The 59,452-nt window shown below is 39.4% G+C and overlaps 4 protein-coding genes across 4 annotated transcripts; 3 read left to right on the top strand and 1 right to left on the bottom strand.

Annotated features, from left to right (window-relative positions):
• Positions 1-3,713: 3,713 nt before the first annotated feature.
• On the bottom strand, positions 3,714-5,147 carry LOC112040676 (uncharacterized). Its single transcript, XM_024073571.1, has one exon. The coding sequence runs from the start codon at positions 5,145-5,147 to the stop codon at positions 3,714-3,716; it is 1,434 nt and encodes a 477-aa protein (XP_023929339.1).
• A 17,796-nt stretch (positions 5,148-22,943) lies between these two features.
• LOC136066877 (uncharacterized) lies at positions 22,944-26,280 on the top strand. The gene is made up of 6 exons (XM_065771875.1): positions 22,944-23,181; positions 23,675-23,903; positions 24,003-24,157; positions 24,239-24,384; positions 25,475-25,537; positions 25,628-26,280. Exons 1-6 carry the CDS (start codon positions 23,094-23,096, stop codon positions 25,757-25,759), a joined length of 813 nt encoding a protein of 270 aa, XP_065627947.1. The 5' UTR covers positions 22,944-23,093; the 3' UTR covers positions 25,760-26,280.
• A 204-nt stretch (positions 26,281-26,484) lies between these two features.
• On the top strand, positions 26,485-37,984 carry LOC112040910 (uncharacterized). Its single transcript, XM_024073849.2, has 10 exons — positions 26,485-26,712; positions 27,206-27,434; positions 27,534-27,688; positions 27,770-27,915; positions 29,006-29,068; positions 29,159-29,251; positions 34,464-34,625; positions 35,773-35,864; positions 36,790-36,950; positions 37,230-37,984. Exons 1-10 carry the CDS (start codon positions 26,628-26,630, stop codon positions 37,529-37,531), a joined length of 1,488 nt encoding a protein of 495 aa, XP_023929617.2. The 5' UTR covers positions 26,485-26,627; the 3' UTR covers positions 37,532-37,984.
• An 8,610-nt stretch (positions 37,985-46,594) lies between these two features.
• On the top strand, positions 46,595-47,212 carry LOC112040687 (uncharacterized). Its single transcript, XM_024073580.1, has one exon. It carries the CDS (start codon positions 46,595-46,597, stop codon positions 47,210-47,212), a length of 618 nt encoding a protein of 205 aa, XP_023929348.1.
• The last annotated feature ends 12,240 nt before the right edge of the window (positions 47,213-59,452 follow it).

Consider the following 59,452-nt stretch of genomic DNA (forward strand, 5'->3'; position numbering starts at 1 on the left):
TTCTATTCTTCTTGCCGCTTAGGCCTAGCAGTCTTATTCTATGCCTGCCACTCTTATTGCTTGCTTTGCTGGGTTGGGCTGGCTTTACAAAAATGACCCTCAACATTTAGCCCTCTGAACATATGGAGCGTTCTTGCGGTTCATATGTGAATGAAGGACTTTTTTGTCTTTTTTCACTTTTTCTTTTCCTTCGCGGGCTTTTTGAAACCACGAACTCCTTCCTGCATATATATATATATATATATTTTTTTTTTTTTCTTGCCGTGAACAGTGACAACTCTTCGAATTTCCCAAAATGGTAGTTGCTTTAAAACGTAACTGCTGCCTCATTAATTTCATTCTTTTCTCAATGGCTGACCCGTCACCTCCCTTCGCACCGGCCTTAATAACTCAGGTATTTAAGAGAAGAATCCCTTCCCAACGCAGACACAAACTCCTTTTATTTCAAAACATTTTCCTTTCCTCATCATCATCTTCTTCTCGAACACCCATCCCTCTCTTGCTCCGTTCAAATCCTCACGCCATGGCACCGGTGAAAACTCCAGCTTCTTCCCGCCGTAAAGGGAAAAGCGTCGCCGTGGATCCTCGGTGGAACAANGCTTAAATCTGTCAGCAAGTCCAAGTCTGCCATTCCTCAGCCTCCTGCAAGTGCTACTCCTGCCAGTAGAACACGAGGCAGTAAAAGGAAGACAACTCTCCATCCTGTATCTGCTACTCAACGACGAGTAAGTTTCTAAAAACTTTTTCTTGCTTTGTCTTCCAAGTACACATATAGATATATACTTCTTCCTTTTTCTGACCTATTCTGAATCCTGGCTGACTTTTTCCTTTACTCATTTTCTTATCCCTTTTGCTTTTGCAGTCTAAGCAGAAGGAGGATACGTCAGCCGCCTGTCCTCTTATGCTTGAGGAACCCAAATCAGAGGTACATTTCTTCTTGCTCCTGCATGTGTCTAGTCTGCTACATTTTTTTGTTTTTGGTTACTTCATTCGCCCAAAAAATTAATTCGGTCTTTACACCCTTTCTTTGTTTTGTCCTTTAGGATGAGCCTAAGCCTCTTTCCGTATATCGCCTTACGGTCGAGGAACTTTCTGCCCCTATGGGCATTCCTACGGAGGGCACTTTTGGTGAGGTCGAATTTGCAGCACCTGCTCCTTCTGTAGCCACTACCTTTCCTACTGGACCGGTACCCATGGATGAGGGTACTCATATTAGGGAGGTTAGTGAGGCCACCCCCACTCTGCCATGACATCTTCTGTTCAAAGGGGAACCACCCTTCCTGCTGTTGCTGAGGTCGAGTTTACTCCTGCTATACCTCTCATCATTTCTACTGGTGACCTCTTTGCTGCTCTCTCTCAGGCAGTGCAGGGCGTTTCTTCCTTGGCAGTTACTTCCTCTTCTATTCCCGTTTCCGCCACACGTGGGTCTCGTGCTGAATTGTCCTCCGAGGGGTCTGAGGAGATCTTTGAGGATCCTGAGGATGAGCCTGGCCTGGGAAGGAGGATTTTTGAATCTAAGGAAGAGGATAGTGTTCCACCCGAGGCAATGGGTATGTGCTTTCTTCCCTAACCTTTTTCTTCTTTCTTCGTTAAGTTTTATTCTTTTTCCTTTTTATTTGCCTGTCTATTTCTCTGTTTGCAGAGACTTTTGGGGAGTTAGGCCTTTCAGCAGACGTGGGGGTGTCTGAGGCAGCTTCTCCTGCCATGCCCACAACACCTATCCCTGCCACATCTCCCATACCAGTTTTCGCCATATTTACAGTGTCCATTTCTGCAGTTCCTTCTATTCCTACCTCTGCTTTCCCCACAGCCCCTATTACTGCTGGCTCTGGTAAGTTTTATCTCATTTCTTTTACTTCTTCTCCGCAGGCTTCTCTTCCTTTTATTCTCACCAAGGTTCCTCATTTCAACCTTTGCGTTCTTTGACAGGTCCACCTCCTAAAGTGCTTTCTCACTTTGAGGTAGGCAGTAGCTCTGCCACCCTTCCAGATCTTGCGAGCGAGGCTGTGGCCTTCTTTGTGCGTTTTGACCAGCCTGAAGTCAATGACCTTGATCCTGCAGCTTTCTGGGGCTCCGGGCCTCCTTACATGGACTTTCATGGCTTTAGAGTCCTTGAGGACTGTGTTGCTCATTTGGGGATGATGTATGACAACCATGGTGACTTCATGCAGGGCTTTCGACTTGGCCGATCTGTTAGAGAGCATTTTCTAAAGATGTTGGGGAGTGTGTTGAATGACATAGAGCATAGCTTTGTTAACACTGTCTCTACCGAGAGGATCCTGCAGTGGAGGGCCGCGGTGCAAGAGCTTATCAGCATAGGCTTTGCTGTGGAGTTTATTCTGGATTACCTCCGAGAGATTGCCCGTGTTGTTTTCATGAGGAGAGTCCGACCCACTGTTGATGCTATTGACTCGCGTCTTGAGATCTTGAGAAAGGAGGTGGTAGACTTGGAGGGCCATCACGAGCGTCTTCTTTCCAGTATTGGTGGGTCCGATCGTTTTGGAGACCAGTCTCTTATTTTTGGTCTCCGTTGATGCAGTTTCTTCCTTGTTTTGTCGTTCCCTTTTCCTTATGACTCTATTTAGTATGTTATGTGTTCTTGTAGTACCTATTTGGCTAGTTTGCCATGACTTGGGTTTGTGATGCTACACTTTATGTTTTGCTATGACATATGATGATAATACTTGGTGCTTTTCATTACATCTTGCGTAAAGCAAGTTACAATTTCATGTTGTGACACAGTCACTTGGAAAATGGTAAGGAAAAAGAAACATAAAGGTTTGCCTTTCTTTTAAACAAAACAAAGGAAGGAAAAGAGACAATCATATAAGTTTTCTCCTCAAGCATGATATTGCTTCAACCATTTCCCGTTGATGGGATCCATTAAGTCTTTGCCATCCATCTGAGTTAAACGGTAGTACCCGCTTGGGTGTGCTTCCCTTATCACAAGGGGTCCTTCCCACTTTGGTGCAAATTTGGATGGTCCTGCCAGGCCTCTTTTAATAGTCTGCCACTTTTAGAACAAGCTGTCCTTCCGCAAACTCTCTTTCTCTAGTCATCCTGCCGTAAGCTATAGTCATCTTTTGCCTGTATCTACGGCTGCGTTCCTGGGCCTGTTCTCTTTTTTCGTCAAGTCCCTCTAGGTCTTCACACCTTTCTGCCGCAAAGACTTCTTTTTCTCTTCCTTTCTCTTGCATCTTCATGACCTTTAGGGATGGGGTCATTATCTCCGTTGGGCTTACCACTTCGGTCCCATAAACCAAGGAAAAATGTGAAAAACCTGTGGCTGACTTAGGCGAATTTCTGTAAGCCCAAAGGGCGTCTGGCAGGTGCATCGCCCATCCTCCCGTATACTCCTGACTCGTTTTACTTATAATTTTTATAAGTGTTTTGTTCGTTGCCTCCGCTTACCCATTCCCTTGAGGGTAGTAAGGTGATGACCAGTGATGCTTAACTTGGTAGAATTCTAACATCTTCCTTACTTCATTGTTGACAAAAGGTGTGCCATTATCACTGATGATTCTGTGGGGTACCCCGAACCTCACGTTTATGTTTTCTTTAATAAAGTTTGCCACCGCTCCTTCGGTGGCTTTACGAAGCGGTACTGCCTCTGCCCATTTAGTAAAATATTTTGTAGCCACCAATATCCATATATATCCTCGTGACAGTGGGTTAACCGGTCCTACCAAATCAAGCCCCCAAGCGTGGAAGGGTCATGGGGTTACCATGCTGTGCAAATTCTGCGGATGGGTGTGAATTAAGTTGGCTTGCACTTGGCAACTGTGGCACTTCTTTACAAATTCTGCCGTAGCCTTCTTCATGGCAGGCCAGTAGTAGCCCATTTGCAGCAGGCACCTGTAAAGTCTTTTCTTTCCCTGGTGTTTTCCGCATTCTCCTGAGTGCACTTCTTTCACCATATTTTCTGCTTCTTCAGGACCTAGGCACCTTAAGGGGTCCCCATCATACCCTTTTTTAAAGAGGACCATATTGTGCATGAAGTAGCGTGTTGCCAACCTCTTGAGTTTATATTTCTCACTGTGCTTCTGTGGCAGGAGACCTTCTATCAGGTACTGGATAAATGGGCTTCTCCAGTCTCCGCAGGTGGACATAACATAACTTTCTTCTCTGTCTGCCGCAAGTTGGCAAGCCCCACACTGAGTTTGGGCTTGATCTGTATCTTTGCCCATGTTTGGCCAATAAAAGCTTGCCTTTTGGAGTCTGCGGTAAAGGCTGACCTCTCTGCAGGATCCGCAAGTCTTGTCGTGTACTTCTTTCAACTTTCTCTGGGCCTCCTCTGGTTTCACACATCTGGCCAAGACCCCACCCGGCATCCTGCGGTACAATTCCCCATTCACTAGTGCGTAGTCTTTTAGCACCTTCAGTCCTGTGGCATCATCCTCATTCATCAAGGCTTTCTTTATGGGAATCCGCCAGTCTTTGTCGCACCGTTCCTCTTGGAATTTCTCCCTCAATGTATCAATTATCGATTCTCTCCTTTTGCTGACCTTTACCCTGGTACCATCTCCTTCGAACATTATCTGAGAGCCTAGCGCAGTTAACGCGTCCGCAAATCGATTTTCATTCCTGGGAGCATGCTCTATTTCAAAAGTTGAGAATTTTTCCTCCATTTTCTGGGCCATTGCTCTGTACGGGGCTAGGCTAGGCTCTTTCAAGGAGAAGCTCCTGTTGGCCTGGCAGATCACCAAATTCGAATCGCCTAATACCCTCAAGTGTTTGACTCCCATTTCGAGAGCCGTGGCCAGCCCGGTTAGATAGGCCTCATATTCTGTTGTGTTGTTTGAACAGAGGAATTCTAGTTTGAACGTTAGTGCCACTGCTTTTTCTTCTTCATGGTATAAAACTACCCCCACCCCTCTAGATTGGGCGGTAGAAGACCCATTGAATTTTATTACCCATTGCTCTCCGACTTCCTCTGCTATGGCTACCTCCCCCGGAACCTCATCATCCAGTGGGAAGTCTTCCTCGCCTGAAAATTGTGCCAATAAGTCCGCTAAGGCCTGGCTTTTTACTGCCCTGGGTGTCCCCATTCTTAAATCATATTGCGACAATTGTAGCAACCATTGGAATATCCTGCCAGAGAGGATTGGTTGCTGCAGCAAAGCTTTGATGGCATGGGATTTGGTCATTAGCTATACTTCGTAGACTAAGAAATAATGGCGCAACCTCTGTGAAGCATATACAATGGCTAAGCATGCCCCCTCTGCCTTTAGGTAACGAGTTTCTGCATCTTTCAAGGCGCGGCTGATATAGTATACTGGCTGCTCAGTGCCATCTCCGTCCTCTTGGGCGATCAACGCACCAATGGCATACGAATTGTTAGCCAAGTAAAGCAACAGTGGCTTCTTGTGAATTGGGGCCTGCACCGTGGGGAGGTTCATCATGATCTGCTGTAGCCTTTTGAAGGCTGCCTGCTGCAATTCCCCCCACTCAAAATCCTGCCATTTTCTGAACAGCTTGGTGAAAGCAGAGGTGATTGATGCCAACCCCCGGATAAATCTTCGGATGTACAAGACTTTCCCCAAGAAGCTCTTTAACTCCTTTACCGTACTCGGAGGTTTCATGGTCGCAATGGCCGTAGCTTTGGCTGGGTCCACATCTATTCCCCTACTATGAACTAAGAAGCTTAGGAACTTCCCAGAGGACACTCTGAATGCGCATTTGAGAGGGTTCATTCTCAGTTTGAAGGCTCTGCACCTCTCGAATACTCTCTTTGACACTTGGAAGTGTTCTTCTCTTTTCCTTGATTTTACTACTATGTCGTCTACGTAATCCTCCAGCTCACGATGCATCATGTCATGAAATATGGCCGTCATTGCTCTCTGATAAGTGGCACCCGCATTTTTCCCATTACAGTGTAATAAAAGTTGCCCATGGGTGTTCTGAAAGCGGTTTTCTCTGCATCTTTTGGCGCCATCCTAATTTGGTTATACCCGCTGAAACCATCCATAAATGAAAACATGGCACTGCCTGCTGCAGAATCTATCAGTAAGTCCATGTTTGGCAAAGGAAACTCATCCTTTAGACAGGCCTTGTTGAGATTTCTGAAATCTACACAACACCTTATCTGGCCGTTCTTCTTCTTCACGGGCATGATATTGGACAGCCATCAGGGGTGTTGGATAGGTTTGATGAATCCTGCGGCAAGCAATTTCTGCACTTCTTTGATTATTTGCCCTTCTATTTCCATGTGGAATGTCCTGGCAGGTTGGGCTATTGGCCTGGCCTCTGGGTCTACATTTAATGTGTGTGCAACTAGCCCAGGGTCTAACCCTGGCATTTCATTGTATTCCCATGCGAAGACGTCCTTGAATTCTTTCAAGAGCAACATCAGCTCTGTTTTTTCCTTCTCTGTCAGGCTTGCACTAATTAAGATAGGTCTTGGTCCCTGTGAAATAGATCCCAAGTCAACTTCTTCCATTTCTTCTTCTGCTGCAACCTATGCTTCTTTTTCTGTCGCAACTTTCTCATTCTCTTTTTCACTACTTTCTTCTTCTGACTTTTCTTGAACCATGCAACACCCCAAGTCCTCGTGCTGCCGTTCATGGGTGGGGCCCTTTTGTATTTCACTCGTGGGCCCCGCACCCCTTCATAACTTATACACAATCCTGCCGTCAGGACCTTGGATCCTGACGCAGTGAGGTGTATCTTCTGAGTCTGCGGTTGGCACTTCCTTCCTCTTCCTTTTTCTGGCCAGTAACTCCCTTAGGTCAGGCTCGGGATCATCCTGAATGTCTCTCCATTTAGGCACAAAGGTATCTTGTGGCCTTGACACTGAATTTTCCCCAGATGGCGCCCATTGATCGTAGAACATGGTTTCTACTAAGTGAGCTTCTGCCTGCTCAAATGGTGAGTGATTCGTTGCTATGCGTACCATCCTGCCGTTTATCCGTCCTTTCACACATTGGTGGTAGGTGGATGGAACTAATCTGTGTTTATGTAACCATGGTCGTCCCAAGAGCACGTGGTATGATACTTCCGTTTTTACCACGTGGAACCAAGCTAGAGAAGCTATGGGTCCCACTTTTAACCACAACTGGATATGGCCTGCTGTGTACTCTCCTCTTCCACCGAATCCTGTCACTTTCATTGGACACCCTTGGATCTTTCTATCTGAAATCCCCGCAGCTTGCAGAGTGCTCAACGGGATGAGGTTTACAGAAACGCCCGTGTCTATTAAGGCTCTCTTTATGGGGATTTGATTTATGGATGCCGCAAGATAGAGAGGTCTCCTATGGTCTGGATACCCTACTTCCATATCTTCACCACTGAAGGTGATTTCGGTTGACTCCTGCAAGAGAGCCCTGTTATCTTGGACTTCTGTTGATAAACACTCCACCCCTGCCCCAGAGGCAATGCTTACTAGAGCCTCGGTAGCTACTTTTCTTTCTTTTGTTGTAAGGCCTAGCTGATCAAATAAGTTTTTGAATTTGGAGCTCTGCTGTAAAGTAGTAATCGCTGCGGCAGGCAGGGCCGGATTCTCTCCTTCGCCATCCCCTGGATCTGCATAGATCACTACTGTTGCTACACCCTTCCCTTTGTGATTTGGGAGTGGGTTTCTCTGGACCTCCTGCTGGGATAGTTCTAAAGTTCCTTCCTTTATCCTGCGGTGCACTAGTCTGCGGAGTGCCCAACATTCTGCGGTGGCATGTTGGACATAGTTGTGTAAACGACAAAAACACGGGTCCCTCATTTCTTCCTGGGTGGGTTCCCTAGCAACCTGGTTAGGTTTGAAAACGCCATCCGCTATCCATTTGTCTAGCAGTACGTCTAGCTCCTTCGCGGTGCATGGTATTGGCGGGGGAGTATCATATTCTTTCCCGTCGGTCTTCCTCCTCCGCTTATTGGTGGATACCACCATGGCTTGCGGGGCACTTCTTTTGTCCGTGCTTGGCTTTACGAACTGGGCAGTTTTTCTTGCCTTTTGTAACAGCTGCGCAAACTGGGAGATTTCAAGGTTTTCTAGGACTGCCCTGTATTCCCTGATCATATTCATCATGCACATCTCCACCAGCGTCCTTTCCTCACAATGGTCATAGCAGTCGAGTGCTATGTCCCTAAACCTCTTGATGTACTCCATCAAGTCTTCACCATTCCTTTGTTTAGTTGCTTGCAATGTTGCAAGTGTCACCATTTCTTCTTTGTGAAAGTACTTGGTACAAAATACATCCACCATATCATCCCATGTTGGGATCGATCCTGGCTTTAAGCCAATGTACCAGGTATAAGCTTGGTCACACGATGACTTAGAAAATTCTCGAAGACACAAGTCCTCGTCTGCGGCATAAGGGCCAAGCGTATCAATGAACTTGCTTACGAGCTCAACAACACTTCCCTTCCTGCCGTCATATTGTGTGAATACTCGCGGTTCATACCTCTCGGGGTATGGTTTACTGAGCACCCTTAGCGGGTATAGGGGTCTACGTGCGTAAAATCTCTCCTTTGGCCCTCTGGCTTTCTCTTGCTCCAGGAGAGTTGCTACTTCTGCTATAGTAATAAAACGTTGATCCGGATTCTGTGGGACACCACCTACTAGTGTCTCTTCTGCCCCATGTTCTGGATCATGCTGGCTTCCTTTTACTTTTGTTCTATCCATCTTTAGTTGACAAATTTCTTCCATCATTTGCTGTTGTGAGTGCTGTAAGGCCTGCAATACTTCAATGAAGGTATTGGCATTGTCTGTGAGGATCCTCGGAGGAGGTTGGGGTCCAGCCTCCATCTCGTTAGCACCTTTTGCCTGATTAGGCTATGGTTGGTGGGGCGTTGTAGGCCTGGACTTTGCTTGTGAGGGTATAACACTCATGTTGCGCGTAGTTCTGGACTTTGGAGGCATTTGTTTGCGAGGGCTCTTATCCATGAACTATTTCTCAACTCCTCAGCGGAGTCGCCAATTTAATGTGGGGGCCTTTTTTGCTATGTTGGGCCGGGCTGCCCCTTTGTGAATGTAGGCCCAAGTGTTCTGGGTTGCAGGAGCCGAGACCGGGCCAACTGGAACTCAACTTGGCCGGTTTGTGTGCGAACTATGCCTTGTCTGCAAGGAGAGTGCTTACCGTAGACTGAGCTGTTCCAGAGAAAAGCTTATGACAGGCAGAGCTGTTTCAAAAAAAAAAAAGCTTGCGGCAGGCAGATACAATTGATAAAACAAAATCATGTATTCTAGAATGACCAGATAGATCTTTTAATAAGAAATGACCGAACTACAATAACATTAACAATCTTTGACAAATAAATAGTAAGGGCAAATGGTAATAAAGATTTAATTGACAGCTTATGTAAATAAATTCAATTCGGTCCGTAAGAGTAAGGCCAAAGAGGAAGAACGCCTCTTCTCAACGCAATTAACCTCTGAGGAAAGAAAACGGGATTCCTGCTGCGGAAGTTAATGGGTTTGAGAGAGGCGGACCTGAATGGACACTTCCCAAAATAATTATAGAAGAGAACAGGGATTCGAGAGGGAGAGAAGGGAAGGGGCCTATCGGTGCATGCCACTATCACTTGCTCCTTTTTTCTCTCTTTCTTTCTTTCTTTCTTTTCTAGTCTTTTCTTAGTAATTTCCACAATGGTCGTTTTTTAGTGTTATGCTCCTCTGTTCTTTTAAGTAAGTTACAGAGTATTTTCTTTAAGTTGTGTTGTATTGCCCTTGTGCCTGTCGTCCCTTTTGCACATGGCAGAGGCGTCCTTTTATAGTGCCTGCCGTGACCGATTGTTTTACTATTCTACCCCCCAACCGTTTTTTGTCTGGTCTGGGTGCACTCGCAGACCCTTACTGCTCTATCTACGAGTCCCTCTGTCACAGACACAGACAACGTTTTGTCCGTTAGTCCGCTGTGGCACCTTGTCCTGCCGCGGTGATGTTTCTCTCTCTCTATCCCTCATGGCATGCACCTATTGGTTCCCACTTAGCCTTGCCTCTTTTAAGTAGTATGCCATCCCAGCAGGATGTATCCCCCAAAAGAGTTTGAGCAGGAACCTCAAAACAGGCCTTCCCCTCTCCTCACCTCCAAACCATGCCCTCTTACCTCTGACCCATGACCCTACCATGTCCTGTATTGGTTGGGTACAGGCTGGTGGTGCCTGGGCCTTGCGCGTGGTTTATGTCTGAAGTCTGCTTGCTGTCCATGCATCTGCCGTGTACTGGACATTTTGCTTGCATTGCCAATCATCCGTTCTTGGCTTTTCCCAAGCTGTTACTCTAATTTCCCATCCCATAGGGTCTGGACTTTACCGAGTACTGGGCTTTGTGTTCTTTTCAGCCCAATTCTTTAATTGCCTTAGCTTCCCACCGTGTTACTCGGCCTTTCCTGCCGTGGCGATTTTTGTTCCTGCTGGGCCTCTTTTCAGGCCTGCCGTTCCTTTCTTTCCCCCAGTGGCTTAAGAGAGCCTACTAGTGTTCTTACTCATGGGCTCCATTGTCTCTTTCTTTTTTCCCTTTGGGCCTGCGGCCCTTTTACTTTCCTTGGCCTTCCTCGGCCCATTTACTGACTTTGCTTTCCCATGGGCTTTTACTAACTTGATTGGGCTTCCCCGGCCCAATCTCCTCATACTCATCCTTGGGGTTCATGGGCTTGCCATCAACCCCTACTTTCTTTGTTTACATTGCCTTGGGCTTGCCGCGGCCCATTCTCACTTTTTCATACCATACATTGCCCATGGGTGTCATTTCTCTCTTTCCGGGCCCTTTGGGCCCATTTGCTTCCTCAAGACCCATTTATTCATGTTATGGGCCTGTGTTCTATTCTTCCTGCCACTTTGGCCTAGCAGTCTTATTCTATGCCTGCCACTCTTATTGCCTGCTTTGCTGGGTTGGGCTGGCTTTACAAAAATGACCCTCAACAGTGAGTTATTCCTGTTGTGACCGCACCGTACGTTCAGCCCACAACACCCATGTCAGGACACGTCCACATTGAGTTAGTCAGACTTGTGCATAAGCTGACCTAAATCGTAGTCCCAATAAGGCTAGTCCCAACTCTCTTACCTCAAAATAACGGGCTATAGCACAATAGAAGGGGTTAAGACCTAACAATGCAAAAAGGCCCCCACACCCCCTTACTAAGGAAAAAAATATTTTATATCAAATGATAACATGTCATCTATTTCAAAATCCAATAAACAAGAAACATGTGTGCAAAAATAACTACCCATTAACACATCTTTCTTTTGTTAGTGGGTTAATTATTTTTTGCTGGCATATTTCACACTTAATGGATTTTGATACTGCTGACATGGTATCATTTGATACCAAATACATTCTCCTTAAGAAGACCAAAAAAAATGAGTAATGCTAAAAATACTATAAATTTTTTACTACATAAGTCTTACAAATTCATGTGTCACGAATAACTTGGGAATGAGTTATGTACTTATATTTTTACCTATAACCCCTTTTGTGGTCATCAATAAACATCCAAAAATCATCACCACAAAAATTGGAGACCGAAGAGTGAAGGAAAGTCTGTCTTTTTATTTTTATTTTTTATTTTTTAGAAAAGCTTCTTTGAATTTTATTTTGGCCAAAACCTCCCTTCGTTCTTGGTCCATGAGTTCTAAAGTATTGCTAACTATTTTATGTTTTGTGTGGTAGCTAGATTCACTACCCAAATCGAACCCAGGGGACCGATCATATCAAATATTTTGATTCTCGCTTAGAGGTCAAATTAATTTTTTTTTTTTAATTTCTATAATTTCTTTCAGTTTTTATTCGTCATGGTTCTTAGTTTTATTATTTTCTGGTCTTAGGTTGTAGTTTAGGGTTTTTTTCTTAGGGTGCATACGTAGCCTTGATCCTACACACACACACCCTTAGTTATGCGTACGTAGTCTTTCCCCAAATAAAAACTTGTCCATTTGCTCAAATGTTGTTTGTTTGCCTCTTTTCTTTCAGGGTCCGTTTGGTTCCCGTAAAATATTTTTCGGAAAATACATATTTTCCGGAAATGCTATTTTCCGGAAAAGGAAAATATTTTTAAGTGTTTGGTTGTATTATGAAAATTGGTGTGGAAAATATTTTTATGTGTTTGGTTCAATTAGGAAAATGCTATTTTCCTACAACAAATTCCGGCAGCAAATTCCGGCCACAACAACAACAACAACAACAAATTCCGGCAACCACAACACCACAACAACAACAACAACAATAATCAGTTCATCAAAAAAAAAAAAACAACAGCAATCAAACTTAAAAAAAAAAAAAAAAAAAAAAAAAAAAAAAAAAAAAAAAAAAAAGCTGAGAGATCGAGGAAGAGGAAGCGATCGACGGCGTGGCGCGATGCGAAGAGCGCTGGGTTCTTCGAGGATCGAGATCGAGATCGAGATCGAGCGCTGGGTTCACGGTGAGGCGCGTGCGAAGGCTAGATCGCGAGATCGAGCGGAGGTGATCGAATGCGATCGCTGGGGAGACGGCGGTAGTGCGATCGAAGGCGAGATCGGCGCGGTGCTAGGGGTTCGCCGGCGACGTCTTGGCGTGTCTGGCTCCTCGGCGGGGGGCTGAAGGTGCTCTCTTTCTCTCTTTCCCTCTCTCTGTCTTCATGCTCTCTCTTTCTCTCCATTTTCCGGAATTCATTTGAAGTGAAAATGATTCCGTAAATCATTTTCACCCTTGACCGTGAGTCAACTGAAAATGATTTCCAGAAAATTGCATTTTCCGGCGCAACCAAACACCCGAAAATATAGAAAACCATTTCCGGAAATGAATTTCACCCAAAACAAACGCAGCCTCAATTGCATGTTAAAAATATGCTCAGGATGTTGGATACTTGTTAGGAACATGCTACGTTGAATATTTTGAACAATGCCTAAGATACTTGTTGAGAACATGCTAGCTTAGGATCAAAACCTTCGGGGTTAGAGCATCTTATTTTGATATGTGAATGAATGTGCCCATCTCGTGTGTTTTATTTGTGCTTTACTTTATTCCTCACATGATAAAGAAAAGTCCCACTTAGTGAGTCTTTAAGGATATATGACTATGAGGTACATCAATAGAGGTTGGCCCACTCAATCAGGCTTGCTTGGGAGTGTAATACAGTAATACCTTTCTAAATTTGTACCTAACTTAAGGTTTATGTCTAGTATTTAGACCTCTACATAAGAGCATTCACATCTGGACTGTTATATGCCAAATGTAGATATATTTTGCCATCAAAACACAAAAATGTCTCAGCACCCGGCATGCCAATTGTAAAAAAATATACAATCGAGCTACAGTAGTATTCTACATTTAAAATCTACTGTAGCAACTTGCAAAACCAAAATAATATTTTTTTATTCATTTTTCCTAAAATATCTTCTTCTTTCTCTCTTTCAGCCTCTCATCTCCTCTCTCTCCCTACTCTCTTCTTTGCTCTTTCTACTTCTCCGGATCCTGCTCTCTCTCCTCCATCTCTATCTAATCGCCCTCTCTCTAATGAAGGATGGGTTCTGATGTGGGTATTTCTGGTGTGGGCTTTGGCGTGGGTCAGGTGACGGTGTGGGTCGTGGGTATGGCGGCGTGAGCTGGGTCATGGGTCTGGCGGCATGGAGGTGGGTCATGGCGAGGTAGGTTGCAGCAAGCTCAGTTGTGGCGAGCTGGGTCACGGACTCACGGCAAAGGTGAGTGGGTTCAGATGGGGTTTGGGGTGGATTCCGACTCTGATGGTGTTTGGATTTTGATTTTTTGCTATGGATTTTTGTTTTTTGGATTTGGATGGTTGGATTTTTTGCTATGGATTTTTGTTTTTTGGACTTTGGAATTTGGATTCCGATGGGATTCGGGTTTAGCACAGATTGGTTGGTTTGGTTTGGTTGGCATGGTGGTGTGGTAGCATGGTGGTTGATATAAAATGATTCTTGGTGGTGGGTGGTGTGAATGTTGCTCAGCGGAGGTGGGTGGTGATTGGGAAGCTAGACAGTGGTGATGGTGGTGTTGGTGAGTGGTAGAGAGAGAGAGTAAGAGAAACAGAATTAGAGGGAGAAGTGAGAAATATTTTATATATTTTTGTATTATTTTAATGTGTAGTATGGTAAAATAAAAGTTAGGATGTTAGGTGTGTTGTAAAATGGTATGGTATAAATGATAAAGTAACTTTTAAGATGGTAAAATAGAATTTTTTGTAGATACCAGATGTGAATGCTCTAAGTGTCCAACTTAGATCCTAGACTTAAACCATATAATGATCTTGCTCTCTACCCTGGCCCACGATGTTAATGGAGTACTCTCAGCCAATGTCTAGAATGGACTCACACTAGGTTTCACCGCACAATCACTAGACTCCTCATATTTACCTCATCCCCTTTAAGGGTTTGTTTGGTTGGAAGGGTGAAAAAATAGGGGAATAGAAAATAGGAAGGGGATGGAATAGTGGGGGTACAAAAGAGATTTTAGCTTTCTTCATTTGTGTTTGGTTTGGAGGTGAAAACGTAGAGGGGTGTAAACTGTTTTTGTTTGGTTGAGAACAAAAATGAGAGGATAAAAAATAAAGTTTGTATAAATTTACTTATATGCCCTAATTTTTTTTTTTTTTTTTGGAAAAAGAGGCAATCACCCAAGTTTATTGAAAAAAAGAATCAAGCCCAAAAAAAAAAAAAAAAAAAAAAAAAAAAAAAAAAAAAAAACCACAATCACATTGATATCTAGTTAAACCAAAAAGAAAAAGTAAAGCAAAACACCTTGTTTAAATAGTAGAGAACAAAATGACAGGAAAAAAAAAAAAAAAAAAAAAAAAAAAAAAAAAAGATAACCAAAACGTAAGAAAAGGGGCAGTTCAATCATTTGATTGCAATGTTCCTATAGTTATCACATAACTTGTTTAGTTATAATTTATTTGAAGCCTTTTGTTGTATTTTATCCTTAGCTCCTCTGCCTCTATCTAGGAGTTTCTATTGTAACCAAATATTACTTATGTTGTGTAGCTATATATAATTCCTAATGCATCTTAAGGACTGGTAATTAAGCCAATACCATTTAATCGACTTTTGTTTCAGGAAACTCTACTCATGACTTTCGATTCCTACTACATTTCCCTTTGTAAATAGTTGAATGCTGATAAAATGCGATTTTGCCACATCAGTATGTTCCTCGTCAGTACGATGGACGACCTGGAAATCCTGTGTAAGAGAAAACACTAAGTAGATAATGACACTAGTTTGGGATCTGTTAAGGACCCTCCGATACTTAAATTAGCTTAAACTCTTTAGAAATAAGTAATTTGTAGAGAAATTTGTGTGTGTGTTCAACATGAATAACTTACTTGTCTCTTCTGGCTTTATATAGCCTTTGTGTTAGTAAATATCCAATCTGTTGGCCTCTCCTTACATTGTACCTGAGCTGGAGGATTTATGGCTCATTAATGACCACTTAATCCCAATCCTTTAACGTTTGTAACGGCCATTAAATGCATATAATTGGACGGTGGTAACAGCTCCACGCTCATTCATCATTTGGTCATTAAATGCTGTGTGGAATTAATGCGCTTACGCTCATCTATACTTTTACTCGTCATTAACTTGGATGGTTTGCAATATGGACGAGTATATTTTATAACTATCCATCAATTATGGTTGAGCTAGAGGGTTAAATGGCTTATTTAATAGCCATTTAACTTCCTCATTCAATGTCCTGTAACGGCTGTGTAATGGTCAGCTTGAGGTAGTTGTAACAGTTGTGAGATGGTGACTGGAAAGGCTATATGTCCATTACACTTATGCCATTTAAATGAGGAATTTATATCTAAGCATTAATGTATGCTTACGATCATCCTTAGTAACGACAGTCACTTTATGGGCAACCGTTTCACTCTACTCGTCAAATGCCTTTGGTATGATCCCCCATTTCACTGCCTACTTCTTCAATAACCGTGATGGCTAGTCGTTGTTAGGATGTGCCTTGGTTCAATGTGTGTTGTGACGAAATCTGAGATATGAAATCTATTGAGGTTCAAAAGTAATCACAACCCAAGGCCCAAAGAAATAACATATTGGGCTAATTTCATGGGAAATGAAGCTAGAAAATAAAAGAGCTGGGCTCACGTAATGAACAAAAGAGGAAAAGAAAGAAAAAAAGGGTGAGAAGTACGAATCGGGATCCAAAGATCCATGAAGGAACAGGCTTTAAAATCCATAAGCAAAGGAAAGGCCCAGCCGTCTAAGATCAGTAAGCCAAAAGAAGCCCAATAGGAAGAGCTGGGCTAGGATCCCAAAGGTTACCAGAGTCCGGGGATCCCTGGGACGCACAACACGGTCTAAGTAAGATTGAAACAGCTCAAAGAAAAAAAAAAAGCACAAAGGATGAAGGGCAAGCGAGTCTCAAGCACCTAGTCATGCAGTAAGGAATCAGAAAGTACAAAGCAAACATTCATGAACGAAGGAGTTGTGCCTCAAGGAGCCAAGAATGAGAAAACCATAAGTAGAAGTGACTGGAAGGGAGCTTTCAACCTAGCAGTAAAAGATTCCAACTGTTTGGGAAAAACGACAAGGATGGAGGGCAACCAAAAGCTGGAAAGGTGAAAAAAGAGCCAAATAGCTAAGATCAGCAACCTGAGGGGATCTTGAAATAGAAAATCAGCTAGGGGCTTTCAGCTTGGTCGCACCAAAAGGAAGAAATTATAAGAAAGAAGGAAATGACCAGCCTCTGAGTAAACTGACACAACACGAGCTCTGAGGGGCAAAAGAGAGAAATTACTGGTACCTCAGAGCCCTAGAGTCGCACTATAAAAGGAAGGAGAAACCCATGCTGAAGGCCATTCATTCATCGTCATTTTTCTGGATTCTTAGAAAAGATATCATAATAGAACCATAGAAAGAACTCTGTAAAGTTCAAGGAAAAACAGAGGAACATCTCCCGGTATCCCAGAGACAGCCATTATAGCACATACTCGGATTCAAAAGGATTCAAACTTTACAAGTCTTGGAGGCTTGAATAGACATCAAAATCTGTAATTTTTTAGCTTAGTTGAACCTTGTATCACGTCTTAGTGAGCACACTATAACTATAATAAAAGAAAATTAATGAAGTATTTCACATTAATCCAAGGATCCTTAACCACTGTTTTGCGTATTTCCTGATCACATTGCATTTTCTTTGCTGTTTTTGTTGTCATTCAATACAGATATTTTCGCTTGTTAGTTTATTTGTGTTGTAGGAAACTTGCTTTGCGTACCACTTGGTTCTTAAACAACCCTTTAGCTGCAGTGAACCAAGCCCAATCCACCAAGAACAATTATTTGGCACAGGATCCTTAGGCCACTGTGCTGAAGAAAAAAGGCATTCTCACAAGGTCCATGTTGCGTTGGAGTATTTCATGTGTGCTCTACATTATTTCACACACTCGTCATCAAAGGGCCACTACTCATTCGCTATCTTGATTCGAAGATCCTTCCTATTGCCGCCTAAAAATAGTTTCACCTCTAGTTATCTATGCTTATGTGGATTTGGTTAATACAATCTATTCTTTAATCTATGGAAAACTTGTTATCATTCCCCCAAAAAATGTCAATTCGTAATGCAATTCATCGTGGAAATGACCTGGATCCACAAACATCTGTCAATTAAATTAAAAAGGGTTGTGTTAATGGGCACATTGTTGTATATATAGGTATATACAAGGATTGGTTGTAATAATGATATTTGAGTTTGGAGAATATGGTTTCATAAAGTGAAAATTCAAGTTTTGGAATTTTCTAAGTGAAAATTTGAAAATCTGAATTTTCTGAAATTTTCTGCAGAATTTTCTAGTGACTGTTCAGAAAGGTTGAAGAGGTGTCAATCTTTGTTAACCGTTTTATGAAAAAATAACTAACTCACTATACATGTCTTTTCATGAAATATACATTCATTTTCATGAATAAAGGCTTATGTTCACTCGAAAAATAACTAACTCTTTATACGTGCCTTTTCATGAAACATAACCCTATGGGTATAAATAGAGGCTTATGTTCACTTGAAAAATAACACAAGAAGCACAAGAAATTATGTGGTCATTTTCCAAAATTGCTATCTATAACCCAACATCTTGGATGTATCTTGGGGACAAATTTGCGATAACCCTTTAGCAACAAAAGTGTGGGATGCAAATATTGTCTAAGAAAAATGATATAGTGCCTCCAAATTATCTATTTTCTGTTTGTCTTTTATATTAATCTTGTTCTTCCATTATTACTTTGTGTAATATCTCCAACACTACAAGATATCCTTTAACAACTTTTTGAAATTTTTTTGACAAATTTTGTCTATTTTACAGCTTTATCTCATTTTTTTTCTCAGCTTTATAAGTATCGCTTGGTGCTTTTTTGACTTTTTTCTAACATTTTTTTAAATCTTTTTTGCAACTTAACATTTCCAAATTAAAAATACCAAGTGAATCACAAGGGGATTGCCATCTAAGAATTATCCAATGCCTAAGTTAGAGGTCGTGTGAGGAGTTTATTCTATGGAAATTAATATAAATTCATGGGATGTGTTATTCTATTCACACGACCATTAATACAAGAGCAATGAGGTAATACAAGCTATTTCTTTATATTATATTTATATTGATAATAAAACTAGAATAATAAGGAGTCTGATTTGCTTCACACCATAGGTGATCATCTAAAAAGGCTACCAACAGATCCCTTCGCTAACATTATACAAATCAAAACATGTTCCAATATACGTCGAACTTCATTCACTATTATATATGTATTTTAGGGACAACAGTATATGCATTTCGGCTTTAGAATGAACATATGGAAATGAGTCTATAACTTGGATTGCTAGGGTTTCGTCCTCTATAATCCTAGACCATATAAAAGGCTTATTTTAAAGTCATAAAAAACACAAAGATTCAATTAGAGAACTCACACACACTTTGTGAGAAGCTATTGCCTTTTATGCGTCTTAGGGTTTTATAACCAAGTACTTCCAAATCTTCAACGTGCTTTAAAGTGAAGAACTTTGCCGCCAACAACAATCATTCAATTGCTTGGAGTTAGTCATGTATTGGGATCCGTGCATGCGAAGAAGTCTTTTACAAGATCAAGTCCAATTGGAGATTGGTGTAAAGGTTCAATTGTAGGTTGGTATTTTAAGATAGTCCAGGATAGTGGTAAGATTCCTCATACTTGTAACCGGTTATTCTTGATTAGTGGATTCTTGAGAAGGGTGACCTAAAATTCATCCGATTGATTAGTGGATTCTTGAGATGTTTTCCTCATTTGTTAACAAATCACTGTGTTATTTAATTTTTGATGTATATTAGCTTATTTGGTGATTTGTTGGTGCCTCCACGATTTGCAGGTAATTTGATCTAATTAATTAACTTGGGGAATTGAATTAATTAACCGTAGTCAATCTATAACCCAACAATTTATTAAATAATACCCCATTTTAGAGCAATAACATTAGGAGTATTAAAAATCTAATTTGCTATTTTAAACTATCAAACAGTAAAAATTGAGAATTATCCAAATGGCTATTCCCAAAAAAAAATAAAAAATCATCTCAACTACGGTAACATCTTACTTTTAAGATGTTATTGTAGTAAGTGGGTATTTTTAATAGTTTTTTTTCTCTCTCCTCCTTTTTTATTGATATTTTTTATTCTCTCTCTCTCTCTCTCTCTCTCTCTCTCTCTCTTTATTTTTGTCTCTCATTCTCTATTTCTGTCACCACCATCACTCACAATGGTGGCTTGCCTGTTTTCTCTCTCTCAACCTCACTTTATCTCTCTAGTTCAAGTCCATAACCTCAAATCCTCTTTCTAAATCAAATTCTCTCCAACCCATAAATCCTTTGCCTCTCTTTGATCTACAAAGGATCTCTAGGCATGGAGGAAGATTTCATGAAGTGGCGGTTGCATGCTCATGGAGTAGGGGTGAATGACAAGCTATGCTGGCGCATGAGGTAGGTTTCTGTGTATGGTGGTTGTTGATTTTTTATTGAATGGGTTTGGCGGTTGGTAATTGTGATTTGGTGGGCGAGTTTTAAATTGGTATGTTAAAATAGATAAATTGGCTTTTGAGAGTACAAATGACAAATTTTTTAGAGACCCAGATACTAATGCTCTTAAACTTATATTCTTAAGTGAAAAAAAAAAACAAAAACAAAAAAGAAAAAACAAAAACAAAAACAAAAACAGATAGAGGACGTAAACTATTTTGTAAAGACATGTAAATTCTGTATGTACCGCCGAAAGGGGGAAAAAAGAGACAAAAGACTTGTTTCTCATTTGGAACTTGTTTTTTTCCAAAGGAAATCTCTAGAGTTCAAAGTCACTCCTAATTATTGAATTATTTAAAAAATAAAAAGAAAAAAAGATAAGTAGGCAATGAAATTTTTGCACATGAAAGACATTAATTAAAATGTGAGGTTGTGAGTATTGTTATAAATTAACCAAGTTGTTTATGAACTACTCAAGCCTGAGTTGAGAAAAAAAAACTTATTTATGTTCATTTATTTGGTAAACAACCCAAGTTTATATGATATAAAATTATAATATGTAGTTTCTTGAAAAAAGAAAAAGAAAAACATTAATTGTAGTTTCTAAGAGTTCATATCCATTTGTAGTAAAAATTCATAACTTTGAAAAGGGATAAGAAATTTTAGTCATGGTTTTACAATATATATATATATATAGAGAGAGAGAGAGAGAGAGAGAGAGAGAGAGAGAGAACAAGTTAATCAAGTAGATCATTTCACAAGAATATGAATCAAACCTAATATATAATCTTATTTGGTAATGAGTTCAAACTCAATTTATATTCAAAATAAAATTAAAGTGAGAAGTACATGAAAAGAAACAAATAGTTTTAAATTTGGGATATATCAAATTCCAAACTTTTAAATGAAATTCTTTAAACCCCCTATATATTTAGATTAGGTTAGAGTAGAATTTCTATCTTATATTAAAAAAAAAATCATATTTATTAAAAGCTTGAGAAAAAATGTTTCAATTAAAAATATAGTATGTCTTCTCAAAAAAAAAAAAAAAAAAAATCAAGTATAGTATGAGGTTATCCTTAGGATATTTGTTAATAGATCATTTTTTTTTAAAAAAATTAATACCACTTTCATGATAAATATAAAAGATGTAAAAGAAATTATTTAATTTTTATTTAGGCATAAAAAATTGCTAATTTTTTTTTTTTAATGAAAATTGCTAAAATTATTTTATAAATCAATAACTGGCATTCTTAACTTATCCCTAATGTTTTTTATATAGTGAAAAGGTTTTCGTGGATTGTGGAAAATGAAATGAAGAAAGCGAATGGATTTTTTTTCCTCAAAATAACACCAATTTTCAAATAATTTTGTTAGTTAGCATTGTTTTCAAACTATTTAGGAAACTAATATCTCGAGTCTTTAAGGCTTGAGTTCACTATAGCAACTCAAGTATCACATACTTAATTTCTATGAAAATTTATGTGGAACTCAAGTCTGTAAGACTCAAGTTCCACATAAGAAAACCCAGAAATAAAACTTGAAACACATAAACGTAAAAATAGAATTAGAGTAACGAGGAAGAGCAAAACCATTCTTGTCAAGGGCCAACTTGGTAGCACCAATATTCCCTCCACGAAGCATGGGAAGCTCAGATGGAGACCAAGCATGGTACGACCCTCCATTGCCACCGTACACCTTCTTGGCCAACTTTGGTGATAGATCAAGAACCAGAGAGAAAATTAACAAGAATTAAGAAACCCACCCAATGACCTTGAGAGCTCGATTTCAATCACCGACGCCGCCACCTGGGTCTGATCTCTCTAGTTTGTTGTTTTTGTCTACCAATAATGCCTATGCCCTCAACTCGTTCTAAAAAAATAGGATTTCTTGTAATAAGTTTTTGATATTCACGTGGTTTATGTTTCATCAGAAAGATCTCTCTGGTTTGATCTCTCTGTTTTTTGTCTTTGTGGGTTTCTGGGTTTGATCAGAAGGATTTTTTTTTTTTTTTCAAAATAACACCAATTTTAAAACAATTTTGTTATTTAACATCATTTCTAAACTATGTAGCAAACTAACATGTCGAGGCTAAGAGACTCGAGGTCATTGTAGCAAATTGACTATCACAGACTCGATTTCAATGAAAATTCACCTAGAACTCAAGTTTTAAACACTCGAATTCCATAAAAGAAAACCAGAAAGCCTGTCTCTTCTTCTTCTTCCTCTTCTCCCTTTGAAAAAAATCCACGACAACCTTTCTCCCCTCTAAAAAAACACAAACACAAAGAAACAACCCGAAGCAAACAAGAGATCAAAGCACAAACACAAACACAAACACAAACAAGAGATCAAAGCAGAAACCACATGAAGCAAGAGATCAACCACGAACCTAGTCGGTGAACCCACGAACAAATGAACCCAGGCGGCGAACCCAAGCAACAAAACCCACAAACTCAAGCAATGAACCCACGAACCCAGATGGCGAACCCACGACCCAAGCGGCGAAATCCACAAACCCAAGTTCGGATTGATCCCACGAACATGTGCGCAAAGGTCGTTTTCCCTCTATTTCTCTCTTTTTTATTTGTGCAGAGCAGGAACTCGAGTATGTAATACTCGAGTTCTACTTGAAATCATTTCCTACAGACTCGAGTTCCATTGGAAATCGATTCCTATATGCTCGAGTTGCTACAATGAACTCGAGTCTCTTAGACTTGAGATGTTAGTTTCATAAATAGTTTGAAAACAATTCTAACTAACAAAATTGTTTGAAAATTGGTAATATTTTGAAGAAAAAAAATTCATTTTTAAAATTTATTTTTTGAAATTGAGTCTGTAATGCTTGAGTTACTATAGTAAACTCAAGTTTCAAGAACTCGATATATTAATTTTTTAAATAATTTGAAAATGATGCTAACTAATAAAATTATTTAAAAGTTGGTGTTATTTCGAAAAAAAAAAAAAAATGGAGGCGGACCGCCCTAATCTAACGCTAAGTGGGGTCCGACCAAACATATATAAGAAACGCACGCGCTTTGATAGCAGCGATAAAGCTTGCTTCCTTCTTTATCTTCGTTTCCAAGCAACTATTACTAGTTACTAGTACGCTCTTTCTACACACACAAGAAGAAGAAGAAGAAGAAGAAGAAGAGGAAGAGAGAGAGAGAGAGCACAGCACACGATGGGTTTGTCTTCTACTTCCACTTCCACGGCTCTTCTTCTTCTTCTTCTTCTTCTTCTTCTCTTCCCTCTGTTTGCCACTCTCGAAGGTATCACTCTCTCTCCTTCAGATTCTCTGTTTGCTTCCTCAGAAAACTTATTGGCAAACTCTACGAAATTCGAATAAATCACTATTCTTTCTTTTTTGTGGGTTTTTGGATCCCGATTGATGAAATTCGCCTCCTCACTGGGCTTAGTAAGAAGCTTATTATTTATGGCTTTCGTATATACTCTCTTCGTGGCCAAACTGACTGTTAGGCAGTTAGGGTTAGATTTTTTAGGTTTTTGTATATTTTAGGGTTTCATCAATCCTAGATGTATATATTGGTGTAATTATTGTGAACGTGAAAAAAAAATAATAAAATGGAGATTTTGAATTGGGTGGCTGCTTTACCCTTCATATTGCAAATTGGGTCAGTTTGGTTTTGTTGGTTCTCACAGACCCTTTTAAATGGTTGTAGCTGCCAAGTGCTTAGTGCTTTTTTTTCCCCCGAAAATTGGATTTGTTTTGTTAAGAATACTTTCTTCATTTTGAATTCACAGGTGTTGATCTATCAATAAAAAACCAATCCATAGTTGTCACCCCATCCCCTCTTCCGGGAATTTCAGCTTCCCGTGGCTCTAAAGATGTTTTATTGTGCGAACGTGTTCAAGTTTCTGGTGTATCAAGATTGAAACTTGGTAGTTATGCCAGTGCTTTTCGGGTTACCTTCTCTCCATCTCTAGAAATCCCTGAGAGATTGCATAGCAAAATTCAGGTTTGTTTTCACAAGTAAGTCAAAACTCTCTTATCTCTCACGCATAATGTGGAAATTTTTTAAATGCAATCTCTGTTTTGGACTAATGTTTCTAGCAACTTATACATTTGCAGAAATAATTCACTTGACTTATGCCAGTGTGAAAATGACAAGTGGAAATCTATTAAGGAGTTAGGGAGCTCAGTCATGTCGCCTTATGATGATAGATATATTGATGTGAAGTTCATTGGTGAAGTATCGGGTTATGTCACAATTGCTATTGTAGAAGGTATGCCTTCCCCCCTTTGCCTCTTGTTGTTTTGAAATTGTTTACTTGATATTGATCTTTGCTGTCGTGGTGTTTATGCAGATTTTCAGAGATGGCGCCTTGTGTGTCTAACATTTGGGTTTGTTTTACTACTTTTGGCACCCATCGTCAGCAATTGGGTTCCTTTTTATTATAGCAGTTCCATGGCTATTGGAGTTTTCCTTGTCATTATCATCCTTCTATTTCAGGTATTAAATTATCACTTTCGCATCTTTCTTTACTAGTGGAATTATAGGACCTTTTTTTCTTTTTTGGGCAAATGGTGTCAGACTTCATGCTATAGTTATCAATGTTATTTTTTTTTTTTCATTACCATAAAAAAGATCACACTAATGTCACTGATGGCAAATCTTCATATGTATTAGATAGGGGGGAGGTTAAGAGAGCTACAAATGAAATACACTTTTTAAATGTTTGATCTCCACAAAAGGAAAGGAAATTATTTATGGTTTGACAATTTAGATGATCCAAGAATTGATTTAATTATGTGACTAGAAAATTTTCCTTATTAACTTCATCCAGTTCACTTAAGGGAATTAATTTGCAATTAACTTTCCACTGCATTATTTTGTGTCTTGATCATTCCATAGTTGTGGATAGGTAGATGCCATATTAAAAAAATATTAAATATTTTTAGCTAGATATTTAGTAAAGGGAGGAAGTAACTAGTATATATTTGAGCCAATGTGAGGTTATGAAAAGAATCAAATGTATCACGTAGCATTTTCAGTTTACGTGGTCGTGGGTTCAATTCCCACATAAAGCAAGTGTGTTTCAATTATCACATGATGTCCTTACTTATCAAAAAAATGTGGAAAATTTTTATCATAACTTAATCAAATTTGAGCTGTATGGGCAACACTGCTTCAAGCTTGGGAATGGTTCATGGTCTGTTAACATTTGCAGGGTTACAGGTTTGCTGTATTGATAAAATATGGATTGCCCATGACTGATTGATGTGACCTGGACTTTAGGCATCTCATCATTATGTTTTCGTATGCACCCCTCCGAATGTAATTGAATAATTAGTGCTGTCTGTAACCAGCTTGCCCAAGAACAATCATCATTGACTTCAATTTAAATTACAAAATTGAATTGTACATCCTGTGTACTTTGGCCTTTGTTGTTCTTTCTTTTTGAATTAATTTTCTTTATCAATTGAAAAAAGAAGAAAAACAATTTCCTGGATTGTCATGTTCTTTTTATTTATTTATTTATTTTTAAATTAGCTTTTATAGCTTGCAATTGTGTTATTAATTTTCTTGAATCATGATGTAGGGAATGAAATTGCTGCCAACTGGTAGGAAAAATTTCTTCTATCTTACTATGTATGGATCAGTGGTAAGTCTACTTCACTTTGCTTGAAAGCAATTCACCAAGCTGCATTTAATGTGACGGCATGTTGACCTTACTAACCAATCCCTTTCACAGCTTGGGGCTGGATCTTTTCTTATGCATCACTTTTCAGTGCTGGTAAATTCAATTCTTATCAATTTTGGACTCAGTGAAGAGATGCACAATCCAGTAAGTTCTTGTATTCAGTGTTCAGTTTATTTCTACTAAGATTATAGATATGTTGTCGTTGTTAATATCGTTTTGTTGTTGTTAGTTACTTTGATATGTTATTACACATTATTTTGAATCTATTTTCCCCTCCATTTTGTCTACTTAAGTGATCACATGGTATGTGAAATGATTAAGCTGACCAAGATGTTCAGTTATTGATTATTTGAAAGAAATCTATTTGGCCATAGTGAATGTAATTGATGTTAATATAAAGACTAAAATACATATTAGTTTTCCAATAATAGGTGCACCGTATATTTGGTCCCTCAAGTTGCAATTTGGTCTATCTAGGGTTACCACAAATAACTTTTCCACTGCCAACCTCTTCAACTCCCATTGTTGGCTTTATAACTCACCAATTTTTCTCCACATGCAATCTTCATTATTATTATTATTACTAGTATAATAATAATTAAAAATTATATATAAATTGAAACTATATTAATAATTAGTGGGACCCATGACAAATACTTATTAATTTTATGACATATAATATGTGTGTGTATATATATATATATATATATATTCTTTTTTGATAGGTAGTAAGAAAGAAAATATTATTAAAAAAGGAATAGAAGGAAAGATACATAGAGTTCACGATATTGAACAATTATTTAAAAGTTGGTGTTATTTCGAAAAAAAAAAAAAAATGGAGGCGGACCGCCCTAATCTAACGCTAAGTGGGGTCCGACCAAACATATATAAGAAACGCACGCGCTTTGATAGCAGCGATAAAGCTTGCTTCCTTCTTTATCTTCGTTTCCAAGCAACTATTACTAGTTACTAGTACGCTCTTTCTACACACACAAGAAGAAGAAGAAGAAGAAGAAGAAGAGGAAGAGAGAGAGAGAGAGCACAGCACACGATGGGTTTGTCTTCTACTTCCACTTCCACGGCTCTTCTTCTTCTTCTTCTTCTTCTTCTCTTCCCTCTGTTTGCCACTCTCGAAGGTATCACTCTCTCTCCTTCAGATTCTCTGTTTGCTTCCTCAGAAAACTTATTGGCAAACTCTACGAAATTCGAATAAATCACTATTCTTTCTTTTTTGTGGGTTTTTGGATCCCGATTGATGAAATTCGCCTCCTCACTGGGCTTAGTAAGAAGCTTATTATTTATGGCTTTCGTATATACTCTCTTCGTGGCCAAACTGACTGTTAGGCAGTTAGGGTTAGATTTTTTAGGTTTTTGTATATTTTAGGGTTTCATCAATCCTAGATGTATATATTGGTGTAATTATTGTGAACGTGAAAAAAAAATAATAAAATGGAGATTTTGAATTGGGTGGCTGCTTTACCCTTCATATTGCAAATTGGGTCAGTTTGGTTTTGTTGGTTCTCACAGACCCTTTTAAATGGTTGTAGCTGCCAAGTGCTTAGTGCTTTTTTTTCCCCCGAAAATTGGATTTGTTTTGTTAAGAATACTTTCTTCATTTTGAATTCACAGGTGTTGATCTATCAATAAAAAACCAATCCATAGTTGTCACCCCATCCCCTCTTCCGGGAATTTCAGCTTCCCGTGGCTCTAAAGATGTTTTATTGTGCGAACGTGTTCAAGTTTCTGGTGTATCAAGATTGAAACTTGGTAGTTATGCCAGTGCTTTTCGGGTTACCTTCTCTCCATCTCTAGAAATCCCTGAGAGATTGCATAGCAAAATTCAGGTTTGTTTTCACAAGTAAGTCAAAACTCTCTTATCTCTCACGCATAATGTGGAAATTTTTTAAATGCAATCTCTGTTTTGGACTAATGTTTCTAGCAACTTATACATTTGCAGAAATAATTCACTTGGCTTATGCCAGTGTGAAAATGACAAGTGGAAATCTATTAAGGAGTTAGGGAGCTCAGTCATGTCGCCTTATGATGATAGATATATTGATGTGAAGTTCATTGGTGAAGTATCGGGTTATGTCACAATTGCTATTGTAGAAGGTATGCCTTCCCCCCTTTGCCTCTTGTTGTTTTGAAATTGTTTACTTGATATTGATCTTTGCTGTCGTGGTGTTTATGCAGATTTTCAGAGATGGCGCCTTGTGTGTCTAACATTTGGGTTTGTTTTACTACTTTTGGCACCAATCGTCAGCAATTGGGTTCCTTTTTATTATAGCAGTTCCATGGCTATTGGAGTTTTCCTTGTCATTATCATCCTTCTATTTCAGGTATTAAATTATCACTTTCGCATCTTTCTTTACTAGTGGAATTATAGGACCTTTTTTTCTTTTTTGGGCAAATGGTGTCAGACTTCATGCTATAGTTATCAATGTTATTTTTTTTTTTTCATTACCATAAAAAAGATCACACTAATGTCACTGATGGCAAATCTTCATATGTATTAGATAGGGGGGAGGTTAAGAGAGCTACAAATGAAATACACTTTTTAAATGTTTGATCTCCACAAAAGGAAAGGAAATTATTTATGGTTTGACAATTTAGATGATCCAAGAATTGATTTAATTATGTGACTAGAAAATTTTCCTTATTAACTTCATCCAGTTCACTTAAGGGAATTAATTTGCAATTAACTTTCCACTGCATTATTTTGTGTCTTGATCATTCCATAGTTGTGGATAGGTAGATGCCATATTAAAAAAATATTAAATATTTTTAGCTAGATATTTAGTAAAGGGAGGAAGTAACTAGTATATATTTGAGCCAATGTGAGGTTATGAAAAGAATCAAATGTATCACGTAGCATTTTCAGTTTACGTGGTCGTGGGTTCAATTCCCACATAAAGCAAGTGTGTTTCAATTATCACATGATGTCCTTACTTATCAAAAAAATGTGGAAAATTTTTATCATAACTTAATCAAATTTGAGCTGTATGGGCAACACTGCTTCAAGCTTGGGAATGGTTCATGGTCTGTTAACATTTGCAGGGTTACAGGTTTGCTGTATTGATAAAATATGGATTGCCCATGACTGATTGATGTGACCTGGACTTTAGGCATCTCATCATTATGTTTTCGTATGCACCCCTCCGAATGTAATTGAATAATTAGTGCTGTCTGTAACCAGCTTGCCCAAGAACAATCATCATTGACTTCAATTTAAATTACAAAATTGAATTGTACATCCTGTGTACTTTGGCCTTTGTTGTTCTTTCTTTTTGAATTAATTTTCTTTATCAATTGAAAAAAGAAGAAAAACAATTTCCTGGATTGTCATGTTCTTTTTATTTATTTATTTATTTTTAAATTAGCTTTTATAGCTTGCAATTGTGTTATTAATTTTCTTGAATCATGATGTAGGGAATGAAATTGCTGCCAACTGGTAGGAAAAATTTCTTCTATCTTACTATGTATGGATCAGTGGTAAGTCTACTTCACTTTGCTTGAAAGCAATTCACCAAGCTGCATTTAATGTGACGGCATGTTGACCTTACTAACCAATCCCTTTCACAGCTTGGGGCTGGATCTTTTCTTATGCATCACTTTTCAGTGCTGGTAAATTCAATTCTTATCAATTTTGGACTCAGTGAAGAGATGCACAATCCAGTAAGTTCTTGTATTCAGTGTTCAGTTTATTTCTACTAAGATTATAGATATGTTGTCGTTGTTAATATCGTTTTGTTGTTGTTAGTTACTTTGATATGTTATTACACATTATTTTGAATCTATTTTCCCCTCCATTTTGTCTACTTAAGTGATCACATGGTATGTGAAATGATTAAGCTGACCAAGATGTTCAGTTATTGATTATTTGAAAGAAATCTATTTGGCCATAGTGAATGTAATTGATGTTAATATAAAGACTAAAATACATATTAGTTTTCCAATAATAGGTGCACCGTATATTTGGTCCCTCAAGTTGCAATTTGGTCTATCTAGGGTTACCACAAATAACTTTTCCACTGCCAACCTCTTCAACTCCCATTGTTGGCTTTATAACTCACCAATTTTTCTCCACATGCAATCTTCATTATTATTATTATTACTAGTATAATAATAATTAAAAATTATATATAAATTGAAACTATATTAATAATTAGTGGGACCCATGACAAATACTTATTAATTTTATGACATATAATATGTGTGTGTATATATATATATATATATATTCTTTTTTGATAGGTAGTAAGAAAGAAAATATTATTAAAAAAGGAATAGAAGGAAAGATACATAGAGTTCACGATATTGAACAAAGAGCAAACAAAAAAAGAAAAAAAAAAGAAAAAAGAAAAAAAAAAAAGGAACAAACAGTCATTAAACTATTCTAAGAGACAATTGAAAATCCATAAGAGCAAAGTCATCTGAGAGACCCCAACATCAAGACCAATCAAAGAGAGTTCGTTGGCACAAATCTAACAACTAACCCAGAGATTTCTCAACCTGAAACCAAATTCCAAATATCAGAATTATGTTTCCCAAGTCAATGATACAAACAAAATAATAAGTCTGCAACTAAACCTGGCATGACCCAATCAATTCCAAACAATTGAAGCATATACATCCACATAGAATGAGCTACCAGACAGAAAATCAGCAGGTTATCCACATGTTCTTCATTACAACAACAATTCGCCAAAGGGCGACCATGAAGCATAAGATTATTCAAAGTTAGAATCTGGCCATGTGCTACTGTCCACAGAAAGAATGTCACCCTTTTAGGAACCTTTACTTTCCAAATGCCCTTCAAAGGGAAAATGGAATGAGCAACATCTCGAATCTTATGATAAAAAGACCGAATGTCAAACTTCCCACTTTTATTGAGGCGCCAACAAAGACTGTCACAACCACCACCCCTAGGAATCCGAGATTGGATGAAGCGAAGAAAGGAGAAAGAAGCTGCTAACTCCCAGTTTTTGAATTCCCTATAAAATCTTAAGCTCACTCTATCATTTCCACTCACCGGAGGACTTAACACATCAGAGATACAAGCTTCCTTATTGGTTGAACACACAAATAACTGAGGATAAAGAGGTTTAAGAGAATTATCCCCAATTCACTTATTATGCCAAAAAAGAATACGAGAACCATCCCCCACCACTAAAGACAAGTGCTTAGAAAAGCTATCCCATCCTTCACTAATGCTTCGCCATAAGCCACACCCATGAGCCCTTCTGCAAACTCTGGTGCTCCAACCCCCTTTCCCCTCCCCATATTTCTTGACAATAACCCTCCACCACAGATGAGTGGTTTCATGGACATACCTCCAAAGCCGTTTCCCTAATAAAGCCTAATTAAAAGACACCAATTTCGGAATTCCCAAACCACCCAACTCACATGGTAAGTAGACTTTCCCCCAAGCCACCAAGGGGTATTTGAAACGCTCCTCTGAGGTACCCTACAAAAAATTCCTTTAAATACGTTCTAATCTAATAACCACAGCTTTAGGAACAGTAAAAAGGGAAAGATAATAAGTCAAAAGGCTTGAAAGGATACTTTTCAACAAAGTGAACCTACCACCATTTGACAAATAAAGATGCTTCTAGCCCGAAAGCTTCTTCTCCATCCTCTCCAGAATAGGGTTCCGGATAGAAGCTGTCTTATATGAAGTACTCAATGGCATTCCCAAATAAATTATAGGCAAATTGTCCACCCTACATTGAAGAATGTTAGCCAAAGTTTGAATGTTACTCACCTCCCCAATAGGGACAGTCTCACTTTCAAACTGGTAAAAGTTTGAAAACAAGTCAAAGTCAACCTAATTGAAAGCAACTGCTCCCTAGAAGCACCACAGAAAAGAATGGTATCATTAGCAAAATGAAGATAGCCACTTGGCATAACCATGGCTTTTAGGCCCAATTTTATTATATGGTATATGATTTCTTTAACTTGGAACACCATGTTCTAGTCTTTGTCAATATCCAAAGTTTTATTAATATCCAAGAACAAATCTTGCATTTATATTAACTTTAATGGCAAACCAATCTCAAGTATGATTCTAAAGAAAGATTGAACTTATAAAAATAAAAATAAAAAAGATTCTAAAGGAATTTTAGAAATTATGTCTAGAACCTTTCCACAGGATCTTGGTGGTGTCGTCTTTGGTGGTTGGCATACACAGATTTATATCTCTAACCTTGATTTGGTGAAGTGGGTTGATGTGTTTTAGATGGTAAAGGCTGGTTTAAGGGGTATTATGGTATTTTTTTTTGATAGGTAATAAGTATATTATTAAACAAACTTTAACACTAACGAAAGCAAATACAAGGTGTTCATGATGGTGAACACAAGGAAAAGCAACAAACAAACAAAACATGAGTGCACAACTAAGAGAAGAAATAAATTCTAAGATAGTGGAACAATCCGATAAGCCCCAACTCTTAGACCAATGGTATTATGGTATTATAAGCTAGAAAGCACAGACACTTCATTAGAGTGTCGTACCCATGCTATATCCATATTGTACCCGTGTCATACTGGTGTCGTACTGGTTGTTTCATGTTATAATTTTTCAAAAATTGCTTGTGTTGCTGAGTTGTACCCATTCCCTTGTCCTTGTCCTTGTCCTTGTCCATGCTTCTTTGATTATAAGTGGCAATTGAAGCTTGGATGAGAGTGGTGGGTGGAGGTTGGCTTGTGGTGTTTTATGGTCATGGAAGAGATAAGCTTATGTGGTGTAGGTGAGGTGTTTAAGGTGGGGTCAGAATGAGGGTATCAAACTTTGGGTTGAGGTTTAAGATAGAGTTGATTAGATGAATTTGGATTAGTTTTTTAGTTTATTTGCTTATGTACATCAACTGTTTATAGCCTAACTTTTTCTTAGGTACAACTGTACTTTTACCAATTTTTAGCAATTAAGCAACTACCATTTCCTACAAAATGGTAATATAAACACACACTAAGGTGGTTTGGTAGTGCTTTTAAATAAAATCTGTTCTTACTTTTAGAAAAAAATTGAATTGATGGATATGGGTTTGCTGAAATTGGAGGAGGTAGATTTGATTTTTGGATGCATGTAAAATTTGCCAAAAAAATTGAAAATTGTTAGAAATGGGGTGTTTTGGGCCATTTAATGGGAAAAATTATACAATATTCGGGGAGTACAATAAGGTCATACTGCCTCTCACATTAATAGCGGGTCTCAATCATAATTTAATTGGTGGGACCCACTATTGTGTGAGAGGTGGGAATATGACATTATTGTACTCTTGGAGTATTGTATAATTACTCTTGGGGTGTTTTGAATGATCATTTACTTGTTTTGCGGGTGGCGTAACTTGTCACAACAATGCAGTCTTGACTTTTCAAAGGGAAAGTAATTGGTTCTGCGCTGGCCTTTCTCTTCAACTGGTGTTTTTTCCTTTTTTCCCCCTTCTTCAGTAAAGAGGAACTCAATGATGGTATGGGTAGTTTGATTGTTGTAATTGGTGCAGTTTGTGATTGGGATCCAGAGTTGGAGGTTGACAGTTCTAGGGTAAAGGAGGGATTGATTTGGTGTGGGTGTGTTGGCTGTTGGTTTCACTGTTCCAGATAACTGCTGTGACATATTGAAGTTTGCTTTGATTCCCAAATTGGTGCAGGACAATGTACTCAAGGAGGGGGACTTGTGTTTGGGACACAGAATAAGAATTAAATAAAGAAAGATGACAACACCTAGGGTTTGCTTGAAATAAGCACCAAGTGATGAAAACAGAAAAATAACCTAGTAATGAACACCTAGATTTGCTTGGAATAAACACCAAGCATGAGATAAGATAGATAGGAACCCAGTAAGGGTGGCAAAATCCGACATGACCCATCAGCATGACACAACACAACACAACACGAAGTTAACAGGCTATGAGTTGAGGCTTAACGGGTTCATGTTATATTTGGGTTGACACGACTGGCCCATTTAACTAAATGTTATTTTACCAATATATCCTTCAAACCCTAGGTATATAATCTTATTAATTGTTGTTGTTATTTTGTTTGACATATTGTGTAATATTGAGATATGCTTTAGTTTTAAATGATTATTTATGTTGCAGTTACTCATTAGTTTTAAGTTTTATATTAAAAATCTATTTGTTTTTTTTTTCCATAGTTTAGATCAATTGGGTTAATACTAAAATTTGTATTTTGTTTCGCTTTGATAAAATCTAATAAACGAGTCAACATGACTGACCCATTTAATAAACAGGTCATTCTAGGGTTAAGGAATCTTGACCCGTTTAATAAACGTGTCGGGTTAGTGTCAACCTACATAGTTGAATACTCATGAGTTGACACGACATGAACCCAACACGTGAACACGATTTGACATGACACGTGAACATGAATTGCCACCCCTAAAACTCAAGAATCAACGTTAAACTCCTATACCAAACGGCCCCTGAGGAATGTACAATTGTAAAAATGCTAAAAGAAATTTAAGGTTTTAATAAATGTCCTGACTTTCTTATCAAAAAAAAAAATTTCTGAGTTTACTTTCTTTTACCTTACAGAATCATTTAGCTTATATTATTAGCCTTTCTCTATTTGTTTGTTTTTGTTTCTGCATGTCCATTTGCACTTGCCTAAAATATGTTTGACTTTGTCATTGTATGTAAGAGTAGAGAGATAATCACATCCTTTGGTACTGTTTCAATGTAAAGCCATTTCCCTTAATTACTTCTTCATTAAATAAAAAGGGCAGAAACTAATTACTTATAATTTGCTTCTGATTCTTTTTTCTATGATGCCTGTTGGTATATATCTATCACATCTTGTTGCCATTTTAGGGATGTTCCAGCTGTCAAGTAATTCATAAACATTTGGTCCCTGTTTCTCCTGTCAGGTCTCTTTATTTGTGCTAGTTGGAATTGTACTTGCTGGAGCTGCTTTAGGATACTGGATTGTGAGGAAATTTGTTATCTCAAAAGATGGAGGTGTGGATGTTGGTATCGCCCAGTTTGTTAAATGGGCAATGCGTATCATTGGAACAACCTCTATTTTACAGGTACTACAATCTCATGTTAGCTAGATACTTGAACTGAACTTAGAAAAATTTCATTAATTTTTTGCTTCTCTGATCCATGAAACACCATGGAAAGACAGACAATAAATCAGCATGAAACTTGACTTTGAGAAAGAAGGTGCTTATTGCCGCTGTTTGCTGTATAAAACTGTCCTATGTTACATATATTCTTTGTATTATGCCCAGCGCCCATGGTAGACATGCATAACTTTTCATCTGTATACACAACTATATTCAGAATCTCAGCTAATCAACAAGAATGTGTGGAAAGTAAATTTTACTTTCACTATGAACTCTTTCATGTATATACTTATATATATATATATATATGATGCGTGTGTGTTTAATTTTGTGTAAGACATGCCGTTGAATTTTTTCAATTTTTCCTTAGGTTGAAGAATAATTGGACCCTTCTGATAAAACTCTGCCCTATGTTACACATTGTCTTCCAAATATAACAAGTACCTGTCCTGAACATGCATGACCTTCAATCTTTATTCGCAACACCTCTACTTTTAGATAATCAGCAATCATGAGTGGAAATATGATGCATTTGTATTCAGTATTAATGGAATTTCTGTATGAGAAATGCCATGTAATTGTTCATTTTTACCTTAGGTCGTTGAATGATAGGACCCTTCTGATAGTTAGGCCATGTATTGTGGTTGTATCCGATTTTGGGTTCAGATGAATTTGACTCTTTATGATCAAAAATTTTTAATAGAAAAAGATGAATTTGAACCTTTATGATACCAGTTACACCTAACACTTGTACCTGAGGCCACATGATATAAACTTTTTTTCTACGGAAAGTTTCTTAACATCATCAGGAATAAGCATGGTTACACTTTCACTCCAAAACACACACAGATACTTATCATGCACTTTTGTCGTTTTGGCTTTTTTTATCTACTTTATTTGCTTGATTATATTTTAGGATCACTAGTGATGGGATTGTTATTGATGCTTATAGTGCTTTTATGTTTAGATTAAACTTTTATTTGTTTAGATGCCAAAGTTCTGATGTGATTGGTCTTATGTTTCTGCTTTTTTTACCCTCATCTTTTAGAACTGTTGATATATATATATATATATATCGTTAATTTTCTGCTTTTGTATTATCTTTCAGAGCTCTCTTGATACTCCTTTAGCACTGGTGACCTTGGCTTCTTGTTGGGCTATCTGCAATCTTATCTTTTCCATGAAGTGGCCTGGTTTAATGTAAGTTCCATACAAGTTTCACTTCATTCTTTGTTTCGCATTTATGAAGTGAATGCATCTTACTAGAAATGTTTTATTTTCTTCCTCTTTAACCCCTTAATTTTAATGGATTAAGATTGTGAGATCTAAACAAAAGATGTGTACTTGTAACAAACCTTTCCCCAACCTTTTGAATATCATAATTCTTTCCCAAACTTATCCTGCCTATGTCTAAAATACCCAAACCCATCCAAATCCACCTGTTAAAATACCATTATAATTTATAATATTAAAAGTTAAAACTGCCTAAGTTTTATAAAATACAAAACAATGTTTAAGTTATTTTATTAGTATCACTTAAATTTTGGTGCTATTAGGGGATAAGATAGAAATGGAGAGAAAAAATGGTGGATAAGGGTTATAGACTCTTTTTTTAATATAAATTTTAATGATTCTACTGCATCAGGGATATTTATTAATTCATACAATTGGGTCAGTTTTGAGTTTAGAGGCCCAATCCCAAATCCACCGCAAATCCTATTGGGTTTTAAAACTTTAGCCTAAATCCATTCCAAACCCATTTAAACAATTTCAGACCATCCTATTGGGGTTCGGTTGAGTAAGCGTTCCCACCTAACCCATTACGCCCCCTACATTTGGATGATCCAATAATTGTTTTGATTAGATCAATGAGCGGTCACGAACACCAATAGTCAGAGTCTCTCCAAATAAACTTATATAGTCCTATATATATATTTTTATAGCATTGGAAGGCACAACATCATATAGTAGGAGATCCTTGAGAATGGTAGAAAAGTGGGTTCCTTTACAATGGAATTAGAATTAAGACATAGGTATTAGTGAAGGCTTGTTTATCTATCTTTAAAAGTTTTGTTATTTACTCTTGAAGATCTCCGCTTAATATGCAGTGAATGTTTTCACGTAGGTATCAATCATATTCTGGGAATGGGAGTCCTTGGTTGAAGCTGGGGAGGCAGACAACAGGAAAGCACAATCGTGCTGAATTTCTTAGCAGGTCAAGCCCTCAAGGGAAGATGTGGAATAGCCCAAAGAAGCCATCTGCTTGGTCTAACTCTCCCATTAGAGGTATTACTCTATGTTGCTGGCCTTACTGTTTTCCATGTTTATAAATACTTACTAAGCTTTAATTACTAAATTTTTTGGATATGAGATTTTTAAATACACCAGTGAGAGAAATACTATATATGTGTATATATATATATATATATTCTTTTTGACAGAATCTATTTCTTTGTAGAAACAGTTGCATAACTATGTGCAATGTCCATCTTACCTTATTTTGCAAAAATTTTGATGTTAAGTATGCTTTTGTTCTTTATAATTGCTTATGTTTATATATTACAGGTGTTGTATCGCCATCTTCTGTAGCAAAGAATCAGCAAGAATACTATTCAACTTTTCACTCGATGCAGAACCGAAAGAAGTTTACAAAGAAAGAGTGGGATGATTTCACACGCGAATCAACTCGGCAAGCTATGGCTGAATGGGCATCATCCCCTGAATTTGCAGATTGGATGATTGATAATGCTGATCGAATACAACTACTTCCGGGTGAGAGTTCAGATGAAACCATGGGAAGTGGATCAGATTCTACAAATGAAAATGTTGTAGGGAGTCGCAGGCAGTTTAGTTTTTTTAACTGGTAGTGAACGGGACAAAAAACCAGTCAAGTTTGCACCTCTTTGCTGCTGGCTAGGATGTCTCCGGTGCTAGTGGGTAGTGGTAGTAATAGGTGACTAGAATAGAAGATTTTCTAATTGGTGGTGCTTCCTTCAAGCAAACATGTTGGATTGGTAGAAATTAGGAGGTATAGATTTAGGAATTGCAGTTTAGTTTGTTGCACCATTCAGCAACAAGGGTGAAATTTTTTTTTTTTTTTTTTTTTTGATAGACAACAAGGGTGAAAATTTGTTTCCACAAAGTTTGCTAAAATTGTTTTAACCACATGACGGATGTTGTGTTCTAATGCTTCTTGTTACCACATTTTGGTTTAATTCGTGCCCAATGTATAACTTTCTTCTGTTAATAGCATGAAATGAATTACAAATTATAACAGCTGTAAAGATTGAACCCATCTTAGTAACGGGATTTTGTTTTAATCCGTGTCCAATGTAACTTTCTTCTGTTGATAGCATGAAATGAAAAACAAATTATAACTACTACAGTTGTAAGATTGAACCCATCTTGTAATGGGATTTCATGGTGTTGTCGTTTTCGTGAAGGATCATTTCCTGTTGATTGAATACTACTATTATAATCTGTAAATGTGTTGAGAAACATTATATTTTTGGGGAGCTGTTACTAGTTATAGGTACATTATTTTATTTTATTTTAAAATAAATATTTTTTCTGGCCGACTTTAAAGGGTGAGGAAAAAAAAAGTAGTAAGTTACAATAAATAATTGAAGATATAGCTAGGTAACAACGACAACGATTTAGCCAAGGGTTTGTAAAAATTTCAACATATCCGTCCATTGACCACCTTTGTCTAGTTTGAGGAAAATTCAAGTTTTTAAGAACACTATTTATCCATCTACTTATAACCTATTTATATTACTAAAAATTGAAGCGTAGCATTTAATATTATTACGCTCAAGTTGAGCTACATCAGCTGCTATGCCATTACCATTCTTTTTCTTGAATTTGTCCTACAATTTAAAATTAGTTTTCTTAAATTTAAAAATACTAATAAAATGAAAATAATTCTCAATTTTTTGTGTTCTACGGTTACAATTTTAGATGACAACGCTTTATGTTCCATTTATATATTACTAAACACTAAAGCCTAGCATTTAATGTTGCTATGCTCAAGTTGAGTCACATTAGCTGTCATGTCATTACCATTCTTTTTCCTGAATTTGTCCTAAAATTTAAAATTAGTTTTCTTAAATTTAAAAATACTAATAAAAGGAAAATAATTTCCAACCCTTTGTGTTCTACGATTACAATTTTAGATGACAACCCTTTGTGTTCCATGGTTACAATTTTAAATAGCAACCCTTTGTGTTCCACGGTTACAATCTCAAACAACAACTTTTCAGCTTCGTAACGCTAGACTTTAGCTTTCTAACTCTAGACTTTAGCTTTCTAACTCCTTCATCTCTTCCTCTCCTCACACTATATTAATACTGAAAAACTGGATAATTCAGTTTAGGTATCTCTAAATCCCAGTTGCTTTTAACCTCTATTCTTATGACTGCCTGCATAATAGTTCAATGTAAGGATTAGATTAATAGTGTTATTCTTTTTTATTGCTATTTTTTTTTCTTTTTTAATTTTGTTACTACCTCTTTTGTGCTAAGGCTCATATATGAGTTTTTATATATTTAGGTTAGGTATTTGTGCTGATATATGATTGTTGTTTCTATGTTTAAAATTGATTTTTTTTTTTTAAATGTTTGAGATAGTAACATTATTGGTTTATATTGTGTAATCCATGAGATAGAGTTTTAGTAGTATCCATGTGATAGAGTTTTAGTAGTTAAAAAATTGAATGATAGAGTTTTAGTAGTATTCGTGCCTGCAGAAATTCAATTTGCTAAGGTACTTTAGTAGTTAGCAAATTGAATTATAAAGTTTAAAATTCAATACTATACTCAGAACATGATACTTCTCCTTTTTCTTGGTCTCCTCATTTAAGTGAATCCCTCTTTCGTCATTGAAATCGATTTAAAATTCCTTCTATTAGCACTGATTGTACTCTTGACTATATCATAAAATATTGTTTTTTGATATAATCTTTTGATGGTAATTATCGTCATTTTTGTTGTAATTGAATCAAAATAAGATTATGCTAGATCTGCATAATTAGTAGTTGTTGCATCTTCATCATTATCACAAGTTTAAGATAGAGATTACCCTCATCAATAGCTCCTGCGTCTTCTTCATTGCCAAACTTGATCATCTTGACAAACCTTTTATTTATCTGATTGTACCACATGTATTTATTTACTTATGGATTCTATTTGATTGTATGATTTTTATGTCTTTTGATATAAATTAACTAGCTAATATGCTAACCAAACCACTTACTTCTTCAATTTTTTTTAATCATTTACTTTGCCTCCAACACTATCGTAATTGGTTGTCTCTTTAATGGCATGTTATATATATATATATATATATATATTGTTTTGTAGGATCCAGGCAAGAAAGCGTTTAAGATGCTTGCTGTGTTATTCTCTCAAATTTTTTACAGCATGAACAACTTGTGGTATTGAAGTAATTACTGAATATTTTATATCAATAGTTATTTTGTGTTTGACAACTTTAGAATATGAAAAGTTTTAAGTTAAATGGGTAACAATTTTAATTTTGTTAATTTTTGCTTTCTAAATTACTAATAGTGATTTATCATATTAAATTGGTAGTTTATTTGTATATTAATCAGCTACAATGTTGTAATGTTATTTATTTTTTCTTTCTAATTTGTGAGGTTTAATTCAAATAATTTTGAATAAGTCCTCTGAAATCAAATTCAATACAAAAGAAATTTTGGTAGGGACTCTATGAGGCTAAGGGAAGCTTGAAGATAATATAAGTTTTGACCTCATATAATACACTTATATTGTGAGCTTCAGTTGCTATGAGTAGTATTGTAGTAACTTAGATATAAAACTCTAGATGTAACACAAACAGTTAAGGGTAACGACATTCACTAATATTTGTCTTTTAATTTAAATGATATTTTGCATAATTGATTTGCATTCATTAGATTTCATTTTCAGAAATTTTCCCGTGCATTGCACGGGTTAGCGACTATTATATTATAAAAGTTGGATCCTACAACTAATGGATGCATACAATAATTACATGTGTCTCTATCTCAAAGCATATTGGGATGACACATGTTATTTCCTTCCTTTAATTGGTATGATTTGGACAAACTATACCACATGACTTATAATAACTAGCATGTAGTCCGTGCTTATGCACGGAAATATTAACAATTGTGATGATAAGATGTTTATCTAGGTGTTGAGGGTCATTTTTGTAAAGCCAGCCCAACCCAGCAAAGCAGGCAATAAGAGTGGCAGGCATAGAATAAGTCTGTTAGGCTCAAGCGGCAGGAAAAATAGAACACAGACCCATAACATGAATAAATGGGTCTTGAGGAAGCAAATGGGCCCAAAGGGCCCGGAAAGAGAGAAATGACACCCATGGGCAATGTATGGTATGAAAAAGCGAGAATGGGCCGCGGCAGGCCCAAGACAATGTAAACAAAGAAAGTAGGGGTTGATGGCAAGCCCATGAACTCCAAAGATGAGTATGAAGAGATTGGGCAGGGGAAACCCAATCAAGTTAGTAAAAGCCCATGGGAAAGCAAAGTCAGTAAATGGGCCGAGGAAGCCCAAGGAAATTAAAAGGGCCGCAGGCCCAAAGGGAAAAAAGAAAGGGACAATGGAGCCCATGAGTAAGAACACCAGTAGGCTCTCTTAAGCCACTGGGGGAAAGAAAGGGACGGCAGGCCTGAAAAAAGGCCCAGCAGGAACAAAAATCGCCAAGGCAGGAAAGGCCAAGTAACACGGTGGGAAGCTAAGGCAATTAAAGAATTGGGCTGAAGAGAACACAAAGCCCAGTACTCGGTAAAGTCCAAACCCTATGGGATCAGAGTAAAAGCTTGGGAAAAGCCAAGAACGAACAACTGGCAATGCAAGCAAAATGTCCAGAACACGGCAGATACATGGACAGCAGGCAGACTTCAGACATAAACCACGCGCAAGGCCCAGGCACCACCAGCCTGTACCCAGCCAATACAGGACATGGTGGGGTCATGGGTCAGAGGTAAGAGGGCATGGTTTGGAGGTGGGGAGAGGGGAAGGCCTGTTTTGAGGTCCCTGCTCAGACTCTTTTGGGGAATACGTCCTGTTGGGATGGCATATCACCCAAAAGAGGCAAGGCTGAGTGGGAACCAATAGGTGCATGCCATGAGGGATAGAGAGAGAGAAACCTCACCACGGCAGGACAAGGTGCCGCGGCGGACTAACAGACAAAACGTTGTCTGTGTCTGTGACAGAGGGACTTGTAGACAGAGTAAGGGTCTGCGAGTGCACCCAGACCAGACAAAAAACGGTTAGAGGGTAGAATAGTAAAAAAATCGGTCACGGCAGGCACTATAAAAGGACGCCTCTGCCATATGCAAAAACAACAAGCACGAGAGCAATACAACGCAACTTAAAGAAAATACTCTGTAACTTACTTAGAAAAACAGAGGAGGATAACACTAAAAAATGACCAAAGTGGAAATTACTAAGAAAGGACTAGGAAAGAAAGAAAGAAAGAGAGAAAAAAAGGAGCAAGTGAGAGTGGCATGCACCGATAGGCCCCTTCCCTTCTCTCCCTCTCGAATCCCTGTTCTCTTCTATAATTATTTTGAGAAGTGTCCATTCAGGTCCGCCTCTCTCAAACCTGTTAACTTCCGCGGTAGGAATCCCGTTTTCTTTCCTCGGAGGTTAATTGCGTTGAGAAGAGGCGTTCTTTCTCTTTGGCCTTACTCTTGCGGATCGAACTGAATTTATTTACATAAGTTGTGGATTAAATCTTTATTACCATTTGCCCTTACTATTTATTTGTCAAAGATTGTTAAATGTTATTGTAGTTCAGTCATTTCTTATTAAAAGAACTATCTGGTCATTCCAGAACATATGATTTTGTTTTATCAATTGTATCTGCCTGCCGCAAGCTCTTCTCTGGAATAGCCCAGTCTGCGGTAAGTACTCTCCTAGCAGACGAGGCATAGTTCGCACACAAACCGGCCAAGTTGAGTTCCAGTTGGCCCGGTCTCGACTCCTGCAACCCAGAACACTTGGGCCTACATTCACAAAGGGCCAGCCCGACCTAACATAGTGAAAAAGGCCCCCACATTAAATTGGCGACTCCATTGGGGAGTTGAGAAATAGTTCAGGGATAAGAGCCCTCGCAAACAAATGCCTCCAAAGTCTAGAACTACGTGCAACATGAGTGTTGTACCCTCACAAGCAGAGTCCAGGCCTACAACGCCCCACCAACCACAGCTTAATCAGGCAGAAGGTGCTAACGAGATGGAGGCTGGACCCCAACCTCCTCCGAGGATCCCTGCAGACAATGCCAACACCTTCATTGAAGTATTGCAGGCCTTACAGCACTCACAACAGCAAATGATGGAAGAAATTCGTCAACTAAAGACGGATAGAACAAAAGAAAAAGGAAGCCAGCATGATCCAGAACATGGGGCAGAAGAGACACTAGTAGGTGGTGTCCCACAGAATCCGGATCAACGTTTTATTACTATGGCAGAAGTAGCAACTCTCCTGGAGCAAGAGAGAGCCAGAGGGCCAAAGGAGAGATTCTACGCACGTAGACCCCCGTACCCGCTAAGGGTGCTCAGTAAACCATACTCCGAGAGGTATGAACCGCGAGTATTCGCACAATATGACGGCAGAAAGGGAAGCGCTATTGAGCACGTAAGCAAGTTCATTGATACGCTTGGCCTTTATGCCGCAGACAAGGACTTGTGTCTTCGAGAGTTTTCTAAGTCATTATGTGATCGGGCTTATACCTGGTACATTGGCTTGAAGCCAGGATCGATCCCAACATGGGATGATATGGTGGATGTATTTTGTACCAAATACTTTCACGGAGAAGAAACGGTGACGCTTGCAACATTGCAAGCGACTAAACAAAGAAATGGTGAAGACTTGATGGAGTACATCAAGAGATTTAGGGACATAGCACTCGACTGCTATGACCATTGTGAGGAAAGGATGCTGGTGGAGATGTGCATGACGAATATGATCAGGGAATACAGGGCAGTCCTAGAAAACCTTGAAATCTCCAAGTTCGCGCAGCTGTTACAAAAGGCAATAAAAACTGCCTAGTCCGTAAAGCCAAGCACAGACAAAAGAAGTGCCCCGCAAGCCATGGCGGTATCCATCAGTGAGCGGAGGAGAAAGACCGACGGGAAAGAATACGATACTCCCCCGCCAATACCATGCACCATGAAGGAGCTAGACGTACTGCTAGACAAATGGATAGCGCATGGCGTTTTCAAACCTAACCAGGTTGCTAGGGAGCCCACCGAGGAAGAAAGGAGGGACCCACATTTTTGTCGTTTACACAACTATGTCCAACATGCCACCGCAGAATGTTGGGCACTTCACAGACTAGTGCACCGCAGGATAAAGGAAGGAACTTTAGAATTGTCCCAACAAGAAGTCCAAAGAAACCCACTCCCGAACCATAAAGGGAAGGGTGTAGCATCAGTGGTAATTTGTGCTGACCCAGGGGAGGACGAAGAAGAAAACATGGCTTTGCTTGCGGTGGCCATTACCACTCTACAACAGAGTTCCAAGTTCAGAAATTTGTTTGATCAGCTGGGACTCTCAACAAAGGAAAGAAACGTAGCCACAGAAGCCTTGGTGAGCATCGCCTCTGATGCAGGAGTAGAATGCCTGTCGGCAGAAATATCAGATGAAAGGGCTCTCTTGCAGGAGTCAACCGAAATCACCTTGAGTGATGAAAATATGGAAGTGGGGTATCCAGACCACAGGAGACCCTTGTACTTGGCGGCATCCATAAATCAAATCCCCATAAAGAGAGCTTTAGTAGATACGGGTGCTTCCGTGAATCTCATTCCATTGAGCACTCTGCAAGGGTGTCCAATGGAAGTGACAGGATTCGGTGGGAGAGGAGAGTACACCGCAGGCCATATCCAGTTGTGGTTAAAAGTGGGACCCATAGCTTCTCTAGCTTCGTTCCACGTGGTAAAAACGGAAGTATCATACCACGTGCTCTTGGGACGACCATGGTTACATAAACACAGATTAGTTCCATCCACCTACCACCAATGTGTGAAAGGACGGATGAACGGCAGGATGGTGCGCATAGCAGCGAATCACTCATCATTTGAGCAGGCAGAAGCTCACTTAGTAGAAACCATGTTCTACGATCAATGGGCGCCATCCGGGAAAAATTCAGTGTCAAGGCCACAAGGTACCTTCGTGCCTAAATGGAGAGACATCCAGGATGATCTCGAGCCTGGCTTAAGGGAGTTGCTGGCCGGAAAAAGGAAGAGGAAGGAAGCGCTAACTGCGGACTCAGAGGATACACCTCACTGCGTCAGGATCCGAGGTCCTGAAGGCAGGATTATGTATAAGTTATGAAGGGGCGTGGGGCCCACGAGTGAAATGCAAAAGGGCCCCACCCATGAACGGCAGCACGAGGACTCAGGGTGTTGCATGGTTCAAGAGAAGCTAAAAGAAGAAAGTAGTGAAAAAGAGAATAAGAAAGTTGCGACAGAAAAAGAAGCACAGGTTCCGGCAGAAGAAGAAATGGAAAAGGTTGACTTGGAATTTGTTTCACAGGGACCAAAACCTATCTTAATTAGCGCAAGCCTGACAGAGAGGGAAAAAACAGAGCTGATGTTACCCTTGAAAGAATTCAAGGACGTCTTCGCATGGGAATACAATGAAATGCCGGGGTTAGACCCTGCGCTAGTTGCACACACGTTGAATGTAGACCCAGAGGCCAGGCCAATAGCCCAGCCTGCCAGGACATTCCACATGAAAATAGAAGGGCAAATAATTGAAAAAGTGCAGAAATTGCTTGCCGCAGGATTCATCAAACCTATCCAACATCCCCGATGGCTGTCCAACATCGTGCTCGTGAAGAAGAAGAACGGCTAGATAAGGTGTTGTGTAGATTTCAGAAATCTCAACAAGGCCTGTCCAAAGGATGAGTTTCCTCTGCCAAACATGGACTTACTGATAGATTCTGCGGCAGGCAGTGCCATGTTTTCGTTCATGGATGGTTTCAGCGGGTATAACCAAATTAGGATGACTCCAAAAGATGCAGAGAAAACCGCTTTCAGAACACCCATGGGCAACTTTTATTACACTATAATGCCCTTCAGGTTGAAAAATGTGGGTACCACTTATCAGAGAGCAATGACGGCCATATTTCATGACATGATGCATCGTGAGCTGGAGGATTACGTAGACGAAATAGTAGTAAAGTCAAGGAAAAGAGAAGAACACTTCCAAGTGTTGAGAAGAGTATTCGAGAGGTACAGAGCCTTCAAATTGAGAATGAACCCTCTCAAATGCACATTCGGAGTGTCCTCTGGGAAGTTCCTAGGCTTCTTAGTTCATAGCAGGGGAATAGATGTGGACCTAGCCAAAGCCACGGCCATTGCAACCATGAAACCTCCAAGAACGGTAAAGGAGTTGAAGAGCTTCTTGGGGAAAGTCTCGTACATCCGAAGATTTATCCCCGGGTTGGCATCAATCACCTCTGCTTTCACCAAGCTGCTCAGAAAAGGGCAGGATTTCGAGTGGGGGGAATTGCAGCAAGCAGCCTTCAAAAGACTACAGCGGATCATGATGAACCTCCCCACGGTACAGGCCCCAATTCATAAGAAGCCACTGTTGCTCTACTTGGCTAACAATTCGTATGCCATTGGTGCATTGATCGCCCAAGAGGACGGAGATGGCACTGAGCAGCCAGTATATTATATCAGCCACGCCTTGAAAGATGCAGAAACTCGTTACCCAAGGGCAGAGGGGGCATGCTTAGCCATAGTATATGCTTCACAGAGGTTGCGCCATTATTTCTTGGCCTACGAAGTATGGCTGATGACCAAGTCCTACGCCATCAAAGCTTTGCTGTAGCAGCCGATCCTCTCTGGCAGGATATCACAATGGTTGCTACAATTGTCGCAATATGATTTAAGAATGGGGATGCCCAGGGCAGTAAAAAGCCAAGCCATAGCGGACTTATTGGTGCAATTTTCAGGCGAGGAAGACTTCCCACTGGATGATGAGGTTCCAGGGGAGGTAGTCATGGCAAAGGAAGTCGGAGAGCAATGGGTAATGAAATTCGATGGGTCTTCTACCGCCCAATCTGGAGGGGTTGGGGTAGTTTTGTACCACGAAGAAGAAAAGGCAGTGGCACTGTCGTTCAAACTAGAATTCCCCTGTTCAAACAACACCGCAGAATACGAGGCCTATCTAACCGGGCTGGCCACGGCTCTCGAAATGGGTGTCAAACATTTGAGGGTATTAGGCGATTCAAATTTGGTGGTCTGCCAGGCCAACGGGAGCTTCTCCTTGAAAGAGCCTAGCCTAGCCCCGTACAGAGCAATGGCCCAGAAAATGGAGGAAAAATTCTCAACTTTTGAAATAGAGCATGCTCCCAGGAATGAAAATCGATTTGCGGACGCGTTAGCCACGCTAGGCTCTCAGATAATGTTCGAAGGAGATGGTACCAAGGTAGAGGTCGACAAAAGGAGAGAATTGATAATTGATACATTGAGGGAAAAATTCCAAGAGGAACGGTGCGACGAAGACTAGCGGATTCCCATAAAGAAAGCCTTGATGAATGAGGATGATGCCGCAGGACTGAAAGTGCTAAAAGACTATGCGCTAGTGAAGGGGGAATTGTACCGCAGGATGCCGGGTGGGGTCTTGGCCAGATGTGTGAGACCAGAGGAGGCCTAGAGAAAGTTGAAAGAAGTACACGACAAGACTTGCGGATTCTGCGGAGAGGTCAGCCTTTACCGCAGACTCCAAAGGGCAGGCTTTTATTGGCCAAACATGGGCAAAGATGCGGATTAAGCCCAAACTCAGTGTGGGGCTTGCCAACTTGCGGCAGACAGAGAAGAAAGTTATGTTGTGTCCACCTGCGGAGACTGGAGAAGCCCATTTATCCAGTACCTGACAGAAGGCATCCTGCCGCAGAAGCACAGTGAGAAATATAAACTCAAGAGGTTAGCAACATGCTACTTCATGCACAATATGGTCCTCTTTAAAAAAGGGTATGATGGGGACCTTTTAAGGTGCCTAGGTCCTAAAGAAGTAGAAAAAATGATGAAAGAAGTGCACTCAAGAGAATGCGGGGAACACCAGGGGAAGAAAAGACTTTACAGGTGTCTGCTGCAAATGGGCTACTACTGGCCTGCCATGAAGAAGGATACGACAGAATTTGTAAAGAAGTGCCACAGTTGCCAAGTGCAAGCCAACTTAATTCACCCCATGGCCCTTCCACACTTGGGGGCTTGCTTAGTAGGACCGGTTAACCCACCGTCGCGAGGATATATATGGATATTGGTGGCTACGGAATATTTTACTGAGTGGGCAAAGGCAGTACCGCTTCGCAAAGCCACCGGAGAAGCGGTGGCAAACTTTATTAAAGAAAACATAATCGTGAGGTTCGAGGTACCCCATAGAATCATCAGTGACAATGGCACACCTTTTGTCAACAGTGAAGTAAGGAAGATGTTAGAATTCTACCAAGTTAAGCATCACCGGTCATCACCTTACTATCCTCAAGGGAATGGGCAAGCGGAGGCAACAAACAAAACTCTTATAAAAATTATAAGTAAAATGAGTCAGGAGCATACGGGAGGATGGGCAATGCACCTGCCAGACGCCCTTTGGGCTTACAGAAATTCGCCTAAGTCAGCCATAGGTTTTTCACCTTTTTCCTTGGTCTATGGGACCGAAGTGGTAAGCCCAACGGAGATGATGACCCCATCCCTAAGGGTCATGAAAATGCAAGAGAAAGGAAGAGAAGAAGAAGTCTTTGCGGCAGAAAGGTGTGAAGACCTAGAGGGACTTGATGAAAAAAGAGAACAGGCCCAGGAACATAGCCGTAGATACAGGCAAAAGATGACTGAAGCTTACGGCAGGATGACTAGAGAAAGAGTGTTCGCGGAAGGACAGCTTGTTCTAAAAGTGGCAGACTATGTTAAAAGAGGCTTGGCAGGACCGTCCAAATTTGCACCAAAGTGGGAAGGACCCCTAGTGATAAGGGAAGCATACCCAAGCGGGTACTACCGTTTGACTCAGATGGATGGCAAAGACTTAATAGATCCCATCAACGGGAAATGGTTGTGACATAGTCTCTTTTCCTTCCTTTGTTTTGTATAAAAGAAAGACAAAACCTTTATGTTTCTTTTTTCCTTACCATTTTCCAAGTGACTATGTCACAACATGAAATTGTAACTTGCTTTAGGCAAGATGTAGTGAAAAGCACCAAGTATTATCATCATATGTCATAGCAAAACGTAAAATGTAGCATCACAAAGTTAAGTTACAAACCCAAGTCATGGCAAACCAGCCAAATAGGTACTACAAGAACACATAATGTACTAAATAAAGTCATAAGGAAAAGGGAACGACAAAACAAGGAAGAAACTGCATCAACGGAAACTGGAAATAAGAGACTGATCTCCAAAATGATCGGACCCACCAATACTGGAAAGAAGAGGCTCGCGATGGCCCTCCAAGTCTGCCACCTCCTTTCTGAGGATCTGAAGACGCGAGTTAATAGCATCAACAGTAGGTCGAACTCTCCTCATGAAAACAGCACGGGCAATCTCTCGGAGGTAATCCAGAATAAACTCCACAGCAAAGCCTACGTTGATAAGCTCCTGCACCGCAGCCCTCCACTACAGGATCCTCTCGGTAGAAACAGTGTCAACGAAGCTATGCTCTATGTCATTCAACACACTCCCCAACATCTTCAGAAAATGCTCTCTAACAGATCGGCCAAGTCGAAAGCCCTGCATGAAGTCACCATGGTTGTTATAGATCATCCCCAAATGAGCAACACAGTCCTTAGGGACTCTAAAGCCATGAAAGTCCACGTAAGGAGGCCCGGAGCCCCAGAAAGCTGCAAGATCAAGGTCATTGACTTTAGACTGGTCAAAACGAGTAAAAAAGGCAACAGCCTCGCTCACAGGATCTGGAAGGGTAGCGGAATTGCTGCCCGCTTCAAACGGAGGTAGGGCTATAGGAAAAGGTCCTGCCAAGGGAAACACAAGGCATGAGATGAGAAACTAAAAAAGAAAACAGGAAGGAAACAGACCCAAGGGGAGCAAACGAGAATAGACAAGGGGAAAGAAAGTTTACCAGAATTGGCAACACTGGGGGCTGTAGGAAGAACTGAAGCAGGCACCGAAGGAATGGCAGAAACCGATGCTGTAAATATAGCAGAAGCTGGCGCAGAAAATACAACAGGAATGGGTACTGTGGGCGCGGCAGGAGTGGCTACAGCAGGCACACTTACACTTGGTGCAATGCCTAGCCCTTCAAAAGTCTCTGCAAACAGAGAAATAGACAGGTAAATAAAAAGGGAAAAGAATAAAACTTAACGGAGAAAGAAGAAAAAAGGTTAAGGAAGAAAGCACATACCTATTGCCTCGGGTGGAACGCTATCCTCTTCCTCAGATTCAAAAATCCTCCTCCCCAAGACAGGCTCATCCTCAGGATCCTCAAAGATCTCCTTAGACCCCTCGGAGGACAATTCAGCACGAGACCCACGTGTGGTAGAAACGGGAATAGAAGAGGGAGTAACTACCAAGGAAGAAATGCCCTGCACTGCCTGAGAGAGAGCAGCAAAATGGTCACCAGTAGAAATGATGAGAGGTGTAGCAGGAGTAACCTCGACCTCAGCAACAGCAGGAGAGGTGGTTCCCCTTTGAACAGAAGATGTCATGGCAGGAGTAGGGGTGGCCTCACTAACCTCCCTAATATGAGTACCTTCATCCATGGGTACCGGTCCAGTAGGAGAGGTAATGGCTGCAGAAGGAGCAGGTGCTGCAAATTCGACCCCACCAAAAGTACCCTCTGTAAGAATGCCCATAGGGGCAGAAAGCTCCTCGACCGTAGGGCGATATACGGAAAGAGGCTCAGGCTCATCCTAAAGGACAAAACAAAGAAAGGGTGTAAAGACCGAATTATTTTTCTGGGCGAATGAAGTAACAAAAAAAAAAACAAAAAAAAATGTAGCAGACTGGACACATGCAGGAGCAAGAAGAAATGTACCTCTGATTCAGGTTCCTCAAGCATAAGAGGACGGGCGGCTGACGTGTCCTCCTTCTGCTTAGACTGCAAAAGCAAAAGGGATAAGAAAAGGAGTCAAGGAAAAAGTCAGCCAGGATTCAGAATAGGTCAGAAAGAGGAAGAAGTATATATCTATATATGTACTTGGAAGACAAAGCAAGAAAAAGTGTTTAGAAACTTACTCTTCGCTGAGCAGCAGATACAGGATGGGGAGTTGTCTTCCTTTTGCTGCCTCGTGTTCTGCTGGCAAGATTAGCACTTGCAGGAGGCTGAGGAGTGGCAGACTTGGACTTGCTGACAGATTTAAGCTTGGCAGGAGCTTTCTTGGCCGACGCAAGAATGTTTACTACTTTAACCTTCTTTTCCCAACCTGAGGGGTAATCACCTGTGTGCCAATACCATCCACTCTTCTCCTCATCCCATTCGAAGATGGCAGATCTATTCTGTTTGCTGGCATAGGCCAACACAGACTTAGAAGGAAGGAGTAACTGAGGATTGGGAGAGATAACCATACTGAGTCCCTCATGAGGTATAAGAGAGAAACCGCGACTACCAGCCAACTCTGCATCAAACGAGTTCATGACAAGCTGCCAATAGAGGTGCATAGCAGCGGTGCAAAGGCCTTCCCTCGAAGAACCAGCAACTGTGACCGCACTAAAACGCTCTCTCCAAAAGTCAAAAGCAGTGTGCCGCAGAAAGAGCCTAGTCGAAGTAGGAGACTCTGCGAGGAAGGAGAGGTCATCAGGGATATCCTAGTCCAGGCAAAACTGTCTCTTCACTCGGTTGGCAGGGTAATGAACAAGCCTGACACCCTCATCTGCCAGATAGGGCAGCCATCCAGGATTAGTGGCAACCAAATATGTGATGCTCATCTCATCAAAGCCAGCCAGCGGGGTAGTAGTACCAACGGTATCAACGAACAGACCCATTACCGAATCAGCACAAGTATAACCAGGACGCAACTGTCTATAAGCTCTCCAGGAAAAACCAACACCCTCATTAAAGGACTCAACGACAGAATAATCAATGGGGTTCAAACCAGACCAACGAAAAGCCAAAGGAAAATCAAGCTCAAACTTGCCACAAAAATCAGTAATGGCCTGCGGACAAGATTGGTACTTCTCCTTAGCAAATCTGACAGGCCTACACTTCGTCAAGTATTGAGCACAATGCTCAAACAACAACTGCTGCAGAATAGTGCTGTGTACAGAAAAAGCAACTATGTGGGAGGAACCGGCCTGACTCTCATCACTCCGCAGGATATCCAGTTGCACATATAAATGCCCCAAAAACATAGGGGCTAGCGGCAGACTCACCCCAGCAGATATTTTAATGGCCAAACGAAAATACAACGGCTTTATGGCATAATGGGGATGGGACCCAAAGACAAACTTAGAAAGCCAAAAAACAATAAAGGCAGCACGACGAGCGACAGCAGAAAACTTGGAGGAGGAACTAACCCAATAAGACAGCTTAGCGTTTCCAGCCATCCTCTTCTTCAACTCTGCTTCAATATCTTCTTCTTCTGGGGAAAGCTCAATAGCGGCAGGATCAGCATCCCCGAGAATAGGCAAAAGAAGCTGATTGGCCACGTCCTCGAGAGTAACTGTAACTTCGCCGCAAGAAAAGAAGAATGTGTGAGTGGTGGAACACCATCAGCGAACTAAATGGCGAAGATTATAGAGGTCTCGGAAGTTGGAAAGGCTTCGGGAAAGAACGACGGCCTTTAGAACACCGGCCCGCTGAAGCAAACCTATGAAATGTGTATCCGATAACTCACTGTCAACCCACTCTTTCCAACCCAAGGCGGTGCCAGACCCAAACTCAAAATGAATAGGCACAGGAAGGGCGACGCCTTGACGAATGACCAAATCAGAGATGGAGAAAGACACTGGAGCCCAAGAAATATTGGGGTTTCGCCGGCAAAGAACGAGCCACACACGGCCCAGCGGCGGCGGCACATAATCTCCAGGAGCCGTAGGAAAGTGAGGACTAGGATGGTACCAAGGATCAATCAGAGGAGCGCACTCGCTGTTTGGGTCGCGCCGCTCTTTCTCCTCCTCGGAACGGTCCGAATCAGAGCACACGTCCTCTTCTTCTACTTCTTGTTCCACCGGAGGATCCACGGCGACGCTTTTCCCTTTACGGCGGGAAGAAGCTGGAGTTTTCACTGGTGCCATGGTGTAAGGATTTGAACGGAGCAAGGGAGAGATGGGTGTTCGAGAAGAAGATGATGATGAGGAAAGGAAAATATTTTGAAATAAAAGGAGTTTGTGTCTGCGTTAGGAAGGGATTCTTCCCTTAAATACCTGAGTTATTAAGCCGGCGCGAAGGGAGGTGACGGGTCAGCCATTGAGAAAAGAATGAAATTAATAAGGTAGCAGTTATATTTTAAAGCAACTACCATTTTGGGAAATTCGAAGAGTTGTCACTGTTCACGGCAAGAAAAAATATATATATGCAGGAAGGAGTTCGTGGTTTCAAAAAGCCCGCGAAGGAAAAGAAAAAGTGAAAAAAGACAAAAAAGTCCTTCATTCACATATGAACTGCGAGAACGCTCCATATGTTCAGGGGGCTAAATGTTGAGGGTCATTTTTGTAAAGCCAGCCCGACCCAGCAAAGCAGGCAATAAGAGTGGCAGGCATAGAATAAAACTGTTAGGCTCAAGCGGCAGGAAAAATAGAACACAGGCCCATAACATGAATAAATGGGTCTTGAGGAAGCAAATGGGCCCAAAGGGCCCAGAAAGAGAGAAATGACACCCATGGGCAATGTATGGTATGAAAAAGCGTGAATGGGCCGTGGCAGGCCCAAGGCAATGTAAATAAAGAAAGTAAGGGTTGATGGCAACCCATGAACCCCAAAGATGAGTATGAGGAGATTGGGCCGGGGAAACCCAATCAAGTTAGTAAAAGCCTATGGGAAAACAAAGTCAGTAAATGGGCCGAGGAAGCCCAAGGAAAGTAAAAGGGCGTAGGCCTAAAGGGAAAAAAGAAAGGGACAATGGAGCCCATGAGTAAGAACACCAGTAGGCTCTCTTAAGCCACTGGGGGAAAGAAAGGGATGGCAGGCTTGAAAAGAGGCCCAGCAGGAACAAAAATCGCCAAGGCAGGAAAGGCCGAGTAATACGGTGGGAAGCTAAGGCAATTAAAGAATTGGGCTGAAGAGAACACAAAGCCTAGTACTCGGTAAAGTCCAGACCCTATGGGGTGGGAAATCAGAGTAAAAGCTTGGGAAAAGCCGAGAACGAACGACTGGCAATGCAAGCAAAATGTCCAGAACATGGTAGATACATGGACAGCAGGCAGACTTCAGACATAAACCACACGCAAGGCCCAAGCACCACCAGCTTGAACCCAGCCAATACAGGATATGGTGGGGTCATGGGTTAGAGGTAAGAAGGCATGGTTTGGAGGTGGGGAGAGGGAAGGCCTGTTTTGAGGTCCCTGCTCAGACTCTTTTGGGGAATACGTCCTGCTGGGATGGCATATCACCCAAAAGAGGCAAGGCTGAGTGGGAACCAATAGGTGCATGCCATGAGGGATAGAGAGAGAGAAACCTCACCACGGCAGGACAAGGTGCCGCGGCGGACTAACAGACAAAACGTTGTCTGTGTCTGTGACAGAGGGACTCGCAGACAGAGTAAGGGTCTGCGAGTGCGCCCAGACCAGACGAAAAACGGTTAGAGGGTAGAATAGTAAAAAAATCGGTCACGGCAGGCACTATAAAAGGACACCTCTGCCATATGCAAAAACAACAAGCACGAGAGCAATACAACGCAACTTAAAGAAAATACTCTGTAACTTAGAAAAACAGAGGAGGATAACACTAAAAAACGACCAAAGTGGAAATTACTAAGAAAGGACTAGAAAAGAAAGAAAGAAAGAGAGAAAAAAAATGAGCAAGTGAGAGTGGCATGCACCGATAGGCCCCTTCCCTTCTCTCCCTCTCGAATTCCTGTTCTCTTCTATAATTATTTTGAGAAGTGTCCATTCAGGTCCGCCTCCCTCAAACCTATTAACTTCCGCGACAGGAATCCCGTTTTCTTTCCTCGAAGGTTAATTGCGTTGAGAAGAGGCGTTCTTTCTCTTTGGCCTTACTCTTGCGAACCGAACTGAATTTATTTACATAAGCTGTGGATTAAATCTTTATTACCATTTGTCCTTACTATTTATTTGTCAAAGATTGTTAAATGTTATTGTAGTTCGGTCATTTCTTATTAAAAGAACTATCTGGTCATTCCAGAACATATGATTTTGTTTTATCAATTATATTTGCCTGCCACAAGCTCTTCTCTGGAACAGCTCAGTCTGTGGTAAGTACTCTCCTGGCAGACGAGGCATAGTTCGCGCACAAACCGGCTAAGTTGAGTTCCAGTTGGCCCGGTCTCGACTCCTGCAACCCAGAACACTTGGGCCTACATTCATAAAGGGCTAGCCCGGCCCAACATAGTGAAAAAGGCCCCCACACTAGGTAGATTCAGTTTCCACATTGAGCATTATGAATGGAGGTAACTTAACACCAACATTTAAAAATCAAATTGGACACATAGCACAAAATTAAACTACACTTAGAAATTAATTTGATTCGATTTGAATTCTAAAATTTAACTTCAACTTAATATAATATATATGATTATATTTTTATCCACTTTTAACAAATTAACAAAATCTTAATCCAGACACACAAAAAACTATTAAAAAATAAGAACTAATCATTGAGCTTGGAATATTCTTGGAAGCGCAAATGAAGCGCTAATGTATGACAGTGTGAAGCAAGGAAGAGTAGGATTGAACATTGTGTTTGAACCCGGCCTTACTCTGAGAAATCCATAAGGAGGAGGAGAGGGCAGTGTGTGGATCTAGTTGGTAGAGGTTGAGAGAGGAGGAGACATAGGATGACGATATGGAATTAGGAAGAGATGATGTTTTACTTTTATAGTCTTTCTTGTTAGACTCCTTGGTTCTGGTTGTGGGATTAAAAAAGCTCCAAACTCTATTGAGATCACCCATAAAAGTGTGCAGGTGAGAGATGTTCTTGCTTAGACCAATGAATATTATCATTGTGGTTTTCTTGGCTTCCGTGTTAAATGTTAATGCATCATTTATTTGGGCACAAAAATTAGAAAATTTAGATAAGATACATAACACAAAATTGGAGTCCAATTTATAATCTCCCTAAAAGTGTGCAGGTGAGATGTTCTTGCTTAGGCCAATGAATATTATCATTGTGGTTTTCTTGGCTTCCGTGTTAAATGTTAATGCATCATTTATTTGGGTACAAAATTTAGAAAATTTAGATAAGATACATGACACAAAATTGGAGTCCAATTTATAATCTCCATAAAAGTGTGCAGGTAAGATGTTCTTGCTTAGGCCAATGAGCATTATCATTGTGATTTTCTTGGCTTCCGTGTTAAATGTTAATGCATCATTTATTTGAGCATAAAAATTAGAAAATTTAGATAAGATACATGACACAAAATTGGAGTCAAATTTATAATCTAATTAGATTTTTTTTTTTTTTGAGTTTTGGTTAGGACAAGTGGTGCAAAATTGAGAATCCAATTGAAATCTAATTGAATTTTCTCTCAGCTTCACCTATTATTATATATATAGATTGGTACATGTAAATTTTATTGATGACATACTTGCCATGTGTCAATATATTTTTTAAAATACATTAAATAATTTACTATGAGCTCTATGCTGATCTTAAATGGCCATTCACTTCTTTCCTTTCCCCATTTTTTTTTTCTTTTTTTTAAATTCCGGTTATCCATTTTGTTGTCAGAATTATTATTACCTAATTGAATTGATGCTGTTAGGATCATAATTATATAAAAGACAATTAATTTTTTACATGACAGTACGAGGTAGTCCAAGTAAACAACCCATTTTGGGTAAAAAAGATATATGACAATTACTGTACTCTTTATGCCCTTAAGTATCCATAATTAGCTATTTAAATGGCCATTCACTTCTTTCCTCTTTTTTTTATTAGTATTTAATTTCGGTTATCCATTTTGATGTAGAATTATTACCTAATTGAATTGATGCTATGAGTATCACAATTATAGAAAGACAATTAATATTTTTACATGACAGCAGTTCATGGTAGTCCAAGTAAACAAACCGTTTTGGTATTAAAAAAAAAATGTATGACAATTACTGATTTATTAAAGAACAATTTTGTTAGTTAGCAGATTCTCGAAGCAATTTAGGAAACTAGCATCTTGAGTCTGAAAGACTCAAGTTCTTTGTAAAAATCAAGCATTAAACACTCAAGTTCTAAGCTGAGGTGGAGCAAATTATCGACATGGAACTCAAATCTCTAACACTTGAGTTCCATAGAGTTGTAAGAAAAAATGTACAGGCTACAAAGTGAAGAAGAAACGTACAAGCTACTGAAGAAGTGAAGAAGAAGAAGAATCTGACCAAAGAAGAAGAAGAACCTCAACAACCAAACCCATTTCTCAAAAACGCAAACCCAAAATCAAAAAATACCCATTCCTCCAAACACAAATCAAAACACAATCCCACGATAGTTTCGATCTCGGAGCATGTGTTATTGGGTTGAGATGGAGCATGCATTGCTAGGTTTTGATAATGTACTTAAGCAAAGTTGATCTTCCTCTCCGTCCATGCGTTGCTAGGCTTTTCTTTGCCTTTCCTCTGCGTCCATTGCTGGGTTTTTCTTTGTTCTGTTTGTTGATCTTCCTCTCTGTCCATTGCTGGGTTTTTCTTTGCTCTATTTGTTGTCTTTCTTTGCTACTCTGTTTGTTGTGTTTATCAAACTCGAGTAATTTTTCCACCTCAGTATTGCCAGTACAAGAAACTCGAGTCTTTAAGACTCAAGTTGCTTCAATGAACTCGAGTCTAATAAACTTGAGATACTAGTTTCCTAAATAGTTTGAAAACGTTGCTAACTAATGAAATTGTTAGCAAAATGGTGTTATTTAAAAAAAAAAAAAATCCTAGTTCTACACTCTTCTACCATTAAAGATTTACTTTTTATTTTTATTTTTATGAGAACCATTAAAGCTTTACTATCTATTTCTATATTAGCATAAAATACACCTAGCACATGGGTCTGTGAATCAGAGAGTTAAGAGAGGCTTTGCGTCTGCTCAGATGAGAGAGAGAGAGAGAGAGAGAAGAATACCATGCTGATATGCTGCTCTGCTCAAATCTGGTGGCTAGTGTCATGTTGTGTTTATATTTTATGGGCCAGGTCTAAAATTAGTTGATTGGAGTAAAATTTCTTTAGCTTTTTATATGTCATTTTGTGGGTGTGCTAATTTTTTTGGGGCTTGCCAATTCGTTTTGCTTTTTTTTTTTTTTTTTTTGGAATTTAAATAAGTTAATTTTTTTTTTTAATGGGCATTTTCTTTTTGCTTTAGTGGGACAGTGATGTTGTTAAGGGGGCAAATGTAATTTTATTGAGCAAAATTGCTAAAATTAGTTACTTATGTATAAGAGTATTTTTTTCCTCAAAATTTCCCGCCGTGGGGGTGGGATTGCCCCAAAGCCAATGATTGGCTCCATCCCTAATGCATGCTAACAGCCTCAAATTAGCAACGCTAATATTTTAGCTCAGTGGAGGCACAATTAAAGAAAAAAAATTCATGGTTTTAAAAACTAGAATAGTCAAAGAATCAAAAAATGATTCAATTCTTGGTTTTTCCCGATTCTTGACCAGTTTTGAATGGTTTATTACCAGTTATTCCAGTTTTTATCGGAACTATTCTAGGTCCAGTTCTCGATTTAACCAGTTGAACCAGTCGGTCTGGTCCTGTTTTTAAAACAATGGAAAAGTTGAAAGTAAAATTAATTTAAAAATATTAATCAATATTAATAATAAAATAATTTTATATGTTAATCGATTGAGTTTTTTTTTTTTTTTTTTTAAATTCTCAATTGATTTTAAATATATATTTCATATCATTAAAATAAGAAATCAAAATAATTAATTCGTAGTAGACAATAATCAAATGAAGAGACTAAAACACATAAAATTTTAAACATATAATTATAGCAATATATTGGTAAAGTTGTATACGTGCCTCACTATTTTGAACACTTTTAAATATTTTTAAATACTTATTTTTATAATTCGATAATTAAAATGGAAGTGAGAAATTTGAATTGTTAGCATCTTTGTTAAAAATATCAAATTAAATAATACAACTTGAATTATAAAACTCTTGGCAAAATTTTGAATATTAATATAATACATATATAAATGAGATAAACATAGGGTCTTTTTAATTGTGGGCCCACAATTTCAACTCTGAGAAATGAGAAGTAAATGGTCTGTTTGGATGCCGCTTATTGCTGAAAACTAAAAACTGAAAACACTGTAGAAAAATAATTTTTAAATGTGTGAATAAGACTATGGAATTCAGGTTAAAAGTTATATTTGTTAAAAAATGTATTTATGAGTCTTGTAAACAGTGCACGAAACCCATTCAAGAAAACACAATCCCAAAAACGCATTGCTATCCAAACCCAATCAAAGAATGCGTGGCGAGCAAAGAAATTTTAAGCGGCACTACGAGACTGGCTTATTAATATGGCAGGTTTCTACTTTCTACTTTGTGTGCTCTTGAAGTCTGGCAGTAACACTGCAAAAGACTTCTAGTACTGTACTAGCATATGGTTGCTATGGTATTAATATATGGACAATAATTACCACACACTTATTATTGCACTTGCAATCACTATATACACATTATCATGTGGA

Source organism: Quercus suber, unplaced genomic scaffold, assembly GCF_002906115.3.
Source record: "Quercus suber isolate HL8 unplaced genomic scaffold, Cork oak 2.0 scaffold_5, whole genome shotgun sequence".
Classification (NCBI taxonomy): Eukaryota; Viridiplantae; Streptophyta; class Magnoliopsida; order Fagales; family Fagaceae; genus Quercus; species Quercus suber.

Bases quoted from the DNA above. Each gene is read 5' to 3' on its own strand.
- LOC112040676 (XM_024073571.1), bottom strand. From the start codon at position 5,147: ATGACCAAATCCCATGCCATCAAAGCTTTGCTGCAGCAACCAATCCTC.
- LOC136066877 (XM_065771875.1), top strand. From the start codon at position 23,094: ATGGGTTTGTCTTCTACTTCCACTTCCACGGCTCTTCTTCTTCTTCTT. The intron at 24,385-25,474 runs GTATTAAATTAT...ATCATGATGTAG, and splicing joins TTATCATCCTTCTATTTCAG to GGAATGAAATTGCTGCCAAC. The intron at 25,538-25,627 runs GTAAGTCTACTT...TCCCTTTCACAG, and splicing joins TTACTATGTATGGATCAGTG to CTTGGGGCTGGATCTTTTCT.
- LOC112040910 (XM_024073849.2), top strand. From the start codon at position 26,628: ATGGGTTTGTCTTCTACTTCCACTTCCACGGCTCTTCTTCTTCTTCTT. The intron at 27,435-27,533 runs GTAAGTCAAAAC...ATACATTTGCAG, and splicing joins ATTCAGGTTTGTTTTCACAA to AAATAATTCACTTGGCTTAT. The intron at 27,689-27,769 runs GTATGCCTTCCC...GTGTTTATGCAG, and splicing joins CACAATTGCTATTGTAGAAG to ATTTTCAGAGATGGCGCCTT.
- LOC112040687 (XM_024073580.1), top strand. From the start codon at position 46,595: ATGGGGATGCCCAGGGCAGTAAAAAGCCAAGCCATAGCGGACTTATTG.